This window comes from Rhipicephalus microplus, chromosome 10, assembly GCF_043290135.1.
Source record: "Rhipicephalus microplus isolate Deutch F79 chromosome 10, USDA_Rmic, whole genome shotgun sequence".
NCBI lineage: Eukaryota > Metazoa > Arthropoda > Arachnida > Ixodida > Ixodidae > Rhipicephalus > Rhipicephalus microplus.
This window is the reverse complement of record NC_134709.1, coordinates 62,404,853-62,476,941: the sequence shown is the minus strand read 5'-3', so window position 1 is coordinate 62,476,941 and position 72,089 is coordinate 62,404,853. Positions and strand designations below refer to the sequence as shown.

Genomic DNA, 72,089 nt, shown 5'->3' with positions numbered 1-72,089 from the left:
ACTTGACACGCTGTGAGACGCGAGCTGGAGTCAATTTGACGAGGCTGGTTCACGTGTTTGAACATGACATAGAGCCAGGACACGCACATTCGTCTAAGCCCCTTCGAGTTAAGAGTGTGAAACATGCGTTCGAGGTGAGATAATGGATCAACATCCACCACCACAGTTCTTCTGCCTTCGATTCGGTTCTTCAGTATGTAAGAATGGAGTCCTGTGTTCGCGAGGCTCCATGTTGTAAACGTTCCTTCGAATAGGCGCAAGAAGACAGCGTGCTGTTCTTTCCAGTGTTTATCAGTCACCAGCAATACATCGGATCTTTTTGCGGACAGAGATGAGAGCGTAGAACTTTCTTGGTTTTTCAAGTGCCCTCTTGTAGCAACAGCAGGGAAAACCCGAAGCGTCACGAGCACCACTGCCGTCATAATGACGGCAGAGAGCACGGCGTTGACCATTGCAGTGTTGTCGGTGTTCGATCTGGGAGAAAGCTGCTTAAATAGGTCCTTTTTGACTGCTGCGAAAATAGCTCTGACGTTCACTCAATCTAAGATCAAGATCTATCAACTGTTCATTGAAGTACGCCAGTGAACTTTTTCTGCGGCGACTCCGTCTATGGGACCAGGGCAGCAGAACTTTGCCACACGCAACAACGTTTTCCGACAAGAAGATTGAGTTATGCCTTGGTGCAAGACGTCCGGTGCTCTCTACAAGACATGAAATTTATAGGAGCCGCTCGAGTGAAGAGTCGGCCTGGGAAGCACGTCAACCACCAATCTCGTCAACAGTGATCTTTTTCGCAGATTGACAACCAAGGAGAAAGTGTAAGTACAGTACCACACGGCTCGTGATCCGTGACGGTATTCTGTGAAGTTTCAAAATATTGTTGCACCCTTTCAAGTGAGCGCAGTGCCATTTCATGCAGGCTTTATTGATTCTTGCTTGAAGCGTTTTTTTATACGGCACGTGAGTACTTCTGAAACAAGAAGTGGACATGAGTGATTGTATTTGTTTCTGCAGTTAGCTAAAGGCACTTGACGCAAGACTCAATGATAGTCTGTCCCCTGTGAGTGATAAATTGTAGAATACTTAAGCAACATCAATTACGTGTGGCCACGTGGATTACATTAGAGGCCGAAAAGTAATCAGAAGTGTGAGATGATCCCTTGACAAAACGGGCAGGTGAGCTCAACGGCACTTGTTTCTACTATTCGAGCCTGTTGATGACCACCTGCCCCGTGAAACATGAAACGCCATCGGTGCGCATCTCGTTATTTCGGTACGAATAGATTACTGGGGATACGCGGTGTAGCAGCGAAATGCACACGTCTCGCACAATTCTTAAACCTTGACTACGGAACCGCAGCAGAAGCTTTGTGAACGATCATAGAGCTATGCATCGATTATTAAAGTTTCATGTTTCACTTGATCGCTTCGCTTGTGTAAGTTTTCGTTCTTGGGTTCCTGTATGACGGCCCAATAAGTTGAACCACGGATCACCCTGAAAGCGTCCTATCAATCAATATCGTGCTTCTTTTCAAGTGGCGTCTGATTGTCTAATGCGTGCCCTGATTCATCATTACAGTTCTTTACTTGCCCCGGCTTACGAGATCTGCTTTTGGTATTCTGTAATCACTGCAGCATATTCCCAGCCGACCCGGCTACACAGGCGTATCGAATGAACATTTCAGCCAATCGAATCGGTCCATCGTGGTACACGCGTGTCCGAGAAAACTGATTCATGCGAAAGCAACATCATGTGCTTGGGAGCTGCATTAAGGTCTTAGGAGGAGAGGTGATCATGAAGACACTTAAATTGCAGGGACGTGTGCAGCTAGGTTTGCCTTCTCGTTTTGTAATGGGCTCTTCGCAAACATTCTGCTCTCTCTAATGGAAGCCACGTGGGCACACATGAGTGAGTCACCTTGCCTAAAAATGCTCGGCAGCTCACGCTTAGTGGGCTGGATTAACTTTAGATCACACGCCAAATCATTCAAAGAAAACCGCAGACACGAAACGGTCAACAACCATGGTATTTTTTTATTCTCGAAGGACCAACGCACCATGTCGAGAGAATGCTGAAAAAAGGTTTCAGAAAAGGTTTCACGAATTGACATTGCTTTCACAGACTTTTGTTTAACTCTCATGAGATGTCGACGTGAAATACAAGCTGTGTAGTACAGGAATGATATTTCTCCTTCATAACGGTTTTCGTGAAAGCCGGCCTATAGGAAGATAGATAAAGTCTTTCCCACGCAAGCTGCTCACTAACATGCATTGTATAACGGTGTGTTGTTCAGAAGCAAGCAAGTGCATTAGGGCTGGTGCTACAGTGGAAGTGCATTAGTGCAAGTGCTACAGTGCATTACTCAAAGTTCTTACTGCAAAACATCAAATCATATTTGTTGGTTCTGCTGGTGTAGATACAGTGAAGGCGTGATGTCAAGAACTCATGATCGGCACACTGTAAAAGATGACTGTTCTTCAGACAAAAAGAAGGGCAACTAAAAAATTGGCCCCGTATCTGCATATAATCTGCAAAAGTCGTTGAAAGACTGTAATCTTGTGTGTGGAGATAGTAAACAAAACATCTATTTGATGTTCTGCACAAGAAAATTGGTGAATCTTATTTTTGAGGCGCTACGTTAGAGAGCCTCGAGCGTGCAGCGAAGGCGAGCGCATGAAGTCACGTCACACGAGTGAGCGCATCAAGTCAAATGGATGGATGGATGGATGGATGTGGCTGTACCCTTTAGATCGGGCGGTGGCTAGCGCCACCAAGCCGTAATACCTATTGAACCAAAAGCTATATTTAATTTTTTTACTTAAAAAGTGAGTTTGAGGATTCGTACTTTGCAGTGAAGAATTTAATTTTCACTCGTGCCTTGACTTTAGCCACCAATCAGAAAACCTCCTTCTAGTTAAGTCTGCCCGCTTAAAGTTTATTTTGCCCTCCCGGTCCCTAAACCCCAGTGCTTTGAAAAACTCTGCGCCATCATCCTGAACTATAGGGTGAAGCTCTTTACAGAACATTATCAAAAGTTCGGTAGTTTCTTCTTCCTCTACACACGCACTGCATACTGTGTCTACCCCTTCGTATTTGGCCCGATATGTCTTGGTTCGCAGTACTCCCGTCCTGGCCTCAAACAGTAGAGAACTACCCCGAGTATTATCATAGATCCTTTCCTTGGCAATTTCCTGCTTAAACGTTCGGTAGATCTCTAGTGCGGACTTCTTAATCATGCCTATTCTCCACATGTCAGTCTCCGTTTCCTTCACTTTCTTCTTAACCGATAGTTCTTTTTGGTTTGGCCACCTGCTGTTTTCTAAGTATTTACCAGTCAACTTCCTGGTTCGCTTCCTCCATTTTGTATCGACATTCTTCATGTACAAGTAGCTGAAAACCTTCCTAGCCTAACGCTCTTCCCCCTTTCTCTCAATCGCTTCTCAAATTTTATCTTGCTGCTAGCTTCCCTGCCCTCAAATGATGTCCATCCCATATCACCTTGTACTCTCTGATTTGGTGTATTCCCGTGAGCTCCTGAAGCAAGCCTACCTATTCCACGTTGCATAATTTCTAATCTTGCTTGAACTTCCAATCTCAAGCACAAGACCGCATTGCCGAACGTCAGCCCAAGAACCATGACCCTTTTCCATATTGCTCTCACAACATCATACCTATTGTAATTTCACAGTGCCCTATTTTTCATGACTGCTGCATTCCTGTTACCTTTAGTCATCACGTATATTTCGTGTTCCCTCAGATACTCGGTCCCATTGCTTATCCATACGCCCATATATTTGTATTTATCTGTTATCTCTAGCGTGACCTCCTGTATTCTAAGCTCACTACCTTTGTTGTCATTGAAAATCATGACTGCTGATTTTTTCTTTCTGAATCTAAAATCTAACCTATCTCCCTCATTACCGCAGATTTCCATCAATCTCTGCAAATCTTCCTTGTTGTTGGCCATTAGCACTATATCATCTGCGTATATTAATGCTGGTACTGCCTGATCAATAAGTTTTCCTTGTTTGACTGAAGAGAGGTTGAAGCCCAGTCCACTTCCCTCTAATTTGGCCTCTAATCCTTGTAGCTACAGCATGAATAATAAGGGTGACAAGGGCACCCCTGCCTAAGCCCCCGATTTACCTCTGCAGGCTTGGAAACCTGTTTTTCCCACTTCATAACTACCTTGTTACCTTTATAGATACCCTTTAAAAGATTAGTGACTACATGTTCCACGCCTAGTGTGTCCAGTATTCCCCACAATTCCTCTAGAACCACGCTATTGTACGCTCCCTTGATATCCAAAAATGCTAGCCACAGGGGCCCGTGTTCCTTTTCTGCTATTTCGATGCACTGCGTCAGTGAGAACAGATTGTCTTCCAACCTCCTGTGTTTCCGAAACCCGTTCTGCAGCTCCCCCAGCACCCCCTCATCCTCTATCCACGCCTGCAGTCTTTCCTTTAAAATCTGCATCGCCAGCCTGTAGACCACTGATGTTACTGTTATAGGACGGTAGTTGTTTATGTCAGCTTTGTCCCCCTTTCCTTTATAGATCATGCTCATCCTGCTAAGTTTCCATCCATCGGGAACTTCACCATTGATTATTATTGTGCTCACTGCCTCTCTCAAAGCCTGCTTAGACTTCGGTCCTAATGTCTTTATCAGCCTAATTAGAATGCCATCTGGGCCTGTTGATGTACTACTAGGAACCCTTTTCTCAGCCCTTTCCCACTCTCGTTGTGAAAATGGAGCCATTGCACCACTTGATTCGTCCTTATCTATTGTGGTGCATAAAGTACTTCTTTGTTGAAATTTTTCTGTCACCCTTGTTCTTATATATTCAATAGCTTCGTCCCCTTCTAGCCTAGCACCTTGAGCTGTAGTTATGAAACTCTGCTCTAGGCTCGTCTCATTTCTTAGGGAGTTTAGATGGTTCCAAAATTTCGCAGCTGCCTTTCTATTTTTTATGTACTTCTGCCAGACACTGAGCTCCCTTCCTTCTAATCTTTTCATTGATCAGAAGGGATGCATCCTTTCTACAGCTTAGAAAGGTTGCCCATTTTCTTTCAACATTATCTGTCGGTTCACCCCACTGCTTAGCATGTCTGTGTTCCCTAGACGCTTCCTGACGTTTTGCTATGGCTCTCTTAACTTCCTCATCCCACCAACTTTTGGGTTTGTGTCTTCTTTTCCGGGGTGACTTGTCACGCGTCTTAGCAAGCTCTAGCTCAAAGAGCCTAATTAGATTCGTGTATGTCCACACTGTCTTATTATCCTCCGTGATTACTTTCTCAATTTGTTTAATGGCTATTTCAATTTGCCTTTCTGGATAAAAATTTTTCTGTAGTTGCTCATCTTGTCTCCTTCCCACTTTCACTGCTCTTCCAAAACTTAGCTTGATACGTTTGTGATCGCTACCCAGACTTCTGGAGCTACCTTCATCTATGTGCATTCTCCTGAGCTTATCATACGTCCTATGTGACATCAGTGCATAATCTATCGTCGACTGAAGCCTTCCTACCTCCCATGTTATTTGCCCTTCACACTTCTCGGTACTGTTGCAAATGATCAAATCAAGCCTTTCATACATATACATGATCATTTTGCCTGTCGGGTCTGTATACCCATCTATATCTTCTATGTGCGCATTCATGTCTCCTAGTATGATTATCTCGCACTCTCTTCCTAACTCCTGAATGTCCTTTGATATATACTCTACCATTGTCTGGTTTTCCTCTCTGGCCTTTGCTCCCGTCCACAAGTACACGAAACCAAGGAGTGTCATTTGACCTGCCACTTTTCCTTTTAGCCATAAATGTTCCTTGCACTCCTGCTTGACCCTTTGCCAGTCTGTACTTTTGTGAATGAATGCCCCAATACCACCCTCCTTTCTGCTGCCTTCTGTTCTATTACAATATTCCCACGCGTAGTCTGGATTGTTCGGAGGTTGTTCCATGTCCCTGAGATGTGTTTCTGCAAAACCGTATACCATCGGCCTCTCTTCCCTTAGCTGTTCTTCTATCTCTTCCCACTTCAGCCTGTTCCTACCACCCTGCATGTTAATATACCCTATGTCTGAATTGGCTCGGCGCTCGTGGCTACGTCTATTTATGCCCCGGACTCTACCTATCTTAGATATTGGTGCCACTTTGGAATCGTATCTGTCCATACCACCTGTCGAAGAGTCTCCCTGGTTGTTTTCCTCGTTACTAGCTATCCTGCATCCCGAAGTGCTCGCTTGCCCCTCAAAAAAGCTACTGCGCGTCCTGCAAGTCGCCAACCCACCTCATGACCTAGCTGGCCATCGAAGTGAATTCTGTCTCGTTGAAACCCCCCCCCCCCACCTATGCACCTCTCTGTTTATTTCCACCACCTCAAAGCCTTTCTCTCGACTCATCCGCCATATCTGTTGGTTTGCGTTGACCACCGCTCTTTGCAGGTTGCTATCACGCACCGGTACCTCCGGTATCGTGCATATCACTACCTGTTTCTTAGGAGAAGTGGCGCGCATGTCATCGACGCCTTTCGCCAGTGTGGCTGCTAGTCCTGCTGCATCTTCATTTAGGACATCGTTTAAACTGCCTGAAATTATCACGAGGTTTCGTCTATCAGCTGTCGTTTTGAGCTTTCCGCTCGCTTGCTTCATGACTGCTTCCAGTTCGCGTCCTGGGAACGCCCCTACTGCAACTCTCTTGTCACCTCTTACCCTCTCTTCGATGGCTTTGCATCGATTCAAATTCGAGTCCCCGGCGATTATCACATGCTGTGACTTTTCAGCTGAAGCGTTCTGCACCTGGGGGCTACTTGCACCTGTGATGCCAGCTGCTTTGTTCCCTCCCTGCCCCACCACTACCTCGCTGAAGCTGGGCCTTGCGACAGTTGAACCGGCTAAACCTGTTTTTTCCAAACTTGCTTGATTTTCCTTCTCCACCGTTCTGGTTGCTGGTTCCCTACTGTTCTCTCGGTAGGTCGCTTCTTTGTTCAGCTTCTCTAGCGCTTCCTCGGTGGACTTCAGTCTTTCTTCCATTGCCCTCGTTTTCTCTTGCTCTGTCGCGAACGCAGTCTCGAGCTCGGCGATTCTCATCAGCAGTTCACTCTGGGCAACAATCATGTTCTCCATTTTTTCCTCGACCTCACATTGCCTACACTTCGCGACAGCCTCTTCTCCATCCGCTTCTACGCTTGGGTCCACTTTCAAACCCACTCCACATCCTGAACACTTTACAGTCTTTTTAACCATGCCTTTCTGACACCAATGGCCCCTATACTCGATAATTACTAAACTCGAGCCCTGCACTACGAAAAAAAAGAAAGTCTAAGCTCTACTACAAACATTTGCGTGTTCGATGTACGCGCACCTCCCCCACGGTATGTCAAAAGAAAAAAAAACACAACAAAAAAATTTCAAACACACACACCCGCACTAACTAATAAATACCTGGTGACTGGCCCCGAAAAAGCCGTACCATAAAATAAGTGCTACGAAGGTTTCAACCGCTGCCTTATAATTATAAAGACAAGCTCAAAACATGCAAAAACACTTATCTGCGCAGTCGATCCGGAGCGCTCAAAAAAACACGTCCATCTTGACAGCCCGAACTGCCCACGTGAGACATCACACATGAGACATGAGCGCCATCTGGCAGGTTTCTTGGAAAACGGAGCGCGTGGCTCGGAGACGGGTGCACGCGCCCGTCTCAGAGGTGACAAAGTGTAGAACGCAAAGTGACGTGTAGGTGTCTGCAACGTCTCGTCTTAGCAATGTGTTGGAAACACTCGCCTTTTCGAGCAAGCGTTGCATGGTTAGCGCAGCGTGATAAGCGCTATGGTCCTAAAATTACTTATGTATGCCTTTTCTAGTAGAAGACGCACATGCAGAATATATACGCGTTGTTATGGTGCCCCATGCATGCGCAATATTTGCTTTTTAATTGACGATTGCACAAGTATGAACGCTAAAGCTTGAGCAATATTGGTGGGCGCTACAGATGTGGTCGGCCGTTTCAAGTACCCAGTGCCGTTAAGAGTGGACAAACAGACAATTGTACAGACAGACAGACAGACAGACAGACAGGCAGGCAGGCAGACAGACAGACAGACAGACAGACAGACCAAAATTTTTTGTCAAAGGTGCCCAAGAAAGACCATTGTCTTAAAAAAACCTTTTCGCATTCAGGGTAGAATGACATATTAAGGGAACATTCTCTGACATCCAGTGCCCACGACACCAGAATGACTGACGCAGCGTTTTCTCCAGTAACGTTGACCCCATTGGCTTCGCGACTCTTCACTACTGGTGTGACGTAACCCGCGGAGTGCATTTGGAAAAGTATGCAGCTGGTGCGCTATCATCACCTAATACAAAAAGAGCCGATGGTGTGTTGATGTCCCCCAAAACACTGGAAATGAACTATATGCTTGCTTCAGACGCCAATGCGAAGTGAACAGTGAATACGTGGAGCACTGGGAACAAGGTGCTACGTTCTTATTCAACGAAGGATGGAGGCAAGGCGAAAGAACCATAATAGTTGATGCCGATCCGGACTCTCACCTCGGTAGCGTTTACTTGACTGCGGAAATAGCGGGTTTTACCAAGATGCCCGCATCTTGTTCCAATGATGCTTCAGAACGTACCCTTCAACCTGACCTGAATCGTCAAGCATGGTTTGCCTTCTAAATCATGCGAAGTTGCCGGTATCCTTTAAATGAGGGCACACACATTCAAAGCATCGTATGGCCTCTCACGTCGCAAACTAGCCGTAACCTTTGAATGAAAAAAATACGACCAAAGCTGCTGATATAGAGCTGTAATGTGAAACGCTTTTCTGGGTAGCCTGTAACAGCAGCCTGCCTCGCCTGCACTTCCTGATATTATGGTAGACATTCGTAAGACTACCAAGACCTGGAATAGTCTTCATTGTTTTTGGCAAAAAGCGATTCTCCTAGTTTTCTATATATTCTAACGTCTGGACGCATGAGGAGAGAGACTGCGCATAATGACTTCAACAAAGTGTTCCCGTCCAGCATAATTAAGATGAAGAATGTTCATGGTCAGGACACTGCCGATGTTGAGGTCATACAGGAAAGCTTCTGGTCTCTAATGAACGATGATTGTGTCGTTAAGCTCTGTGAGGTGTTCGACAAAACTTGACCACTTGCACGTAGGCACGTCGCTGTCGTGCCTCAAACAAGTGGCGGAGATTGTGAAAGATAAATTCAAAAAAGGACCTCTTCCCGGGTTTAACATACAGGATTTCTCACGCTATTTGTAATATAGTCTACACAGGTGAAGTCGGTGACGTTGGAAAAAGAGTTAAGCTGCACAGCTGTGTTGCAAAAGCACAGCACGTGCCAACAAATGTGCAGTGTCCACGAGCCATGACATTGACTTTGACAGCACCAAGATAATAGAAAAGAATAACAAAACAGGATGACTTTATCTGGCATCCCTTCAATATCAGACCGCCGATATTAAGGCTAATCTCAACTCGGGCAATCGTGCCTCGACATACGTTCGGTGTTTACTTCACAATGAAGCTTATACAGCGAAAACCTCTCAAAGCCTTTCATTAGTTGTGAGCAATTTAATAAGGACCCTGTGGCAGGGCTGAAACGTCACTTTTTTAATTTTCTTTCAACAACTGGTTAGTGCTTGCCGTTTCTCGCAATGAATTTTACAACCAGATCGGTTTCTGTGGAACCCTGGACCACTGTTAACCTATTTCCAGAAGAACTTTAAAAGTGTCCACAAATATGGACTCTGGGAGTACCACGGACACTAGGTTGATCTTCATCGTACATATGCTTGCAGACGGCTCTTTATTGTCGTAGTTTTTATCACCACCACATGTTATGAACAAAGCCTTCAATAGTGTGATAACGAGTATTATGATCTTCATAATATTATCGAAAACCTCCGATGATCGAGATATTCAGAGCAATGTTTTACGGCGTCCCTTATATTATTATCACGGGTTTGGGACGTTAAACCAAAGATAAGTAATTTCAAATGTTTTCAACGCTCTCAACATTAGTATCGTCAGCGTCATACTTGCTCATAGCTCCACTCCTTTGTCAGCTCTCGGCTTCCTATACCAATATCTCTCATCCACTTAAGCCATCAACAACGCATTTATCCTCATTTTCTACGATTTTATCACTGTCGTCATCATCACCATTTGAAGTGCATTTGCTTGCCCACAGTTGTGCTTCAACGTGCATATCAGCACCATTATTATGGTAGCCGTGTATCATTACCCCTGCGTTCATCGTTTTCTTGACATCAAGCGATTCCATCATTTATCAGCAACGTTGAAAATGCCGTTTTTGCCCCCGTATCTCCGTCCATGCGTTTGTCATTGGTGCTATACAATTCAGTATATTAGGTTCAGCTATGCAAGTTTGAAATGAAGTCATATATGTCTTCATCATATTATCTACATCTCGAATAAAACATAATTTTAAAACGTCCAAGTCGTGTTTATCCTTTTACGGATATTCTTTGTGCAGACCACTAGGTGATTGATTGATTTATTAGTGAGGTTTAACGTCCCAAAACCATTATATGATTATGAGAGACGCCGTAGTGGAGGGCTCCGGAAATTTCGACCACCTGGGGTTCTTTAACGTGCACCCAAATCGGAGCACACGGGCCTACAACATTTCCGCCTCCATCGGAAATGCAGCCACCACAGCCGGGATTTAAACCCGCGACTTGCGGGTCAGCAGCCGAGTACCTTAACCATTGGACCACCACGGCGGGGCAGGCCACTAGGTGAGTAAGTGGGTTGTGCTAACACGCGGTGCTCTATCGAGTCCCACTAACTCGGTATGCCTGCCATTCAGAAATGTAGTAAACGCAGGGACAACATAACCTTCGAAATTTCAGTCACTCACAGTGCATCAACATAAGCATGAACAAGATGAAAGCAAGATATTTCTCTCAATTACTCTAATAAAGCCAGAAGATCAAAGAACTTAAGCATTTGAAGGGGCCCTGCAACACTTTTTGAGCATGGTACGAAAAACGTTTTCGAGGGTGACGATAGTTATAGCGCGAGAACAAAACGACGATACAGATATAAGACAAGAAAAACACGTCTCTGTGTCGTCGTTTTGTTCTCGCGCTATAACTATCGTCATGCCATACCAACTAGCCCAAGCTGCCACACTTCTAAGTTTTCGAGGGGTACGTCGAAGATCCTGAGAACAGGTAAGCCTGATACCGGGCAGTACGTTCCCTGTAATTCACTATGAATTCCTAAAGTGAGCTTAACAATGTTTTCTCTTCTCTTTGGGGATGATCTCCCATGGTTCTATCATTACATATGATTCAAAGGCACACCGCATACAAGGACCCTATATTTTTAAGTCTGAGCAGGACACAAGTGAACGTTTGGGGAAAGTTTAACTGCTTTGGAGATTCTGTGAGGCTAGAGGGCAAACGTTCGAACAAACCAAGACGTGTACACAGCGGTCCACTCTTGAAGAAGAAAACGACATCGGAGTGCATGTCTGCCTTCCAGTGCCACCACCAGCTGCTACGAGTTTATCGCAAGAACAGTGGGCAGCGAAAGCGCTGCTCGTTCGGCGCGTTATCGGCTCGATTCGCGATGGACGACCTGAAGAGCAGCAGCTGAAGGTAGCGGCCGATGAACGAGCACCACCCACATCACGCACTCAACTTACGCGAAAGCCGTTCCACCCGCCGGCCGGCGATGGAGCGTGGCTGACGAAACGCACTCCGATGTGTCCTTTAACAGCGGACCACTGAGAACATTTATTAACCTGCATTTTTGATATGACGGCGGGCTAACCTGCCGAATGTGATGCATCTCTAGTGGCACACTAAGTAACCTACAATATAACAATCCATCACACCAACCAAATAACCAACAGGACAAGCGATAATGCTTTTACAAGGTACTGTGAAAGTGGTATCGCCTACGTTCAACTCACCATGAGTGGTCCATTAGCAAATACCCGCGGCGTCATGTCCACAGCCACACACCAGAAAACACTTGTTTATGCACACCGCAAAACGCCAAAAAGACTCGCTACTCTTGTCTGTGCGCTGGCCTAACCTTTCCTGCCATGCGGCGGTACCACGTGGCGTACCCTTGATCCAAAGACGAGCGTCCTAACCATACGGTGATTTATGTACAATATATAGCAGCGCAAAGCAAAGCCTTGCATAGTATTCGCCTCGAGATCTTTGAGTGGCTCCCTATCACGCGTGACGTCACCAGAGGAACTGGGGTCCACACGACTGCTGCTCTGTTCGCAGGCGGTCCCTACATGATAGCTGCTTGACGCTGCCAACCCTGTCAGCCGTTGCTCTTTCTTTTTTTCGAGGTAATGAATGATAAGTTGGACAGGTTCATATGATGCGATTAGCAGTGAATGTTCAATGAAATGGCTCTGATGGTCCATCACTCCTGGTGTCACCTGCCGGCCATTGATGTGTACGCTACTACGTTTCACGCATGGCGTGGACTTCTTGGCATGATGGTTCTACGTCCGTGCATGTCATATTCGTATTCCTTGCCGACCCGTTTTAAGTGTGAATACACTTTATAAGCGACCCCAAACCATCCACTGCCGTCGGCGGCGTCTGCAGTCTTCTCTCTATCTTTAAAAGAAAGGGGACTTGGCTGGCTGCATCGCGACGCTCTAAAGAATAAGCCACGGACGCGACGCTGATATCGGTGTCAGTAACGCGCCTTATACCCCCTCCCCCTTCGCTCGCTCCTCCGCTCTCCTCGCTCGCTGCAGCTGCGCGCGCACCGCTCTCTCGCGCACCCACCGTCTCTCTCAGTCTCCCGTCGAGAGCGGGTCGTGCGATGGATGTCCCGGAGGCAACGCTACCGTCAACAACGAATGCAGTACAACCGAATGCCAGCACTGCACCTGTCGTTGGAAGTGACGGTACCGCGGTGGTTTCGCCGACGTTGGAAGACAAGGCGGCGCTGCGAAGGGCTCGTGAGACCGAACGTAAGCGGGCGAAGCGTGCAGCGGATGCCGAACTGCGTGCTCGCGAGTCCGAGTGCAAGCGGGCGAAGCGTGCAGCGGATGCCGAACTGCGCGCTCGCGAGGCCGAGGACAAGCGGGCGAAGCCTGCAGAGGATGCCGAACTTCGCGCTCGCGAGGCCAAAGACAAGCGGGCGAACCGTGCAGCGGATGGTGAACTGCGCGCTCGCGAGGCCGAGATGAGGCGTCAGCAATCGAGCCGCGAACGCGGCCCAAGAAGCGGAACGACAACGCAAGCGTCAGGCGGAGAAGGGCGATGAAGGCCGGCGTCAAGACGCCGCTCGCAATCGTCAACGGCGAGAGGACGTTCCCGAAGCCGTTCCAGCCAGTGAACGTGCTGCGCGGGAGAGGGTGCGAGCCCTGGACTTTGCTTGTCCGGACGCGTCGTGAAGTGTAAATAAATAATACTTCGTATATAAGGTATCTTACCGCGTATATATCTTACCGCGTATATGTATCTTACCGCGTATATAATGTATCTTATGCTATTTACCGCGTGCTTACAGGAGGTATTCAGAAGCCTAGAATGGGAACAGGTAGGGATAAGAGTCAATGGAGAATACTTTAGTAACCTGCGCTTCGCCGATGACATTGCATTGCTTAGTAATTCGGGGGACGAATTGCAACTCATGATTACGGAGTTAGACAAGGAGAGCAGAAAGGTGGGTCTTAAAATTAATCTGCAGAAAACGAAATTAATGTACAACAACCTCGGCAAGGAGCAGCGCTTCGAGATAGGTAATAGTGCACTTGAAGTTGTAAAAGACTATGTCTACTTAGGGCAGGTAATAACCGCAGAGCCGAACCACGACATTGAAGTAACTAGAAGAATAAGAATGGGGTGGAGCACATTCTGCAAGCACTCTCAAAATATGACAGGTAGATTGCCACTATCCCTCAAGAGGAAGGTATATAACAGCTGTATCTTGCCGGTACTTAGCTACGGAGCAGAAATCTGGAGACTTACAAAGAGGGTTCAGCTTAAATTGAGGACGACGCAGCGAGCAATGGAAAGAAAAATGGTAGGTGTAACCTTAAGAGACAAAAAGAGAGCAGAGTGGATTAGGGAACAAACGGGGGTTAAGGATATCATAGCTGAAATCAAGAAGAAGAAATGGACATGGGCAGGGCATGTAGCGCGTAGACAGGATAACCGCTGGTCGTTAAGGGTAACTGACTGGATTCCCAGAGAAGGGAAGCGGGTTAGGGGGAGACAGAAGGTTAGGTGGGCAGATGAGATTAAGAAGTTTTCGGGTATAAATTGGCAGCAGCAAGCACAGGACCGGGTTAACTGGCGGAACATGGGAGAGGCCTTTGTCCTGCAGTGGACGTAGTCAGGCTGATGATGATGATGATGATGATATAATGTATCTGTGTACAAATGCTTCATGACAAACAACACTTAAATTCATTAGTTACACTTTAATCATCATCATCAGTAATAAAACTCCCAAGCATTTCCCCGAGGGTGAACATGGTTAAGTGCGAATGCACGGGGTGATGCTAAGAGGGGGAGTAAAGTTAAAATCCGTTGGCATTCGCCAGTGAGTTACCGTAAACTCCCCCGTGTGATCAAATTCCGATTTCCAGGAACAATTACACCATAAAGGCACCATAGTGTGATTAATATATATAATAGTGCGAATTAATAAATACCCATCATAGCATCACCCCGTGCATTCGCACTTAACCATGTTCACCCTCGGGGAAATGCTTGGGAATTTTTCGGCCATGGACTGCAGCGTTTCGGCTTCGGGTACTCTGTGTGTGTGTTGCAAATAATCTTTGTATGCAGCATGTTGTACCTGTTCGGTTGCCCAATGTTGAAAAACATTGACGTTGAAGGGGTGAGATTTTTTTATTTTCCGAACGCTTTTCACCACGCGATTCAGATTAACGATGCAAATCGGAATTTTTCTAAGTGAATAACGATGCAAATTGGAATTTCGCTAAGTGAAGGGAAGAATTTGACGACAAAGTGAGTCTAATTTATGACAAAGTGTGAATAAAAGGGGATATGTTTTATTGGGAGAAAGATAATAATTCTGCTGTGTCCTTGCAGTCTGCTTCGTCAATCCCGACACAGAAAAGCAGCTGATTAGCTCCCAAAGCTGGGATTTTGTGTCAGCTGATAACCTACTTGTCGTTTTTGAACATAAGTGTAGCTTTGTATAATGGAAGCGCTTGCTCTCTTTAACACACGCACCAACAAACACACAGTGTAGTAGTATGAATGTAGATATAAGCATTGGAGAAACTTGGTTGATTCCATGCTGAATGGTTGTATCTTCTGTGATCTCCTATGGCAGCGTAGCTGTCGCCAATCGGCTCATCATCCACGAGACGAAAGTTATAGCGCGAGAACAAAACGACGACACAGAGACAAGAAGGACACGAAAGTTTGCCACCCGAAAGCTGCCACACTTTATCATCCGCGATCTTTTGACACCGTGTAGCTTTCGCCGAGTGGCGCCCGTCCTCCGATTCATTCGACCGTGTCCCCTAATTTTCACATCTCTCCTCTTTCTTCACTCGTGTGCGGCGAGTGCTTCGTATTCTATATATTTTCCTGTCGACTATTCTTGTTTATCCCCATCCCCTACAAGGAGCTTAGCCGTGTCGTATATAAGGCAGACAGAAATTAGCTCCTTTTTCCTTTCCCTCAAGAACCACTACTGCAACAACAACAACAACAACAACAGCACCAGCAACAGCAGCAACAGCAGCAGCAGGAGCAGCAAAGGACGCAGGCACTTGAGCATGCTTGTGGTGGAGGCGTGAAATCACAAAGCGGCTGCGGCAGCACCAGCGAGACCCAGAGTTGAGAGATCGCTGTCACACAGGTCCCGTTAATTAGGGAGGTGATCGCCGGGCTAATTCCAAGGGCCGAAGTATCGGCCCCCCGAACCGCACCACGAAAGCGTGGACAATTTAGAAGTGGTCCTTTTTGGCGCGCCAGCGGACGCCGGCTGTGGCCCAAAGAACAAGTCAGAGCCGAGAGTTGATAACAAAACACAATTATATTCTTAATAATGGCCGATCGAAAACCATACACAAGAATGCACACTCCACAATAGATGAGGACGATATGTCACCAATGAAACAACTTACTACACAGTACAATCAGCCACACTAGAAACAACGGACACAGACAACAATACACACTACAATGCAGTCGCATGCATTGAACAACCAAGACACTTAAAGACTAAAGAGATAGAAAACCTATTCAGTCCAAAGTTCTTGGAACAAAAGGTCCGGATGATACTCTTCCGAGAATCACTCACTCAAAGTCCAGCGTTGTTGTCGTTCCGCAGCGCCCTGAAGCTTCTCTTCCGGGAAACCTCGCCGAAGTTTCTCTTCCAGGAAACCTCGCGTCTTCAATTGGCCACTCTCCAAGCTTCAAACTTCTTCGCCGGAAACACGTTGGCTTCACACACGCAGCTGTTGCCACGCGTATTCGCTCGATAGCGGTAAACACACACTCTTGCCTGTAGCTCGAGTCGTCACCCCTCAGGTGGAAATCCTCTTCTTCTCCTGCTTTGTCTCTACGGACAAAACCTTCGCCGACTACACGGCGGAATCCCTACGCGCTCTGGCGCTAACTTCCGTCTTCTCCTCCGAAGTTTCTCTTCCAGGAAACCTCACGTCTTCTCCTGCTTTGTCCCTACAGACAAAACTTTCGCCGACTACACGGCGGAATCTCTACGCGCTCTGGCGCTAACTTCCGTCTTCTCCTCCGAAGTTTCTCTTCCAGGAAACCTCACGTCTTCTTCTGCTTTGTCCCTACGGACAAAACCTTCGCCGACTACACGGCGGAATCTCTACGCGCTCTGGCACTAACTTCCGTCTTCTCCTGATCTCTCAACTCAACTGCTCGGTTAAATACCTTCCGCGCGACATTCCAGAAAGTTGTCGTTATTTCGTCGACGCGATACGCAGCGAAGGCTGGGGAGAGGCGCGAGACGGTACGAGGGCCGTCCCCGACAGATGACTCAACCCGGCATAACACACCCCTTTCCTTCTAGAAACTTCCAGTGCTTGCTCGGCCGCCATTGTGGGGTGCGGAGGTTCATCGGCGAAGCCACGCTTCTGAGGGGAGAGCGTCGCGCGCCCGGGGAGCCTTGGATGCTTGTTTTCTCTTTTCTTACTTTTTTTTAATTGACCTCGCCGCGTCTCTCCCGCGCGTTATCGCAAGAAGTTGGCGGCGCGCCCATTTTGAGCACTGGTTCTGTGACACTGCCCCCCACTTTAAGAATATTATCTCATAATATTCAAAACCACACAAACGAGCGCGAACAGTCACCATACACTCTGACAGACTGTAACACAAACCGTCGCTCATGACACTTCACATTCACAATAGATCGCTCAATACAATTGCACATTGTAGTTCAATTCCACAACACATGAAATATAGCCACAGGTACATGGCTACAACACTTCCTCACACATTGCAAACAGTGCAAACGTACAAAGTTCTGTCTTTACAACAACTATACAACACTATACATCAAATCATCGCACAGAACACTTTGACTCGCTCGACATACACTTGTGACACAGGATAACAAGAACATTAACACAACATATGTCACTCAGCCCTGCCAAACACATTCCGATTCCACCTCAGCACCAATCCTGTATATTTCGAGCTGCGCTTGCGTCCTTTCTTGCGGTGCTCGCTCGATCTCTTCTTGTTTTTCCATGTTCTTTTTCGGCGAGCCCTTTCCAACGACGGTATCTGAGGCGGCGTTTCAGCCATCGTTGTCACTTCCGACACCGTTAACGGGTCATAACATTCGACGGGTCCTGTCTGTTTATTTACCAGCTTGTTCATGTCTCTACATTTGGCCTGGCTGGCCGACTCCGTCACATTTACACTGTCAGTTGGTTGAGGTCGTGCCGACGTAAGTTCGGCTGCCCAGCACGTGAACTCATTCAACACGATCATCTCATTCGCTGTCTCTTGCGCCGCGGCTTCACCTTGGGCTCTAGTGAGATCCGTCACGGGATGCTCCTCCACTGTATCTCGCGGTCCCTGGTTTGGCGAGGGTTTCATCTTCGGGTCTTCTCCCAATCGTTCTGGATCATTCGGCCCTCGCGCCCCGTCGATGTTTCCGATGACAAGGTCGTAAAGGGAGGTCGTCATACATAGAGCGGTAACCTTCCCGCTGAAGTACGGGGTTTCCACCTCAATCTCTGCTTCGAGAAGCATCCGAACCGTACGGTCAATTAGACAAACTGGTTTCGTTTTGCCTGTTAACTCCCTTTTCCGTACCGAATTTCTCCGCACGATAACCGTGGAGCTACCGGTATCTCTTAACACCGTAACCTTCTTGCCCGCAACTTTTCCAGGCATCAAAGGCATTCCCTTCATAGCACCTCTTTGCTGTTTTGTCACCACAGCACCCACAATAGGAATTTTTCCCCATTTTTCAATTCTACGAATCCGTCGGTGACGGCATTATCATCGGATTTCGGTGCTGGTAGCACACAGGATACCTGGTGAGTTTGACTCGCTCTGTTATGACATGCGTCTGCTTTGTGCCCAGTCTGACCAACCTTGAAACATTTTACGACCGTGGGACTCGTAAAGTTAGTTCGACAGTTGCTAGCGCGATGACCCACTCGGTTGCACAGAAAACATCGCGGAACACTCTCCGGTGCACGCTTCTTTTGCTCGGGTGCCGAATTCATCGAATCTTCGTGACACTCCATGTTGATCTTGGCCAAATTACTTCCACCTTGCGCTTCAAAGAATTTATCAGCCAATTCAAGCGTGTCTTCAAGTGACTTAGCTCTCCTTTCTTTCAAGTACAGCGACAGGCTTGGGTGGCAACTAGTAAGAAATTGTTCTCTAATTAAGAGCTCTCTAAGCTCATCGTACTCCTGCGCTGTCCCTGAAAGTTCAATCCATCTGTCGAAATAATGGCTAAGTCGGGCGGCGTACTGCGTAGCCGTCTCACCATCAGCTGGCTTTCCTGTCCGAAATCTGTCCCGGAATCCTTCCACAGTAAATCTAAATCGCTTCAGCAAAGCAGTTTTCACCTTTGCATAGTTGGCTGCATCGGTCGGCGTCAGCCTACCGTACACACTGAGCGCTTCTCCACTCAAGCAAGTACTCAAAGCTGTTGCCCATTGATGTTCCGGCCAATTCTGGCTCCTTGCAATCGTCTCAAATCTGTGAAGGTACGCGTCAATGTCGTCCTTCCTTTCATCAAACGCGACGAGCAGCTTGCTTGGGTTCAAGCGGAAGCCAAGACCTTCCCGTTCGCTGCTTTCAACTCTAGCTTGGACGGGAGTTTCACTTCGCTGTTGCAAACGGAGCCGCTCGAGTTCCATCTCGTGCTGCCGCTGCCGTTCCCTTTCAGCCATCTCCGCTTCTCTTTCTTCTTTCAGCTGTCGCTCCCTCGCTTCTCTTTCTTCTCTCGCCCTTTCGGCTGCCAACTTTTCTCTCTCCAATTCCAACTTCAATTGTTGCTCGCTTTCTTTTTCGCTCTCTCAGCTGCCAACCTCTCTCTCTCCACTGCCTCTTTCTCCTTCTGGCTTACCCATTTCCGTAGTTCGGCGCCAGAAAGACCCATCTTCTCACCAAGAGCAACTAAGTTTCCGAGATCCATGGTGTCTCGCAAATAAAACCTTGCCACGTGTAAAAAGTATCTGCCTAAATCAGTCTATCGGAACACTCCACTGCACTCGTTAACGAGAACACTGAGCAACACACAAAATCGCTCCGATAGCACTATCACCAACTTGAGGCTCTTTCTCACTACTTTGGACACACTGTGCACCAAAAGGTCCTGTTGCGGACGCCAGATTAATTGTCACACAGGTACCGTTAATTAGGGAGGCGATCGCCGGGCTAATTCCAAGAGCCGAAGTATCGGCCCCCCGAACCGCACCATGAAAGCGTGGACAATTTAGAAGTGGTCCTTTTTGGCGCGCCAGCGGACGCCGGCTGTGGCCCAAAGAACAAGTCAGAGCCGAGAGTTGATAACAAAACACAATTATATTCTCAATAATGGTCGATCGAAAACCATACACAAGAATGCACACTCCACAATAGATGAGGACAATATGTCACCAATCAAACAACTTACTACACAGTACAATCAGCCACACTAAAAACAACAGACACAGACAACAATACACACTACAATGCAATCGCATGCATTGAACAACCAAGACATTTATAGACTAAAGAGATAGAAAACCTATTCAGTCGAAACTTCTTGGAACAAAATTCTCGATGATACTCTTCCGAGAATCACTCACTCAAAGTCCAGCATTGTTGTCGTTCCCCAGCCCCGTGAAGTTTCTCTTCCGGGAAACCTCGCCGAAGTTTCTCTTCCAGGAAACCTCGCGTCTTCAATCGGCACTCTCCAAGCTTCAAACTTCTTCGCCGGAAACACGTCGGCTTCACACACGCAGCTGTTGCCACGTGTGTTCGCTCGATAGCGGTAAACACACACTCTTGCCTGTAGCTCGAGTCGTCACCCTCAGGTGGAAATCCTCTTCTTCTCCTGCTTTGTCTCTACGGACAAAACCTTCGCCGACTACACAGCGGAATCCCTATGCGCTCTGGCGCTAACTTCCGTCTTCTCTTCCGAAGTTTCTCTTCCAGGAAGCCTCACATCTTCTCCTGCTTTTCCCTACGGACAAAACCTTCGCCGACTACACGGCGGAATCCCTACGCGCTCTGGCGCTAACTTCCGTCTTCTCCTGATCTCTCATCTCCGCTGCTCGGTTAAATACCTTTCGCGCGACATTCCAGAAAGTTCTCGTCATTTCGTCGGCGCGATACGCAGCGAAGGCTGGGGAGAGGCGCGAGACGGTACGAGGGCCGTCCCCGACAGATGACTCAACCTGGCATAACACACCCCTTTCCTTCTAGAAGTTTCCAGTGCTTGCTCGGCCGCCATTGTGGGGTGAGGAGGTTCATCGGCGAAGCCACGCTTACCGAGGGGAGAGCGTCGCGCGCCCAGGGAGCCGTGGATGCTTGTTTTCTCTTTTCTTATTTTTTTTCGTTGACCTCGCCGCGTCTCTCCCGCGCGTTATCGCAAGAAGTTGGCGGCGCGCCCATTTTGAGCGCTCGTTCTGTGACAATGGCGAAGCTTCCAGCGCCGTCAAGCCGACATATCGTGGTCGGTAAAAGTCAACGGACCTGCCAAAGTTGTAGCTTGAAGTTGATGACGCAGGAAATGCCACCATGAACGTGTAAGGTGATAAATAAAGGGCATTTCTTTACAGAACATTAAGTCAACCCATGACTGCTTCACCTAATACTCAGGGTTTCGTTCACGGGGAGATTAGTGCAATTTTTCGGAAGTGTAAACTGCTACTGCTCTGTCGGACAAGTTCACATGACCGGTATGGCAGAGAGGCGGCTCCACCCAATGACGGGTACCGGAAACTTAAAAAAAATGGTGTGTTTATGTGATTGCAGGCGTCGCACGATACAACATTGTACCCCTAACTGTATACATATTTTAAAGGTGGCGATAGAACGACACTGAACAATTAGAGACCTGTCTCACTCATGTCGGTATGTTGTAAAATATTTGAACATATAGTGGCAAAAATATTCGGGAATTCTTAGAACAAAATGAATTATTGTGCCCCTTTCAGCATGGATTTCGCGGTGACCTTTCAACAGTCACACTACTGGTTGAAACTATACCTGACTTGTGTATAGCTAAAGTTTCCTGTATGCAAATGGATGTTATATGTATCAATTTCTCAAAGGCGTTCGACAGAGTTTCACACCGTAAGATGCTATTCAATCTTCGCAATGTCGGTATTAGTGAGACTGTTCTCAGTTGGATCAGAGCTTATCTAAGCAATCGACCACAAGCAGTTAGAGTGGGAGATGCTATGTAGGGAAATCGGGAGGTGTATTCGGGAGTGCCTCAAGGATCTGTATTGGAGCCCCTACTCTTTCTTTTATACATAGATGATGCATTATCAGTTGTCCAACTACCAGTAAAAATTAAGCTATTTGCAGATGACTGCCGAATCTATTGTCCGGTATCATGCAGCGAAGATCAAGTGAATATCAATCAGTGCTTACAAACCCTAAACTTATGATGTTCTAAATCTGATAGGAAAATTAACATTAAAAATCCACTTACACACCCATTACAAAAAAGAAGGAAGTGCTTTCGTTTGCATAAAACATTGGGGATAATATACTGATGAAAGTCTGTAATTTTAAATACTTTGGTGTAACTATAACAGATATGTTGAGCTGGCGTCCTCATGCCGTTAACATATGTCAATCAGCATGTCAAAAATTGTGCTTCCTACGAAGGAAGTTAGGCCGAGCGACAAAAAATGTCAAGCTGCTTGCCTACAAAACGTATGTGCGTCCGAGACTAGAATACGCTAGCGCTGTGTGGAGCCCACATCAAAAGGTCTTAAAAAACAAATTAGAACGCATTCAGAGAATGTCAGCTCGCTTCATCTGCTCCAATTATCGAAGAAAGGATTCTGTTACTGAAATGTTAAAAGAATGTAAATTAAAATAACTAGAATTAAGAAGGCGGAAACAAAGGTTGAAACTTCTTTTTCAGATCCTGCATGCCAGCGTGAAAAGAAACAGGGATGATTATTTGAAGCATTCTTACAAAAGGTTTCCAATAACAACGTGCACTACATTCATACAACCAATACATGCTCGAACAGATATCTTCCGATTTTTATTTTTTCCCGGTGCTATTAATAGGTGGAATGAATTACCGAACAATATGGTGCTAATAAGAACTTTGAGCAATTTTGAGGTTGCTCTTGATAGGCATTTTGTTGAGAATGTATAGTTTGCAGTGTTTATGTATGTGTTCCCTTAGAAATGTTTCATTGGTCATAGAGATCATGTTGTAAATATATTGAGTGAAAAAGAGTGTCACTGGGTTTATCATATAATATGGTACATGTTACAGAGTTTATCTTGCGATTTTTCAAATATTTAATTTTGTGCAACTCATTTCTTCACCCTTCTTGTAACTACCCTAAAGTGAGGGTTAACAGTATGACAAATAAATAAATAAATAAATAAACAAATATCAAAACCGGAAAGGTATTACTACCACTTTTGCAACAGTAATCTCGATGTCTTACAACGCCAACAATGATTGTGTGCCCTTTTACCGAAAATTTACTCTTCGTACTGTTACTTGCTTTTGTTTTTTTGTTCTCATCATTTTCTTACTTAAGGCTTATTTTTCACTCCAACTGTGGCACTTGTGTCCCTCTTTGAGGATCCTTCATTTTCCGTAACATCATTACTATTCAATATTACATTTTCTTGTTTTCATTTGTTAACTGCCTATGAATGCTTTTCGCGAAATAGGGTTTTTGTTATTTTCTATTTTATATTCTGACAAATGAACAAGGCCTGGCTGTACAGATGCAGGCTGGGATTGATAAAAAATAATTAAATAAAATTTCCAAGACATTCAAAATTCTTTAAAATCTGCAGAGAAACCAAGGTATATAGTTAGCATGGGCACTACCTCAATTTTCTGAATACCTCCAAATATCTAGGCATTAACTTTACTGAGAATATAAAGTGGAATCTTCACATTAAAACCATTTGCGCTAGGGCATTTAGATGGTCGTGATACTAAAAAACGAACTCTCGAGCCCTCACCAAGGCACTTTAAATTAACCGCTTATATACCACTCGTCAGGCCATTATTGAAGTACACTTCAGTGAGGTCATCCTACACTGCACCTGACATAATTGAGCTTGGGGCCATAGAAAAAAATCAAATATGTTCGTTTTTTCCGAATATGATCGCAATTTTTCTCCTTCATCTCACGCATGTGCTTTATAGTTAGAGCCACAGGCTTGTCGGCACACGCTGGAGGGTATCACTTTGCTGAATATAGGATTGTACAAGGCTACAGTTTCATTTAGGTTCCTTTGTCTTTACGTCATTTCCCTAGGCGTGCCACACGCCAATCACACGATTTAATATATTGTTACTTTTGAGTCATTACTTAATTGATTTACAAATGATTTTTTTCTCAAGAATTGTTGACATTCGAATCAGTCTAGATGGTTCATCGCGAGAAAAAAACCTCATGAACAGTTTGACGCAGAAATGCTGAACGACGTATTGTGGCACTTTTATTATGCATTTTATTATTGTTGTTCAATTTACTAACTCATGTACCCTCTCCTGCTATGTTTCGTCTATCACAGCAGCAGTATTTGTAAATGATGAAAACAAATAACATGATCATTCGCAATACGTCTGCGCGGTATAAAAATGATATCATCACCACGAAGAACACGCGACACGTACGCTGGGCTCGAGCCACAGGGTACAAGAAGAAGAAGAGAGCGACTACGCCATGGCCGCACCACAGCTGGACCCGTCTCCGATGTACGATAACGAAACACCCGTTACATCTGGGATGGCGAAGACACCACCCTCGAAGCTTCATAAATCGTCCCGTGGGGTGAGTTTTCGCGTAATGCTCAACAGGGCTTTAGGTCTACCCTTTTCATTTAACCACGCGATCGGGTTTCCTGATCCTAGCGTTACCTGATCCTCGAGTCTGGTTTTACAATTTAATGTATGCTAGGGAAGGTAAAAAAAAAGATCACTGCCGAAGCAAGGCTGCGACGAAATGAATGACGTCTATTACGGCGCTCTTATTGGCACGAGTGCTTGAGTGTGACGTAGAGAATGACGTAACTGATGGAGCAGCCAATGAAGACGTCTAGCGTTTCTCGTCGCGAATGGTTGTTAGTTTCGCCAAGCTATACACAGCTTTTGCTGTAAAAGGTGTAGCTGGGATAGAAGCGTCAGTTGTCGAAACCAATGTAGACAGCATACTGGCGACTAGGCGGAACTCGTGAACCTTCAAAAACGTACGAAGTATCTGGACGCAGCGGCTTTCACAAAAGAAAGGCTTGAGTACCATGAACTCTAGAACCATAGTCTTGAGCACGCCACTCGTTTTCTGCGAATGCGCAAAACGTTTGAAAACTCACGTATGCACATTGCTAGAGACACCCCACTCACCCTATTAAGGCATGTGTACATGAGATCACTTTGATAGCACACGTTATCTCTCTTCAGGATGGCCCAACAAGTTAAGTAGGCCGCCGTTGTGATACGGTGGTTGAGATGCTCGGCTGCTGTAGCAAAAGTCACGTATTTGATCACCGCATTTCGGTTAAAGTGAAGTTGTATAGATTCCCTTGTGCTGTACAATGTTAGGATACGTTAAGAACACATGATCAAAGGCTTTGACACTTTTTTCTAGGCGCACCTTGCAATCATAGCGTGGCATTTGCACGTAAAGCAGTGCTAAGCATATTATTACGACAATATTTATTATTATCATTATTACTAAGTTTGAAGTAATGACATAAAACTTCTCACCTAGTCAGATAGTCGGACAGTGCTATGCCGCCCTTCACTTTTTGTCTAGCACAAACATGAGGAATTGCCTGTCAAATGCATGGTTATTACAGCAGGTGACGTGAGGGAACTGAAATGCATGAGACGTGAGCCACCCTCCTCTGTTTACTCTGTTTCAGCAAAGATCTTCTCAACGCACATATTCCAAGACAAATATAAAGGTATGTGAGCCGAGCATTTTTTAATGAAAAGGGAATTAGCGCTGCAATACGAACTCCAGCTTTAGATGGTGGGAGCAGACCCACATTCATTTTTGTGTTTTCCTGAATCACTTAGTGACGCGAGGTAGCTTGCTCATTCTCGTAGGTGCTGTAGTAACATGTCCATCATACATAATCAAGAGCAAGCGTCGGCAACCTTTTGACGCGGAGTGCCTAGTTCCGTGAAACTGACTGGCCAGGTGCCACACAGAAAAATCTGCAGGAAGGGAAGAGAATTTGCACGCACAACGTCTAAATTCGATAAATCAGCACTAATGGGTGCAATCGGGCTGAATACCACGCTTATCTTTAGCGAACACCTTATTTTAGGTCAAAACTGCTATGTCGACCTTCAGAGAGGCAATGGCAAGGTGGGAGAGTGACGCCTTGCCGAAGGCTGCAAAACACAGCCACGCTTGCGTCCCATCTGGGTGCCGACTCCCGATCTACACCATGGTTTCCACGCTTCGTCACGGTAACCGCAGGAGTTGTGTACTCGGCTACTTCTCAAATGATGGCGAGTCGACGTTTGTGGAAAGCGTGTGGTAACGGGGAAAGCGTGTGTTATTGTGGTCAATCATTACACGTGAGCCGTGACCACTGTGGCCGTGACCCTCCCGCAGATGGTGGTTGCCGCCTGCAAGTGCTGGAATGTATGGCCTATGGACAATTTTCGAAGATGTGCTTAAGCACCATTTACACTCCGCAATCGCTAAGCTAATCATAGGGCAGGAGGTTCATAGGCATAAAAATAGCTGCAGTAACAAGTTCAACAAACGTTCACTTTTTCAGTTTTTTAGTTTCAATTTATTTACATTCACATAAAACATACATGCTTGCATAAGTATACAAAAGGAGTTCTCAAAGGAGTTCGCTGAAGGGGGTCCTCCTAGATGAGCTAGTTGGTTCGTGAATATTGTGATGAAACAGCACAGATGATGGGATGAGGAATGTACAAAACAGTGCTGTATTTCGTAAATTCTTAGTCCCCTTGGCTGCACCGGTTCTCCACAACAACACATCCAGCTTTTCTATGACGTTGTCTGTGTTACATCTCAAAACACGTGTGAAGTACGCGAAAACATTTGTTGCAAAAGCCGAAGATATCGGCTCCCATCAATTCAAAAAATTTTCGTCTGACGAACCCAGGTGAGAAGCCCATTGATATCGTCCAACGAAGAGTCGTCCCCGCCTTCCCTGGCACGAAGACCCGTGAGGGCCCCTCGGCACCTGAAGGGGCAGCCACGTCCTAACGCTAGGCAACCAGTGGAAGTTGTGTCCCCATATCAACCACGGGTGGCCTCTAGCATCGACAGTGACGAGGTTAGTCGTTATGGCTGTGCCTTTAAGCAAACCTTGGGGAGAACTGCGAAAAAAGGGACATTTTGTAAACACTAAAGTGCGCTCGGCGACAGCCTGTGCCCATTAGGACGGGGTTGGTCTGACTGGAACGCGATGCGTGCTTCTCCCTTCTTCCTTGAGTGGGTAGATTGGGGCCTTATGACGGGAAAGGCGCGTGTGCTGGGAGCCATTATAGATAAAGTGCGCGGCTGCAATAAGACGTTGGACTAAGGAGCGTTGCCGTGCGCGCCATTAAATCATTACGAGATGGCTGAGAGAGGGCAAGTGGAGAGACCCTTAGTATCCTCAACGATTAAGCATTTCGTGCATATTATAAACCAGCGCTGGAACACGCGACCCCGGTGTTAACCACGGGCTATGATTCATAATATTACCTTTCTTGTATGTTCTGATGTTTAGATCACTATCTTTCAGAAATGTGCGTTCTATACTATATATATACATTGGGTGATGTTAGCTTGGAGGATTTGAGGCACACTTAAAGGTTTTAGAGGGGTGGCGCTTCATCCTGCGGTTTGGCATCGCAAGTTGAATTTGCTGACAAAATCAAAAGAGACGTTGAGGCTAGTGCGGAAGCTCTTCGAGGTAGCGTATGCCTGCATTCAGGGCACGGACATATACAGCCGGTCATTGGGAGTGTGAGGAACTAATGATCTTCACTTTATTATTTAGGCTAGTGATGACCTATTGCAATAATTTCAAGAATCAGTCCTAAGCTGAGAAAGTGCTTTCAATAGCACTAAAACATAAAAGGAAAATAGCCTGAAGATACCACATTGAGAAATCAAATAAGAGGAGGGGTCAATACAATGTTGATGGGGGATCTGTGATAACTTTTTATAGCGAAAGCTGCAGTGAAGTCACGACTGGGGTTAATTTTGGCGCTGCAGTCTGTCGCCGCATCGTCCACCAGTGAACTTAACCACCATCACGTGAAATATATGGATAAATTAAAAATATATAGAGGACAGACTGCCAATCTGACCAGGGCCATCTGCGTGGCAGCGCAGCTTAGTTACGCCTGAGCTATCCAGCTGAGCTACCACTCAGCTACTCCGATGCTTGAAAGTGCTCTGCAAACTGACCCTGTGTAGGCTTGTTACCGGGCAGGGAATCGCGTTAACATGTGTGAGAAACCCTTTTAGAATGAGAATCGCTTAACTACCGATTCATAAAACGCTCCAACCCTTTACAGAAGCCAATGGCGGAATCCTTCATTGTCGTCAGCCACAGCATCAGCAAAGTGCAGAAGATTCATTAAAACAGTTTAGCGGGTATGTCACTTTTCCAATGAGTGGCGAATAATCGCATATAGTGGACGCGATTCTCCACTGCGCAAAAACCATGATGGTCTTGGCGTATCGGGTACCATATGCGCTTGCAGTAGTTATCCCAAGAGTGTTGAGAAAAAGACTCTAGAAAGACCACTCTTCAAGCTTTCGCTGTGGCTTTGCTGCTGTCGGCGGTAAAAACATTGGTTAAAAAAACAAGACAGGTGTGCAAAGACCACCCCATAACAGGATGAAACCTACAACTAGCAGGTGGGGATGCCAAGTACGGGATCCCATAGCCGTCTGCTGCTGCTTGGTCTCCTCGAAGCAAGGCCTTTTGGACCTGAAGGCAAGAACAGCCAAACAGGGCTGCCTCCCAGTCCGCCCGGGTAGGGGTGGGGATTGGGGGTACAGCAGGGTTGCAGCAGCAGACCCATATCATGTGGTAGATGACCGAATTAACACTTCTCCTCACAGTATGAGCAGCTGCCGGAAAAGGCGGTATTGGAATGTTTGAGTCCTGCTGAGCACAACATAGTGTTCGTGAGGAGTCTGAGTAAAAGTGGCTCCTCCTCTTTGATTAGGCTTTTGCATGGGCGTGGATAAAGGCTGTGGTCGGATTGGTAATGTTGCACAATTTCGCGTAAAGAATGCGCTATATTCAATTCAAGGTCATCCTGATCAGGGGAGGCGAATGGAAATGCCCAATGGGAGAGCGTGCGGGCGGTGGCATCGCCTTCCTCACTCCCTTCGAGTGCCATGTGTTGAGAAACCCAGACTATTCGGCGGGGTGCAGAGATAGGTCGTTGAATTAGTCCATAGGCTAACAAAGTGGCACAGCCATTTACGATGCTTCGACAGGTGCCACGAGAGTCGGAGATGATGGTCTGCGATCTGGGGTAACAAGCTGCTAATGCAAGCACCTTCGTCCGCGTGGATTATGTCCCGGGCTCAAAACGTGATCTCATTAACTGTTTGGCTCTCGCTTACGACAGCGGCTGGGTACCATCCGCCATAGTGCGGGCTGGTGGCGCCCACCTAGAACGCACCGAGTTTCGATCCATATTAGTGGACCAGCGCCTCCACCCACGCCAGGCGCTGGCCATTGTGGTCTTCTTTTGTAATATTGTTTTGAAGAGGGCGCACGTGATGGGTGCTTCGCGTTTCGCGGAAGCATCGCTGCTCATCGAGTCTGCATTAAGCCCCGTTGGACGTTGTATAGGATGTTTAATACTCAGATAAACGCATAAAAAACAGCGATTATTACTATTGGTGCACGGACATGGAAGTTATTAGCCTCCGAATTTCAAAACCACAGCAGTCGTCTAGCACAACGCTTCCTATTGCGCTAACCTTAATGTAGGTTTCAATCACAATGGGCCCTCTATAGCGATATACGCGAGGTCTCACCTTATGTTGATTTGTTTCCGCATGCCTAGTGTAATTTCGCATGTTTCTTACATCTATTGTCTGATATACGGAATTATAGTACTTATGAGGAGAAAAAAATTGATTTTATAAAGTTGAGCGCTTAATACCCTGGCCAAGCTTGGTCCGTGGTGCATTACACGACACCTATTGGTTAGATTAATCAAAATTCCAGACCAATGTCATCGCTTCCACGTTGTTAAACACCACCTCCGAATACAAAAATAACCTTTTTGCATCACCATAGTACGAAAGCAAACTCGTTTATCTAATGAAACGAAATTAAAACAGCCTTAATTTGAGCGTCGCCACTTGCGAACCTCTTTGCTTGCGAAGTGATGTCGGTGCATTCCCAAATATAGAAGTGACCCAAGCGACACGCTCAATTTGTGCTGCAGGATACCGTAAAATAATGCGGTACATAGTCTCTTGGAATTAGGCAAATTGGATTGGAAGCTCGGTAGATAGATAGGCAGTAATGCTAGCTTGCATGTCTATTTCTGCGAACATATGAGATTATTTGTGAGAATGTTGCTCTTTTTTGTCCAACCAGGGAACGCATTGCACTAGAGGCAACAATGGATGTGCAAGCGTCAAACAAAAAAAAAATTTACACGATCTCCCACTAAAGGAAACCACGAGTAGTATGCGATGCCGTACGTGGGTTAAAGTTCCTTTCATCACGGGCACCTTGCTAGATGGTAGCGCGTCCTCTCAAGTGGAGCACATCATAATTTCGCTGTATATAGTATTTGTTGTTGTTACTCGACACCAACTCTTGTTGGAACACGGCACTCGAGAGCACGTCGACTCGTCGCGCGTTTGCAGAATCTCGTTCCCCGATGCGCTATCACGTGATTGTTGAAAGAGTGTAAGGAAGAAAGGCCCCAGCGCTTTACCGAGACCCTTACGCAGGCCGCAACGTGCTAGCGCGTGAACGCGTTCTTGCAGTGCTTGGGTCACTGCTTGCGCATGCGCAGTGTTGTGGTCCCGCCACACACCACCGAAGTGAACTCCATCACAAGCTGCTTCGCGTCCAAAAGTAATTGAGCTCGATTCACTCCAGTGCATAAATCCAGAGCCACTATCTCAGCAATACTGAGTGTATCTTGTCTCACACTTTCGTAGAATAACAGTGCTGTTCACTTACCAAGCCTGTGCTTTTATAGTACGAAGCCATGTAGTCAGTGATATCGCTTCTTTCTAGAAAGCCCATTAAAATTCCCGCTTTCATTGAGGTTTAAGAATCTTACTTGTGACTGTGCCATGGTTCGCATTTACTGAGCAAATTTAACTGCTATTGCAATGCATTTTTAGGCAAGAAAAAAGTCACAGCTTTGCCACAAAGACGAAGTACTGAACGTATTAGCAACAAATTGGAAGGTCACGCACAGAATGGCAAGCAGATCGAAACGTGCCCCACGTTTTAACGCACAAAAGACACACAAAACGTACTCAAAGGTGCAGATCAACGCGAATAAGCGTCTCAGTTGTTACTTCGTTATGTCTGAAAAGCGAACCCTTTTCGCAAACAGAGGTTGTGCAACAATTTCAGTGACCTTTGTGTGCCCCATAACTACAAGAGAATCGTTCCAGTGTGAGCCCTACGCCAGCCAAGATGTATGATCTTCCCCGCCGGGAGATAAGGGTGCGCAAGGGATCGACCACTCCCCTTCCCTCCACGGGCCCAAGCACGCGTGAGAGCCGCTGTGCGCTCATTGCGCCATCTTGCTGATAATGCTGAAAACACGATAGCTCCGCCCTCCCGTGGTGCTCGCCAACAGCTGTAAATGGTAGATATAAATAACTTGCCGTTTGAACGTTGAAGTAGGTACCTTTTAGTGGCTTACTATATGTATGTTCGTGGTGATGCTGCGACCCTTAACATACATATCGTAAGAAGTGTACTAGAGATTTGTGACGCCTTTGAAGAACGAATAGCAATCATGCAGATAGATTTACAGAAAGCTTTTAATTAATTTGTGAGGTTTAACGTCCCAAAACCACCATATGAAGTCCCAAAACCACCAGAAAGCTTTTGACCGTGTCTCCCATGAAGTATTGTTCAGTGTGTTGAAGCATGTGGGAGTTGGTGACGTCATTTTTGATAGTTCGAAGATGGCATATTCACAGTGTGTAACGCAGTTGATAGTCAATAAGCAGCTCAGTGAAGAAATTGAAACACTAAGCTCTATCAAACAGGGATGCCCGGCCTCAGCATTGTTATTCGCCATCTACCTAGAACCCTTTTGCTTATCAATCGTTCAACACTCAAGTTTGCAAGGCTTTCGGTTACAGAACACGGAGATAAAATTACTCGAATATGCTGACGATGTGGCAGAACTCTGCCAAGATAGACCAAGTATATGTGAAGTCGTTTACATGGAAAATAAATTTTGTGACATGACGGGCAATGTAATTACCTGGCATAAAATAACTGCCTTTTGGTACGGCAATTGGGATGTGAGGCCCGAGGTATATCTTAACAGAAAATGGGAAAGCAAACGCCTAAAGTACCTCGGTGTACCCTTGGACAGTTATCGCGACAACGCGGATTACTGGAAAGGTGAAGCAGAAACCCTAACGCAAAAAACAAATGCCTGGGGTGGTCGGGATCTGGCTATATTCACACGTGCGACTGTATGCAACATGCTTTGATATCGAAAATCTGGTATGTCATGCAAGTTATCTGTATGTCACGCGTCAATGTTCAGAAGCTTCACAGGATTTTTGCTGTGTTTGTGTGGAAATCGCCGTGGGAACGTACAAGCCGGTCTAATTTATTTCAGTCCGTTAGCAATGCGGACTCGGTTTATGTCATTTATTTATTAGACAAGTGTTCTCTAGGTTTATTTTCCTTCGCGATCAAAGAAACGAATTTCTGCAAGCAGTGATAAAAGTAAGGCTGTCATCACGCATCCCGGGTTTTGTTGTGTCTACAAACAGTGATATGTGCCGATATGTGGCTGGTTTTTTGAGAGAAGTTATACAGCCTTTTGAGTTTTTGAAAGTGCGCTTTTCGCTGGAATATCTTGCCACTGTTAAGCGAAAAAATCTGTACAGGGATCTCCGTGATGTCTTGTTCCCAACACCTTTGTACAGATCTATGGTCAATGGAGGACCCGGACAGGACGTTTTGAAAAGGGTCAAAAGGATGAAAGTAAAAACAGGGGCAACAACTTTCTTTTTTTAAATTGCATTCCGGGACTCTCCCCGTAAAGCAGTAGCTAGCGGACAAGGGAATCGATGTACCATGGACAACCAATTGTTTACTTTGTAAAACACCTGAGACAATAGACCATGTGTTTATTCATTGCTGGGACGCTGTCTTTGATTGGGACATCCTTCAAAGAACATTGAAAAAAGATCTCCCCATTACAAGTCATGGCATTCGTTCTCTCTGTGTGGATGATGATGATGGCATACCATACGACATGGTTATGTTAATTAGCCTTCACAGCATCTGGCAGACCACAATGGCTTACAGACATCTTGACCAGAACATACGTCCTGTCCGGGAGAACTTCATTGCAAATATCCGGAATATAAATGAGGTGTATAAACAACAAGAACCTCCCAGCTGACTAACAATGTTAGAGGAATCGTGCGACCTGAAAAAAATTTAATGTGAGCACTTCGGATCAAACATTGGTCCAAGTGTATTTTATCATTCATGTTTCTGTGTGAACACCTGTAAAGAAAAACAGGTAATAAAAAAACCTTTTAGTGGCTTAGTGGTTAACGCCTCTTATTGACGACGTGGAGGTCCCACGTTCGATTCCGCGTTTCGGAGTCTTTATTTCTGGATTTTTTTGTGTCTTGCGTTTTCATATATGTAGAAACGAATACATATACGGTGCATGACGTTCGACACCAACTTCGACGTCAGCGGCAATATCCAGGCGAGAGTGTCTATATAGCAATTTTCACAATAACAAAGAAATCATGGATTGGCAAATCCGCACTTCTGCACTACCGCATCACGGCGCCATGTCTGACACACTATATTTGCCAATGCATGTGCAGCCCTTGCTGTTTAGGTCGGTACTACCATATGCACTTTTCTTTAGTGGTGGTAAGGGATTTTGTTTTGTAAATTCAGAAAAGGATTTTAGAATTCTTGCTTCCCAACAGCAATCAAAATATAAAGAAACTAAGTTTTCTTTTTTATCATTGACACTGATGCTACGAATGAGTGCGCTGCTATCAAACTGAAAATAATAAGGGAGCCTAAAAAGTGCTAGAAGTAAACGCTCCTTTTTCTTGTCTGTTAGTTCCTGCTAATAACGTTTTACTAAATATTGGTCTGCCATGCGGAATACCAGAATGAGACACACAACCCAAGTTTACCATTCGCGTACAGCTCCTGTCGGCGAGTTTGTTCGTAAATCGCCATCCAAAGCGACAATATGGCACTGGTGTGGTCATCCACCACGAAAGAACTTGAAAGTATGCTAATCGAAAGCACCATCTCTGAGCCTATCCTGAGAGCGTGGTCTTATATGTCACCATAAATTGTGAATTTCGTTTTTTATGCCGGTGAACGCTGTTGACGCCAAGTCGAACATGATATCCATATATCATGTCGTTTACTGCAAACGAGACTGGCTCTCTTCGATGTAAATATTTCAGTGTAAGCAGAACGTGTATCCAAAACATATATACGACAGATTATCAGATTGTGCTCGCAAACAAATGCCGACGCGATGATAGATACACGGCCAACGATACGAGATCCGCTTTAAGGTTGGAAAAAAAAAGCCTTATATATAGGTGATTGTTGCATGAGTATAGATGTTCAGCATCCGGTGGCACTGTGAACGGAGATGGCGCCAGCAGTTGTGTTATCAAGTGGAGATGAAGCCAGGATGACATCACGTCGTAATACCACCGATCACTTGATGATTGGCGTCGTATGATGAAGTGTTCAATTAACACCATCGCCTGGTCAAAGCGGGACCGATCGCAAAGGCAGCGTCAAGTCTCACGAGATGCAGAGAGCTTCAAAAAAGGGAAAGGGGAAATAAAGACAGGTAAAATATCGTGCCATCTTTCGCTAAACGGAACCATGCGTGAACGCGAAGCAGCAAAGATATGGTGAACGGCACCCACAGAAGCCCATCTACGTCGTCTTAAGCAGGTGCGCCAACATTAAGAACCTCTACTTGACTAACGCTGCTGGTAAGCCTGACTATAGCCCTCATAAACAGCCGGCCCCACCACGCACAGGCGTGAGACATCAAACGTCATACCGTGCTATCTAAAGCAGAAGCGCTCTGTCTCATAGAAGTGTGGAACGCCGCATGACCCACCACCAAAGACTACATAGTGATCGCGTGTACTGAGGAATCGTCTTGTTTCCTTTGCGCTGACTCAGGAGGGAGAAGGGGAAGATAGGGGGGGGAGAGAGATAGAGAGTAGATGTGCATGCGCAGTGGGGGTGGATGCCGCGACAGGGAGGGAGGGACACAGGCTGTGGAATACTCTACTTCGCATCTAAAACGCCATCTCCTGATATGATCACTGTAATCATATGAAAGCTGTTAGGAGAGGTTTCTCTTTCATCGGCGTTTTCATTGCAGTTAGCTATGCGACTATATTTTTTTCAATTGTATTAACGCATTGTTTCTCCCGAGTCCAACCCAACCTCTCACCATGGCGACATTCTAGGAGCTGTCTCTTGCGCTTTAGTCGCAGTCATACGCAGGTCTCCAGAACAGTCGTTGGTGGCAGCTGCTGTGGATGCTGTCCTCAACAGTTTTCATCACAGCGCTCATCCCGATGGTCGTGTTCTTGACGTTCTTCACGCGCCCGGGAAGGGCATTGCCGACCTCCATGGTCATCCCTGGTGTGGCTACAAGGGTCACCGGCGTGTCCTCGCCTTTTACCATACCGAAGGTGAGACAATGTATAACGTGACTTTTTTGGTGGAGTGGCAAGAACAGGCACGTATTCCGTGAACGCGAAAGCATTAAAGAGTCCGTTTCCCAGAAATTCCGCTGTTGGCGTTGGCGTGTGCGTTGTTGGTTGTGAGTGGGAAATCATCTTGTGCGTGACCGTGAAATCGAAAAAAAAAGATTTAAGTAAAATGAATAATAAATATTTCTGAGTCAGAATGGGGATAGATCTGGGTTCGTTAACGTAGAAAGCGAATGTTATACTAAAAAATATAGTTAAAATGACTTTATGCGTTTGAAAATTTAGTGAAAATCACGTTCATGTTTTAGAAACACACAACACACGCATGCTGAATGCTGAATACATGCTTCACAGTACATGTAATATCACAGTAATATTGTGGTATACAACATTGCATTATCGTGGGGCATAAGATGTGATTGTCATAAGAACGTCAGAGTTTAAAGCCAGTCACTCATTAGAAAAGCCACATACGTTACTGAGCGTATTATATGTTTTCATATCACGCGTGCAACTGCTCGTGGTAAAGCATACTACCCAATACACAGTATGCAGACATATGCCAAAGCTTCTCTGACACAAGCCATCTTCATGTTTATCGATTAGATTGCAGAAATGCCAATTTAAATTTCTTGAGTAACATAATACAACAAAAGAAGCACAGCATATCCATAGTGTGAATAATGACTAAGGTGAAGCGTCCATTCATATGTCCGTGTGTCCATCCGTCCGTGCGTCTGGACAGACAGGCGGACGGAGGCACAGACACACGGATGGATAGACCGACGGACGGAGTGACGGAAGCACGGACACACGAACGGAATGACGAACGGACAGATGGACACAGGTGCACGCACGCCTGGATAGAGGGAAGGGCAGACGTACAGACGGACGGACCAACAGTCGAATTCCGGGACAGTTGGAAGCATAGAGGACAGACACGCAGACGGATCTACAGAGGCACAGACGGACGCATGGATAGACAAACGCAGCACGAACGGACAGACAGGTGAACGGACGGATGGATAGAAAGGTGGACGGAAGCATGAACCATCAGACAGATGGATAGAAGGATGGAAAGAAACTTGGGCAGACAGATGGAGGGACGTACGCACGGACGGACGGAAGCACGTACAGATGGACAGATGGACGGACGGGTGAACAGACAGACTTACGGACGCTTGGTACCACTCATCATCATTCACTCCGTGAATATGCTCTGAAAACAACTAAAACCATCTAGTTATATTATTCCAAGGACATATGCACACAACACCATCTATTGACCAAGTCATAAACTAAAGGTGGCACTGACTACATTTTAGATAAATACGGAGGAGGGAATTATTCCCGACTCAAGAAGCTTCGCCCCTAAATGTATGCACCAAGGCGTTGAAGTACGGGGCAGGATTAGCGTAAGGATGTATTAATTCTTCTTACTGTGACATTGGCCTTGCTGACTTAGAGCCCGTGTTCACGTTCACTATAGAATGCGTTGTCTGACAAAGCGATGGGCAAGTAGGAACCTCGTAAGGCAGAAGACGGGTCACGCGATCGATGGCGGAGACTGTAACTGAAATGCGGAATGAATCAGTGCTGTGCGGAACGCAATACATTTTATTACAATTTTTAAATTCATCAATTAATAATATGAAACTGCAACAGTCTGGGTAAATAAATTATATTTTCTGGTAATTGAATACCTAACAATTTCATCTTGTTGCAAAGTGAGCTGTAACCAGCAGTGCAGTAAGGAACTAAATTTGCGAAATATAGGATGACCAGGAGGGGGTGGAACTTTCTTCGATGAACGTTGTCGTAACACCAGTGCATGTGTTGCCTGGTTAGTCCTCTTTGATGCCTTCGTTTTTATTACTGCAGTATATTGAACCGTTCTCCTTGGCAATCAATATTGCCGTCAACGAGCACTTTTTTGTACTTTTTATGTGTCATTACCATTCACGCACCATTAGTTTTTTGTACGCGACATATTGAAACTATAGTATTATAATAACTGCTTGTCGTTTTGTGTTTTGTAACAGACATCTGCTGGTTTACCTCGTGTGACCTTTGACCCTGATGAGGGCTTTCTTCTGCAACCGGGAGAGACCATACAAGATTTCTGCAGCAAGGAGATGGAACCGGACGAAAGGCCCCCTGCGCCGTCGGCCCCAGTGCCCACGGGAAAGTCTCTGAATACGACCACAAAGGACATACAGCAGCGACCAGTCATCTGCGTCTTTAACGCTAAGTGAGTGTCAGATTATGCACTAAGTCAGCAATCAGGCTTGTATTCGGGCCCCTCGGACCATTTCCTAACCTCACGTCAAAAGGCTCTCATGCCTCCTTCTCTTGTGGAGTTCCTTGAGGGAGCCAGCATTTCCTAAATACTTCTGGAACTGAGGTGGCATATAAAGGCTTCAGCCTTTCTTTGCCAGCAGACGCCTCAGTAAATTCATCGTGTGTCTCACGTCTGGGAAAAAGATTACGTGTGAAATATGGACTGGATGCCCAATTTTATGCAAGAATGACAATATTTCTTTGCATAGCGATGAATTTTAACGGGCACACGGTTTTTTCGCGATATGGGTCTTAGCTTTTTCCACTTACTTATTCAACGTTCACCTATTGTACCAGACAAAGAGCGAATGGTGGGCAAACTTTAGACCTCATTGCTTTCATTGATGCATTTCAATGGCCTGTTTTGTGAGTGCAAGTAATAAGAATAGTTTAAAGCGTTTTACACGTGGGTGAGACTAATATTCATGACAGAGCCGCGTGAAGCCTATGAAAATTCTCTAATTTGGTCCTATTTTGTCTCGAATATTCTTCTTTGATTGCTTTCCGATCGAAGGCGTGTTTCTAAGCAAACAATACGATCTTACAGTATCCGTTCACAGGAATCCAAGTCCTGATCGGATGCAGACGCATGTGGGCGAATTCTTACTAGTGTCACAGTGCGGTGCCTCGGAGTTGAATTCATAGTTGTCGCGAATGGTTGGAATATTTGAAGATTATCGGTTCCTCTTGATCCTAACTCGTAAGTTCCATTTTCGGAGTGATCATGTTTTTTAGACATACCAACCAGGGTCGTACTACAAAAAGGGTTCTTTTGAAGCTGTTTGTCCTACGCTTTAAAATACTCTTGCTGGAACAGCCAAGGCACCAGCTTTCAGGTGTTGGTCACACGCCGGTAAGACGGAAGATTACTAATCTCAACACTTGATGTAATTCGCGGCAAAGAAAAGGAAGGTTTCCTAGGCATACATTGTAGCACATGCAGATGGTAGAATGATAACGCATACGCTTCAAATATAGAGTTTTTGCGAGCTTTAACTACGTACGCGACACGAACCGCCATAGCATGCCCTCAGATACTGTTTGATATGCGATCAAGATTACATTCTTAGCGCGCTAACTTGAAGTCCATGCTGTTGCTTTCAGATACTGGCGGCTCCAGGACACCTACCTCCCTGACTTTATCCCGGTCGATTACTGCACGGCGATACTCTGGTATGGCTATGCTGTAGACGTGAAAGACGGCAGCATCGTGTGGAAGTACCCGAGTGCAAAGACGTACAAGAACTCCTTGCTAGTAATGCTTTACAATGGCCAACTTTCGCACCGGGGCAACAACATCTCCGTGTACTTCGCTTTGGGTGGAGCGCGCGAAGACAACGCCAATTTGTCTTTAATGGTCGGTAACCCCGAAACTCGGCGACGATTGGTGGCGTCCGTTTGGCTTGAGCTTAACAACCCGTTTCAACCGTGGACGGTAAGATTCATAGTTGCCAGTATACTTGCCCTCATACTTGCTAGAGTGATAAGCTGTTGTCTACCCAGAAACTGTTGTGCAAGGTTGTGGCAAGTTCGGGCAGCCTCACTAACCCATGGACGGTATGAATCATAGTTGCCAGTATACCTGCCATCATATTTGCCAGAGTCATACTCACCAGTGTGACTCATGACGTTAGCTTCAGATCTAAAAGACGTACACAGATCCAATGGATAAGTGATTGCGCGAACTTCAATCGCGACGCTGTGCATCAGAATCAGTTTAGCGTCATACTAAAAAAAAAAACAGTCGATACCTTCCAGGCCTTTCAGTAACAAAATAATGCAAATAAAATTATCTAGCGCTTTACGTGCCCGGGCCTTTTCTATTTTGCCTGCATGAAAATGCGACTGCCACGACCGAGATCGAGTCCGTGACCTTCGAGTCAGCTTTTGAGCACCCTAACCGCTACGCCACCGTGGTGGGCAAACATAGATACACTGTACAGTTACAGTGACTAAATTTGTTGTTCCTGTAATGTGTTACCTAAATAATTACTTCTTTGATCTCGTAATTTGCTAATGATGAATTGATTTAGAAAAACTACTTTCAAGGAAGTTGTTCATTATTTTTATATATGCGTTGTCATGTAAAATAGAATGTCCGCTTTTCTTAGGAAAAACATTTTGCTAAGATGTAAGAAAACAAACAGAACTTTCGTACGAATTTTAAACTTCGATCGTGGGAACGAGCGAAATAAACAGAAAAGGCAAAAGGAATCTGAACAGAAATCCTTCAACAACGCTTCTGGAAGGCCACATTCCTCACATTCAAACCAAGCTGATTCAACAATGCCCATACGCTTTGCCGACTATGAGACTGATAATCAGCATGATGGAGCTGTTTGAAAACCATAACAATATAACCGGGAGAGGAAGCTTATTTAACTGATGCCAGCATGGTGGTCACTTCAGGTAGCCAACTTTTCTTCGTTTTTTTTCTCTTTTGAAGCACGTGAGCCCTACGTGTCAAATTTTCGACGGCTCATGCTCTGAAGCATGCACCGTTCTGCATATATATATATATATATATATATATATATATATATATATATATATATATATATATATATATATATATATATATATATATATATATATCTCGGACATCGCAGAAGACGCTGCCACAATTCGCGTTCGTAAAGCCGCCAAGCAAGTAGCAAGAAAGCCGCGCCATGGGACGCCGTCCTGCACTCACCACGATGCTACGCCACGGGACCGGCACGAGACTCGAGGGGCAGAGGAAGAGACCGACGAAGGGGGAATCAGCGAGCAAGAGGCATTCTAGGCTGACCATTTTTAGCTTTGACTTTACGGGCACAAGTTCGCCCTAAATAAAGAGTTTATATAGTACCAGGTGCTATAATTATTTGTAACAATCTGGTGGACGTGCTGGGTATGATTCCAAGCCCACCACAGGCAAGGGAGAGAAGCCCAGATCCGAGAAGATTGATGCCAGCAGAATCGACACCTGTGCACCAACGCACGAGTTGCCGACTACGTGGTGAGCAGCCCGAGTTTGGCCTCCTAATTGACCCATCAAGACCTGTCGAGACCTCAAGCACAAGCGTCACTGCGATGGCCACCCAGTCGATGCCATCTCCATCTCACCTCATTGTGGATTCGCCACGTACACCAGAGGTCTTCCATGGTGAGACCTTTGAAGATGCCGAGGACTGGCTTGAAGGCTTCGAGCGCGTTGCACGATTGAATGGTTGGGACGAAGCCCGAAAACTTCGTTACGTTTACGTCGCCCTGCAAGATTCGGCACGTACGTGGTTTGAGAACCACGAAGCATCCTTGCCGTCGTGGGACGACTTCCGACGAGAGCTAATCGCAACCTATCCGAACACGGACCGCAAAGAGAAGGCAGAGGCTGCTCTTCAGGCAAGAAACCAACGGAATAAAGAGAGCGTGGCCATGTACATAGAAGACATGTCGCGGCTCTTCTGCCAAGCCGACCAAAACATGGCCGAAGAGAAGAAGTTGCGGCACCTAATGCGCGGAGTAAAAGAAGAGATTTTTGCAGGCCTGGTGCGTAATCCACCGCGAACTGTGGCGGAGTTCCGGTCCGAGGCATCGACCATGGAAAGGACACTACAACAACGTGCGCGACTGTACAACAGAGAATTCAGCGTCTCTTCAGTCAGGGCGGAGCCAACAGCCCTCCCCACCAACGTTGACGTCCTCCGAGAAATGGTGAGGGCTATTGTTAAGGAGGAGCTCCAGAAACTGCAACTCTCCAAAGTCCTCCAGCGATGCCATCATTCGCAGACGTTGTACGTGAAGAAGTGCGACAAGCAATTATTCAACCGCAGCCTCAGGTGCCACACCACACGCAACTGGAACCTCAGCCACAGCTGTCGTACGCGCAAGTTTTACGGCGAGACATGAGACGCCCGAGCTTTGCACAAGCTCCCGTTATGCCACCGACCTTTCCTCGCAGTACGCCACCGCCGATGCCAGAAGCCAGAATCCGCAAAAGTGATGTATGACGCATGGCAGACCGGCGGCCCCTCTGCTACCACTGTGGGGAGGCAGGTCATCTTTATCGGACATGCCACTACAGTCGGGTCGGCCTACGTGGCTTCCCAGTGAATGCACCCTGCCCTCGTAACGGTGAGCGCCCTTTCGAAATCGAAGAATAGTTATCTTCGCGCTATGCATATCCAAACACTCAGCGACATGAATCGCGGTCGATTGCACCAATGCGCAATAGGTCGCCGAGTCCACACCCATCATCTACTTTCCCGAGGCGTCGTTCACCAAGCCCTCGACGGGAAAACTAGAAGCAGTGACCTATGGAGGCAGGGCCGCTGATTTTCAGAAAACTGAAAACCCTCCATCGCTAACCGGATCAGTCGACGACACTGACACAATGACGGACAAGCGCAGTTATGGTGACGTGACATCCGAGCTACAAGTCAGAATCGACGACGTGGAAACCATAGCGTTATTAGACACAGGTGCAGACTACTCAGTAATAAGTAGCATGCTCGCAAAGAAGCTGAGGAAAGTGCTCACTCATTGGACCGGACCGCAGATATGCACCGCCGGAGGGCATTTAGTCAGCCCCATAGGAATGTGCACAGCGAGAGTGGGAATAAAAGACCTTGTGTACGTCTGCAGTTTTATTGTTCTCCCCGAATGTTCCCGTGAGGCAATTCTGGGCATGGACTTCCTGCAAGCGAACAGTGCCATCATCGACTTGCAGAAATCCCAAGTTTCTTTCTCTACAGAGAACACTGTTGCCGTGTGTCATGCGGAGCAACCAATTGTTTTGTCTCTTCGTATTGTGGATGAAGGTGTGACAGTGCCGCCACGTAGCAGCGTGACAGTTTCTGTGAAAAGCGACGTTTTTCGTGACTATGCCGGACTAGCTGATGGAAATATCGAACTGCTACTCACAAAAGGGATACGCGTGGCGAGAGGTCTAGTGAAACTGCGGAACGGATACACTGATGTGCTACTGACTAACTTTACCAACGAGGTACAGCATATGGCGAAGGGAGCAGCCATAGCATCATTTCACGACTACGTACAAGTTTCAGATGTTTGCACCTTAGGAAAAGTACCCACAACGCCCTCAACAGTGGACAGTGTCCTCGAGAAAATAGATATTGACCGAGAGCTTCATCTCTGCAGAAAGACCAGATTGTGGAGTTGATCAAGGAATTCGCAGTGTTTTTTCTCTTCATCGAAAGTCGGACGTACACCTGTAGCAAAGCACCGTATTGTAATCGAAGGGCATCTTAGACCAGTATGTCAGCATCCATACCAAGTAGCCCCGAAAGAAAGGGAGGCGATAAAGAATCAAGTACAGGAGATGCTCGACGACGATGTCATGCAGCCCTCCAAAAGCCCATGGGCATCGCCGGTAGTACTGGTGAGGAAGAAGGACAACACCATGCGGTTCTGTGTTGATTACAGAAAACTCAACCTCGTCACGAAGCGAGACGTGTACCCACTCCCACGAGTCGACGATACGTTGGATAAACTGCGCAATGCTCACTTTTTTTCATCGTTGGATCTAAAGAGCGGGTACTGGCAAATAGAAGTCGACGAACGAGATCGGGAAAAGACGGCGTTTGTGACACCCGACGGACTCCAGAGTTCAAAGCACTCCCATTTGGTTTGTGTTCTGCTCCCGCTACCTTCCAGAGGATGATGGACACTGTGCTCTCCGGCCTCAAATGGCAGTCATGTCTTGTCTATCTTGATGACGTAGTAATTTTTTCCACTACGTTCGAGCAGCACGTACAGAGATTGAGAACGGTACTGGACGCTATTCGTAAGGCTGCACTTACGATCAAACCCGAAAAGGGCCACTTTGGATTCCGGGAGCTTCGGTTCCTCGGGAACATTGTCAGTTCTCACGATGTCCACCCAGATCCGGATAAAATCACTGTGGTTGAAAATTTCCCAAGGCAAGAGACAAAAGCTATGCGACGTTTCGTGGGGCTTTGTGCCTACTATAGGCGCTTCGTTGAAACTTCTCCAAGATTGCGGAACCCCTGACACGGCTTATGAAGGAAGGTGTACCATTTATCTGGCACCAAGAGCAAGAAGACGCCTTCTTTGAGTTACGACGGCGTTTGCAGTCACCTCCCATACCCGCTCATTTCGACGAAGATGCCAAAACAGACATTCATACGCACGCCAGCAACGTTGGCCTCGGTGCTATTCTTGTTCAATGGCAGAACGGGGAAGAAAAATTTTTGATTATGCGAGCCGCACTCTTTCGAAAGCTGAGTATAATTATTCAGCTACGGAAAAGGAATGTCACGCAGTTATGTGGGCCATCAGTAAGTTCCGTCCATATTTATACGGTAGACCACTCCGAGCCATCAGTGACCATCATTCACTGTGCTGGCTTGCGAACCTCAAGGATCCTTCCGGAAGACTTGCTAGATAGAGCCTGCGTCTACAAGAATATGACATCACCGTAGTCTACAAGTCTGGCCACAAGCACAATGACGCGGACTGCTTGTCACGAGCGCCAGTCCAGACCTCGTTTCCTGAGCATGAACAAGACTCCGCATTTCTTGGAGCTGTGAATGCGTCGGAGATGGCTCATGATCAGCGAATGGACCCAGAATTACTTCTGCTCATTCAATATTTAGAGGGGCAGCAAGTCGATGTACTGCGAGTTTTCGTCCGTGGACTACGTTCCTACGCGTTCCGCAACAACGTTCTCTACAAGAGAATCTTTCAACACACCTGTGAAACGTTCCTACTGCTGATACCATCATCACTGCGAGCGGAAATTTTAGACGCGTGTCATGATGACCCATCGGCAGGTCACTTGGGCATTAGTAGGACTTTGGCAAGAATCCGCCAAAGATATTACTGGCCAAAATTGATGGATTCAGTACAGCATTACGTAAGATCATGTCGAGAATGCCAAAGACGCAAAGTACCACCCCTAAAACCAGCAGGTCTTTTGAAACCGATAAAGCCACCGAAAATCCCGTTTGAGCAGGTCGGAATGAATTTGCTAGGACCATTTCCTATGTCATCGTTTGGGAAGCGCTGGATAGTTGTAGCAGCCGACTACATGACCCGGTAGGCTGAGACGTCATCTCTCACAAAAGGAACGGCAAATGAAGTGGCTCAGTTTTTTGTGACCGAGATAGTGCTGCGACATGGCACACCTAAAGTCCTTATAACTGACAAAGGAACTGCGTTCACTGCCAGGCTAGTACAGTCTGTCATGAAGTTAACGCACACCGACCACAGAACTACCGCATACCATCCGCAAACTAACGGGTTAACTGAAAGGCTGAACAGGACGCTTGCTGACATGATCGCGATGTATGTGGACGTAGCATCGGACTTGGGCCACCTTATTACCGCATGCTACATTTGCATACAATACCGCAGTACAAGAGACAACCCACTTCACGCCGTTTCAACTTGTTTATGGGCGGACAGTAATAACGACATTAGACGCGATGCTGCCTGTCAACAGCACGAATGAAGAGGACCCTGACATAAGCGAATATGTAGAAAGGGCAGAAGAGGCGCGACAACTAGCACGGAACCGCATCATTCAACAGCAGGACATCGACGCGCACCGTTATAATCTAAGACGAAGGGATGTTCAGTACTCTCCTGGAGACCAAGTGTGGGTCTGGACGCCTGTACGTGCACGTGGCCTATCAGAAAAGCTTATGCGGCGCTAGTTTGGCCCTTACAGGGTTCTTCGTCAGCTAGGCCCATTAAACTACGAAGTGATCCCTGAAGGTCAAGTAGGCACAACACGACGCCGGAATTTCCCGGAAGTTGTACATGTAATACGGATGAAACCGTACGACGACAGGAACTCAACAAGTGAACTGACTCCCGTCGTCTAAGACAAGGACCAGTCCTATTGTTTAGAAACTGTCAGCCGGCTCTACGCATCGGGGCGATGCGTGCTAGGAGGGGGACTAATGCCACAGCTCGAACATCGCAGAAGACGCTGCCACAATTCGCGTTCGTAAAAGCCGCCAAGCAAGTAGCAAGAAAGCCGCGCCATGTAACGCCGTCCTGCACGCTCCACGATGCTACGCCACGGTACTGGCACGAGACTCGAGGGGCAGATGAAGAGAGCGACGAAGTTGGAGTCAGCGAGCAAGAGGCATTCTAGGCTGACCATTTTTAGCTTTGAGTTTACGGGCACAAGTTCGCCCTAAATAAAGAGTTTATATAGTACCAGGCGCTATAATTATTCGTAACAATATATATATATACATATATATATATATATATATATATATATATATATAGAAGGGAAGGCATGTCAGGTCTGGGTATTTTCTATAGTGAATGCAGATAGCACATTTGAAAAGGAAATTGTATTTACTAACGTTTCAGCCGTGACACGGCCTTCGTCAGAGTAAGTAGGTACGATACAATGCAGCCGCGTTATAGGCTCACGTGATCAACTCTCGGTACAGCAGCTAGGGCAATCAAAGTGAAAAAAAATGGTAATCTGTCAGAACCTTGCCACAAGGTGCGTGTGTGTGTGTGTGTGTGTGTCTGTGTGTGTGTATGCGCTGTTCGTACTATGCTGATAGTGCAGGAAAGCATGTTCTGCGAGCAGCTTACGCTATAGACAGTAAAAATGAACAGCTGTACTTTCACCGAAAGCGACCAGTAGACTCTTACTGAATGGCTGTCACCTCAAGTGACAACCTCAAATTTTATGAACTAAAATTGCTAATTATTTGCGTCTTGCATGATAAAAGTTTATGCAAAAACGTTGCCATTTTTTAAATAAAACGCTGTACCCCGCTAAAAAGGGAGTACTTTGCGTGAAAGAGTTCACAAAAAGGCTGTTTTGAAACACGTCCCCAGTGGAGAATCCACCCAATAGCTATCATCCTGGAGTTTAATTTCTGTGTCATTGATGCTGCTTACCAACGACGTCTCGAATAATATTCATATTCATATTTATTTCAGAGAACTACAAATAACAAAATGTGCATTTGTTCTGTCTAGAAGAAGCCAAAAAGGCAGGAATGCCTGATTGAATGTCACGCCCTTTGTTAAGGCCCACAATATTGAGTATTTAAATTCATATTTCAATTCAGTATCGTTTGAGGAATTTGTGGCAAAGTCATTAGTAATACTAAGAAATTGTAATTAGTTTGAAATCTAATACTACCATGTGTTGTAACCTGAGCGAAATTCATTTTTTTCATGCAGTGACTATCATAAGGCACCTTCTTGATTGATTGACATGTGTGGTTTAACGTGCTAAAACCACCATATGATTACGAGAGACGCCGTCGTGGAAGGTTCCGGAAATTTCGTACCTGGGATTCTTAGCGTGCACTAAAATCTGAGCACACGGGCCTACAGCATTTTCGCCTGCATTGAAAATGCAGCCGCCGCAGCTTGGATTCAATCCCGCGAGCTGCGGGTCAGCAGCCGAGTACCTCGGTCACTAGATTATCGCGGTGGGGCAAGGCGCCTTTTTGCATTAAGTAGCTGCATAAACAAGTCATCGCCCATTCGAAGAAGTCACTTTCTCGAAATTTAACTCTCGCACGAAGCAAAACCGAAACACATAGGTAGCGTTTCTCAAGTGTTGCGTTAGGAAACGCGGTGATGATCTGTGTAGTAGACTTCCGTTATGCACAGTAACCTTTACCATGCCATTCTTAAACATAGCTGTGGAACATTTCACCAAGATCAGTAATGCAACTGGGTCGTTAATGTTTCACGCAGGGAGTGAACGTGGACTGGGACTATCCGGGAGAACCATGCAACCCCGGAACGGGCAGCGGCGCCTTCGTAGAGCTAATCAATGACCTAAAAAGACAGTTTATTGATGTCATCATAAGCGTTCCACCAGTGAAGTCACGGCTACATGTCTACAGCCTGGACAAGGTCATTGGTTTAGTCGACTTTATCATCATCAAAACACACATGCACACTGCGAACCCATCGATGCGTGACGTCGTCAGATGCAGCGGGGATCACAGCGACGCGGCTGACGTCTTCAACGCGGCGCTCAGCAGCCTACCCAAGTCGGACGACGATTGGCGTCTAGGATACAGCATTTCGGTGCGTCGGCCACGATGAAAGCGGCATAGGTATAATCTAGTCGCGGTCCTAAGGGGAACGCCCGTCTAATCGGTAATCATGGCGTTCGACATTGCTGCTTCGACTATCACAGGTCATCTTTTCCTTTAATATGAAGAAATGTGTACATTTGTTTTCTTTCTGTTGGTTACTTTTATTTGTAAAGTGAAGTTCCTAATGCCAGCCTTTATGTAGTACCAACATTAAGGTTCTTTCAGGAAAGTAACAGAACTTACTGACTGCTCAACCACCCAAGTGTTTATTAGATCAGCTCTTAGGTGTACGCTAGAGGGCGTTAGGGGGCTTCCAACGCCATAATATAGGCAACTAAGGGAGGGTGGGGGTACGCAAAGTCTGCGCCATGCCTTTATTCAGTTGGACCTGTCCAGTCATTCCTGGAAGCGCAAAGTTGTATCCATGAACGTTTTTGTACAAATAATGGCCAGGGAAGGCTCATGGTCTTGCCTTCAAAGAGCTGTTCTCTTTCCGCCGTTATTGTAGAAAATCTGGAAACCAAAGGCAGGTAATTGGAAACCAAAAGCAGGTAATTGTGAACAGCACACCGTCGCTTATTTTTCACGGTCGTTTTCATTGAGAAGACTGATCTTAGGTGACGACCAATAAGAAAGGGAAACTCATTAAGATAAAACTTGTCCCGCCCCCCCCCCCCTTCTAGAGAGAACCCTGAGAGAACAATGAGCACTGTCCATATTATGGCTACAAGTTGGCCCTTCCGATTATCACTGAGTAAGTCAGTCAAACGCTCTCCTCGGTATATCTATGGATGTGAGCAGCTGGTCTTTCAACCTAATGATGCAGGAGAGTTTTCAAATCGCCTCGCGAATTTGGCCGGGTGATCTTGAATGCCACAAATGACAACGTCGCCTCAACGGGCGTTTCCGCTAACAATGTATAGCCATTAGTCTACACTTGCACATGTTCAAATGCGCAACACTGCACAATGTTGGGTTCACCGGAACTCGCTCTTTTATACGCTGTACTCACGTCTCTCATATCTAGGTAAAATGCGGGAAGCTTTCGCGCTTGACAGCACAACTCTGGGCCATCATGTCCGCTTTAATCAAGGTCTCGGAATCGATTTCATGCTGGTTGCGCCGACCCACTAGAAGGGTACAAGGCGCGAATCTCATTGAATAGGTAGTAAAGCTCATGTTGTTTTTCTTAAAGTGATAGCAATTACGAAATCGTTTTATAGAAATTCTGGTACCTGCGGTTCATGTCGTTCACTGTCGGCCAATATACGGCGCTTTCAATAAGCAGAATATCGCAACGGAAGCCAATAATGAAGACTCAAGCCCCGCGCCTTCTTTGTGTAACCACGCGTTCGAACATATAGACTTTAGAATAGGCGAAACTGCTTAGAAAAAAAATGCCGTATCCTGCACTCAGTTGCGCAGGCGTTGAAACAGCAATACCGTACGATTTTGAACACTAATATGATTGCTTTTATGGTTTGTTTCTAGGCCTTTGCTAGGTGATGCATGTTGTTTTTAAGTCGCCTTAAGGTCACTGCTAGACTTTAAATGGCTGATGCTAGGTTGTCTTCCCCTTAATTCTCCCCAAAAATAAATTCAAATTAAACTAGAGGCAGACACACCCGCTACACGGGCGTGCAATCATTTGCCGAGGTCTCGCATCACTTCAGGGTCTCACAACGCTGTAAAAAATAATAAAAATATCAATTCCAGAAGCTACACTTGCCACAAGCATGATATAGGGCTTAGTACGACACACTAGGGTCCTTTTACCTATCTTCAATTCGTAACAGGCACTTAACCCTGTATACACACGGGTGGTTTGCATTTGGACCCCACCAGAATGCTGCCGCCTTTGTCGGGAATCCGACCGGTGTCCTCGGGCTTCGCAACGCGGCCTGTTATTTGCTGATCGACTATGGCGGTTCAGTGAGGATGCGATAGGAATCATTAACTTGTTGTGGAGTGAGCTCACCATTAAAGGGGAAGTAGCAGAGGGAATTGAAAATTGTTAAAAGCCCAATGCCACTTCTTGTCCAGTAATGATCATGGTGGCATAATTCAGCTATAGTATAGTCGCCCAGTGTGTCTCTGGAGTGTGACCACAATAGTTTTGTTGATGCTATACAATGGAGCCACGCACGCCCAGAAGGCGCACTAACTCGAAAAATAAGAGACCGGTGTGACCACGGACCAAGGTGGTTTGAAATAAAATATTTTAAAAAAATCTCCTTGGACTGGACTGTTCTCGCAGGTGGCTCCGGAGACGTTTGTAGCACCGGCCGCTCAGCTGGGGGCTCCCGTCCTGGGCACGGCGCCGTGGGACAACCAGACCCGTCAACCCGGCCGGACGAGCTATGCGTCTGTTTGCCAGGAGAAGTCAGTGATGAGAACGAAATCGCACCCGCTGTGCCTCATGGTCGCCCGTCAAAAGGAGAACCAGAACGTGCTCGTAAGCGACATTCGTGAAAGCGTGGGACGTTGGCACTGTTGGCATACATACGTACTTACATACTTACATACATACATACATACATACATACATACATACATACATACATACATACATACATACATACATACATACATACACACATACATACATACTGTCACGTTTCTTAAGACAAACTTGGTTTATTGGGTTCGTTGAGTCGACTAGCCAAGCAGCAGCTCAGACAGATCGTCTTTGTCTTCTTCCACTCCCGGATCTCACCCAAGCATATCAGGTGGCATTAGTCCCCCCTTTGAAAGCATCGACTCGATGATCGTAACGAAAAAAAAATGAAGGCATACACACGCAGATACAGAGAACCAAAAGAGGGAGAGTGCCAGTACTCGCAGGGCAAATGAGGAAATTTCGCCAATGCTTGCGCCAAGCGCAAAAACAAAAGGCATAAAAACACAGGAGAACACGAACAGCAGCAGCAGCAGCAGCACAATGTCACGGCTTGTCGCAACACGTGAACAACAAGGGCTACTGTGTGAAGCAGGGCTTCAGCCTAACGACATGCACGGTTTCGGGCCGAAGCTGTCGACGAGAAGACGCTGCGCCGTCCGGAAATACCTCGTAGGTAAGATCGGTGACACGTCTAAGAACCTTGTACGGTCCAAAATAACGGCTTAGGAGTTTTTCGGATAAGCCTGGTCGCCGGACAGGGGTCCATACCCACACTCGGTCCCCAGGGTGGTAGGTGACGCTTCGATGGCGGAGGTTGTAACGTCGTGCGTCTTCATCTTGTTGGCGACTGGTGTTTATGCGAGCTAGCTGACGAGCTTCTTCGGCGTATTGACGCAAGCATATCAGGTGGCAATACATACATGTATGTATGTATGCATACATACATGTATGTATACATACATGTATGTATGTATACATACATATGTATACATACATACATACATACATACATACATACATACATACATACATACATACATACATACATACATACATACATACATACATACATAGTTACGTACGTACGTACGTAAAACTCCAGTGGCTTCAGTGCCGTAACGTCACGATCAGTGATAAAACAGCGGTGCTGGCGACAACATATTTCCATTTTACGGCTTCACATGCCTCCATAGTAGTTTTTGCCACTATATTACTACACGAAAGCCCAGCCTTCTTATCGAGATTCACGGATCCATAGTCGCAACACATGTAACGTACAACAGCTACTCCATACTGGGATGGAGGCGTGCACAATCCACAAAGGATTTTGGTTGTTCTTGAACTTTCGCAGAGAGTGCCATTGCTTGCGTGTGTCACACAAGTGTCATCATGCCAAACACAAAGCATGCTTAACAGAGTTTCTGCACTCAGTTAGTCTGTCAGTCGGCCGGTTAGTGGGTTAGTTGGTTTCTTGTTTGGTTCGTTGGTTTGTTGGTCTGTTCATTTGTTACTTAGTTGGCTTCTAATCAGTCTATCTACAGAATTTTTCACTAAAAATGTCAAAACTTTTGACTCTAGCCCTTTCACCAAAAGTATACCCACAAGCAAAACTGTTCGTACAGTTTCAAATGTGGCACAATGTGGCACAATGTGGCAATGTGGCAAATGCACAATGTGGCATATTAGGGGCGACGCTCCTCAAGGTGAAGGCTTGTCCGTCGGTGCCGTTGGTGAGTGCCACAGCCGAGATGACGATGATGCAGCAGACGAAGAAGAAATGAATGACGAACATGGACGGCTGGCTTGAGCAGCACATGACATCTCGATATATATGATACTATAGATATGGCTGGTAGCAACCAACAACTACCACAGGAGCGCGCGCAGGTTTGTCTTTGCCGACTTCAGGTTAGATGCGATAACGCAAAGCAGTAATAATGAAGGCAAAGCGAAATTCACAACTCAACACAACATACCAGTTATGACCAATAAACATTGTAGATAGCTGTATACCGCTTTGTCACTCATTTACACGAGTGAGTGGTCAGAGTCACGGGTGATTTACAGTAACACCGAAGGATCCCGCTGCTTCGCCCACTCACCATCATTTACTTCTTAGATATAACATGTTTTTTTCTTGTTTAGGTGAATGCCTTGCTCTTGATGAAAACCCTGCAATGACGTTTGTCCAGGTTGCAACTTTCTCCGACGAGCGGGCACTTATGGAACGCATGAACCTGACGTACTCGAGCAACATGGCCTTGGCACCTGTGGCGGTGTACGACATCGACCTGGACGACTTTGCCGGCGAATGCGGGAACGGCCTGTCGCCGCTCATTCGAGCCGTGGCCACAGGTCCCGGCTGACTTTTTCGTTGACGTCATCAAACGAGCGCCAGATGACACGTTCGACGCCGTGCTAATAAGTGTTGACGAACTTCATGACAGTACTATATGCTCTTTATTGTGTTGTGGGGCTCAGAAATTTGTGCGCGAATATTGTTGTTTTCTCAGAAAGAAACAGAATTTAAGAGCTCGACAAAATAGACCAGATTTCTCGAACTTTAAGGCCTGATGTTGCATTAGCACTATGGGGGACATTTCTCACCGTAACGTGGACGCGAAATAGCATGCCTGTTTTAGGTTTTATTTTGAGAATGATAAACGCTTCTATCACTAAATTAAAATGATGTGTGAACGACACTGGATAATTTTAACAACGTCGTCAGAAAAACACGAGATTGCTGATCCTGATCATTTTGTGTGACAAAATCACAATAATAATCACTAACGACCGTAAAGCGGTGTAAGTTTTAGCCAAAAACATTGTACAAAAACAGTGTAAAAACAATGTAACGAGGATAAGTAAATTTGTCTGCTCGAGCATTATTGAAGATGTGGACTGGATAAAAATAGTCGCCCAGGTCTTGCAGCAAGAAGGTTTGCAAAAATACGAGAGCGCTGTCGTTGTCGAAGAATCGTACGTGAAATTGCTAACTGTTGCCGGAACTAGGGTGAACTTGCACGAAAGTTCACAAAAATGTGTCCAGAGTGCATAAGTGAAAAGAATGGTGTTGTCTTCGCGTTGTATTGAAAACTTTTCATTGTGCTTTCTTATACCTGTCCATCATTCTTAGGAAGACGGAGAATAGCTCTTTCATACTGCCTCAATAATCTCTACTAACTAAATGTAGTGACCCTCGACCCGTTAAAGCGGTGTCCCCAATGTTCACCTTTATATGCAGTAACGTTCCTTCCACGTCAAAATCAAAATGACTAACGCCTGCCTAGCGTGGCGAGAAACACAATTAGACTTGGAGAGAGCATTGATTCTCGACGGGTATGCTGTACTGGTAATCACGATAAATAGCCCCGCTGAGCCTAATGTTAAACGATATGACAGCAAATAGAGACAAACTTGTGGGGATCAAAACCTCGTGATAGGGAGCGACGAAACTCGTACGTTTCACTCGGCCAGCGAAATGGCGTTCTTTAAAAGATACGGACATGAAGTAGTTCTCGCACGGTGACTGCATATTAGACTTGCTGTCTTTTCTCCGAAAACCACACGGCCTAGCGGCGTTATATAGGGTTCTCTGGGACTACAGGTCTCGAGATTTGCTTTCAAAATGTACAAGATTACATGAAAATAAGACCTGTCCCGTGCAGCAAAGCATCTTCTGAAACGTAGATGTTCAACGTAAGTTGATGGACCTTTGAGATCGCCACAGCTGTAAAGTTGTGCAGCTGGCGACATCTGGAGGGATTACAAGATAAAAAGGAATCTGCCTATTTCCGTACATAGAAAGTGGCCAGGAGAGTATAGAAATTGTGGCAAGGAGAGCGCGAAGCTGTTGGTGGCTCGATAAAATGGATAGACAGGTACGACAAAAGAGCTTTTCATTTGTTCGCATTTCATGTCCAACTTCATGGGGCCACGCTAATAAAAAGAAGGCTCGGCCCAACGCGAACAGTTATGGTTCAGTTTATTTATGGGAACGCAAAAAAATGCTTCGAAATGGTTCGTGAAGGTTTTTATTTGTAGGTAAAAAATGAAGTTACAGTAATAATAACGTTGTATTTGCGGTATACTTACTTGCTCACCTGTAAAGAACATGAAGTCGGTGAGAGTGAGGGACTGAGTGAGTGAGTATGAACTTTATTGAGGCCCCGAGAGGAAAAAAGCGGTGCTGAAAGCCCCTCTCCCCTTCCCCAATTCCGGCGGCTCCACCTAGTCCTTCGGCGACGGCCCGGGCCCTCTTGACAGCCTTGAGCTGTGCGATGAGCTCTGTGCTTTGAATGCCCGAGTCCCAGGAGGACTGTTCAGAAACGTTTGTGCTCATGTTGGCAGAGAACAACTAGAGCATGTGGTCGAAGTGGTTATAATCGTGTCACAGTGTGGGCTTACAGCAGAGAACTTGGGACTGATCCTGCTTAGTGTCCTTGGTGGTATGTATGTATGGGTCTGCTACTCTGTGTATGTGATTGCTTGTACTCACTTGACGTTTTTGTGAGGAGACAAAATTGGACATTCTAACCTATGATGAGAGGCTTGTTCGTGGTATGACACGAGGGGAGTTTCGTAGTCAAGGTTCCTGCAGGCTTCATCCAAGAATCAGAAGTGAAACTCCATATTCTCGTTCTTAAAAACACCACAAGTGATTGTACCACAAATTATTATCAAGTGCCAAAAGGAAGCTTTTATAAGTTTTAGCATCCAGTTTCGCAGAAGTGAATATCAGATTTTATGAGCAGTCCCAGTGTGTGTGCCAAGGCAGTGAGACCATATTTCATTGGGCTAGTGAGTTTGCAAACTTGCATCGCATAGTTTTAAAAATAAATTTTACGCATCGGAGCTTTCACCTGAAATCACGCAGAAGTCACGCTGCGGACTTCACACGTTTGGCCTACATTTTTTTATAATGCACTATCTACGCACCAGGCGGTGGTACGTAAGCCTGAATTTGATGCACTGCATAATATAACATTTCTTGAAGTCAGTATTTGAACCAGTGAGGACAAGGACGTAGAGAAAAACTCACTTAGCTGTTCAATTCTTTTCCCCCTTCCCTGAATTAAGGTTTGTTGTTCTTCACAATTTCAGTACATAAATTAAGTGGCTTGAACTGCTCACAATTAGATTCTCGCGCTCGTCCCTGGTCATGTAACCCTGACAAATGTACAACCTCAAGGTTGCTACAAAATGGCAGGTTTTTTTCTACTCTTTGTGACAAATATATTTGTGTGGTGTGAAAACATATTACCGATATAGATTAGTTGATCCTTTTGTTTAAGTCGTTTTCCGGTGACTATCTGAATAATTCATATAGCGACTGAGGACGCCGGTATTAGCACTCCTGTCAAAATGAAAACAGTGCCTTCTACATGTGTTTTATATTTAGTGGCAGCATTATTTACCCTTCGCTAATAGAAACGAAAACACGCACATTTTTAGCGCGCCCCAGTAAAGGCAAATCACGTTCTCCATCCGGAAACGAGAACTTTGCCGGACACGCAATATGAGCGGTAATATTGTCCAACACTTCGCCTATCCCCCTCCGAGGTCCGCGTTAGACTGCCGGCCCTCCTTCAGTGACGTCACACTGACGCAGTCAAACGGGACCGGTGGCGATGGCTCGTATGAGCGGGGACATTCCCCTCCCACACTTTCCGTAAAAGTCGTCAAGGTCAATGTCGAAGACTGCCACAGGAGCCATGGCCATGTTGTCCGAGTACGTCAAGTTCATGCGCTCCTTGAGCGCCCGCTCGTCTGCGAACGTTGCCACCTGGACAAACGTCGTTAGAGCATTTCATCTAAGAGGTGTGTGCATATATGTCCTTATGGATAAATGTCTGCGACAGCACGCTTCGAAAAGTCTACGCGGTGCATCGCCCCACCGAGGTTACCGACTCATTACCGTACGTCCATAACACACACACACACACACACACACACACACACACACACACACACACACACACACACACACACACACACACACACACACACACACACACACACACACACACACGCGCACACACACACACACACACACACACACACACACACACACACACACACACACACACACACACACACACACACACACACACACACACACACACACCTTTCAAACTTAGGCGATGCGTGTTCGGAAATCTTCATATTGTTACGTGAAACATAGCCATAGCATTAGATATATACCTTTCCTTAAATATATACCTATAACGATGGTATCTAAAGCTATGAATTCTTGGCACGTTTGTAATGTTAGTGTTTTATAATGAACAAAGGACTATCATCATAGGAATCGGTCATCTCATTTATGCAAACTCACCACGCTAGCCTTGATAAAAATTCTAGTGATAATGAATGGTGCATAGCGTGGGTTCGTCATTATCAAGCCCACTTTTTAAATGCGCGTATGCTGGTTACGCAAAGTGATAAAACGAACGCTGAGATTTTCGGTCGCGCAGACTGACTACGTTTCGCGCATGTGCATTCACGATGAGAATTGGTTTGAAGAGAATGCAAGTGCGTATAGCCCACGGACAAGTTTTTTCATCAGAGAATATGTGTGACCACGTGGCTTTGTGCACCAAGTTAACTGCACGTTCCTCGAGGTGTATCATTGTAGAAAGGTGAGCCACATTGGTCATGTCATTAAATGTGGGCCACCATATTACGTGCGACGCATATTAACAGTTCGGCACAGGGCTAAAGGACACAGTGAGCAGAGAGCGCATAATAAAAGCCACACTAGTAAACAATTTTTAGAGGCCAGTCATTAAAAGAACTCATATAATCAATCGTGCATACCTTCACACGCGGAGAATACTTCTTCACGTTGTCGAGGCATTTCTTAACGATAATCGATTCCGAAACTAAACTGCGTTTTTGAATAGTGGATAGGACCGTGTGTTCGCGTGTGTATGTATGTATGTATGTATGTATGTATGTATGTATGTATGTATGTATGTATGTATGTATGTATGTATGTATGTATGTATGTATGTATGTATGTATGTATGTATGTATGTATGTATGTATGTATGAATGTATGTATGTATGTATGTATGTATGTATGCATGCATGTATGTATGTATGTATGCATGCATGTACGTACGTACGTTTGTATGTATGTACGTACGTACGTACGTACGTACGTATGTATGTATGTGTGTATGAATGTATGTATGTATGTATGTATGTATGTATGTATGTATGTACGTATGTATGTATGTATGTATGTGTGTACGTATGTATGTATGTATGTATGTATGTGTGTATGAATGTATGTGTGTATGAATGTATGTATGTATGTATGTATGTATGTATGTATGTATGTATGTAATGTATGTATGTATGTACGTACGTACGTACGTATGCATGTATGTATGTACGTACGTATGCATGTATGTAAGTATGTATGTACGTATGTATGTATGTACGTATGTATGTATGTATGTATGTATGTATGTATGTATGTATGTATGTATGTATGTATGTATGTATGTATGTATGTATGTATGTATGTATGTATGTATGTATGTATGTGCGCACGCGTAATTACAGCGCTCTAGAGGGCCACTTACTTGAAGAGTGTGGCTGTCTTTTTGCTGGGCGACCATGAGGCATAGTGGGTGCTTGGGCGTTCTAATCACTGGTTTCTCTTGGCACACCGATGCATAGCTCGTCCGGCCGGGCTGACGCGTATGCCTGTCCCACTGCGACGTACCCAGAACGGGAGCTCCCAGTTGAGCGACCGGGGCTAAGAACGTCTCAGGTGCCACCTGCGGACAAGGCCCTATGACACTGCTGGTCCATTGTCTTCTGCGCGAGCTCATTGCTCTGTGTGTCCATTGCATACCATCAACAAAAAGATGCTGCTTACAGGCAAGGTACAGAATGGGAGGGAATGTAGCGAAAGATGCCACCCTGAACATTGTCGGATAATAGAAAGATTTCGTTCTAACGTATTTTTCACTCCCTACGCCCTCCCGCCTTAAACAAATTGGTCAGCTACGTTTCGAACACCTTACGAATAATGAGAAATAACAGACAATGGCGTCGAGAGAAATATGGGATGTTATTAGAAGTAATTGTAATGTGATTCTGAAGAAAGAGAAGTGGACTATAGCGTAACTTGCCACCAACAGTATTCGAACCTCGACTTTCAAATAACGCGTTCGATTCTCTACAACTTTGCTATGGTGGTGGTCGTCCCCCTGTACGCTTTGTAAGGCATATATTTGCACCTAAAACGTGGAAACGTCAGTTGCTATTGCAGTGTGTTTGGAACACTCCTTTTTGCTTGTTGCCGTCACGTAGGCTATGAGAAGTTTGACGTATATAAATGAATACGTCATGTGATGATATGAAGGTGTGTATGGTGATATAAAGGTAATGACAAATCTTATCAATTTGGCAAGCAGCGACGCTAACACATCACGATATTTGTAGCCCTTGTGTCGACACCGCTGTGCTCGTACCTGAAAGTTGATTTTCATTGTGTTTGGTGAAGCATCGAAGTCCCGGTGTTCGAAGAGATACAAATATTGATTTCACGTGATGGCCAGCGCTGGCCAATTGTCTACCACGGTGGCATACGCGTCTGCGAGGTGGCAGAGTCACTTGCGAAAGTTTTAGAACCAACCGGGCTTCAAACGGATATCTGCAAACGTCTCAGATTCGTTAGACCGAACGAGCACGTCCGTACAGAAGTCTATCGTGTATTATTTAGGTGACCGACCAATTGACCCACATGTAGCCATTGTATGGAATAGGGCTGTGAAACATGCGGCCCCGCGAAACCTATCAATTGCGGCCCGCCGGACCACGCATGGCTGCTTCTTTTCTCATATTTCAATGGGAATGCATTTCTTAATAGGGATATGTCAGGTGTACGTCGGAATCCGTCCACTGCCCTCTACCATAGCAACAACTGCGTGCGCGTGCGTCCCTAGCTACCGAAGCCCCCACCACGTCACGCTTCGGCGTGGGCAGCTGTCAGCAATAGCTGTGGGCGCGCGCCCTTATCCTCGCCTCTAGCAACCGGAGCCCCCACCTTCTTGACTTGGACGGGAATGCCTGGCCATGACACAAATAATGTGACAATGCCGTCATGTAAATCGTCTAACTGAATTCCTCGAATCGCGTGTAGTACACACTCGTATACCATACCTTAAGCCATGGTATGCGCGAATGCGCATATACAGGAACGGCTTGAACGGATTTCGGATCGACGTGCGAGAGCGTTAATAAAAACTGAGAGCGGCGGCACTGAGCCGATAAATGGAAATAATAACAATCAGGGTAGCAGCAGAAATTGGACCCACGCATTCTGCGTGGAAACAAAGTAGTTCACTACAGACCCACGCATGGTTTCAAAACTGACTGGGAAGAAGACCCTATATATGGAGGCATAATGTTGTTGCAACGTCAGTTGTGGTTACAGTTCTGGCCACCTTATCGTATCAACATCACATATGTACTCCGACTATGCAGGTGTGACGTCTGGTTTACGCCAATTGCGTACTTAACCGCCACCCAATGAAGCACAAGCGGTGGCTTACATTCTGGAAAGTCCAAGTGCTGCATATCAGCTGACCACTCATGGTGTTGGTAATACCCATGTTGATGTTGGCATGTTTACTGAACTATAAACGACGGCTTATACAAAGCACATGCGTCTATTTGCCGTAGATTTGTGCATAAAACAGTCGTACATATTGTTACGGGAGAACATGCTGTTACTGCGCCTATTAGCGATATAATAAGCGCCATTTCATAACGTTTCGCCTAACAAGAACATTACACCACAGGTCCACATGCTTCGCATAACATCGATTCCAATGGTGCAGGGTATCAGGGGGGATTTTTCATTCCTTTTTTTTAAATGGTGACGTTAGCTGACGATTTACACAAACCGTCAGCCACCTTCCTTGTCCAGGCCCTTCAGGGACTTAATTGTGCCAGTGTGGCCTACTGTCTGACAAAGTTTCAGACTCCTGGCAGACAAGGGCGCATAGCCACTCATAGTCGGATATGTTGGGCATGGTGATGATTACTGACATGATGCGTGTTCTGACTGAGGCTGCAGCTTAATTAGCTTGTATGGCAGATAAACATGCGCAGCTCCGGTCGCAGTTAACGCACCGAAAGACTGTATCCTAGGCGAGACTTGCGGTCAAACGTGGAGAGCATGTTGAGTGCCTCGTTGAAGACGTCAGCCGCGACGCTTTGGTAGCCGCTGCACCTGACCATGTGGAACAGCGATCGGGGCTCCGCGTGCGTGTGGGTCTTGATGATAATGTATTCGACCATATCGGCGACCCGGTCCAAGCTGTAGTTACTCAGCCGTGATTTCACTGGTGGCACAGTAATCATGACGAGAATCCTCTCGTTCTTTAAAGCCCGCACCAGGTTATAGAAAAGGTTCTGAGTGTTCCTGGCACGGTTGCACGAGTCTCCCGGATAGTCCCAGTCCACATTTACTCCCTGCGTTGAAAAATCCCGAATAAACTTTTTGTTAAGAACACAGAAAGGCAAGAACATCTGCAAAGCGCTGTTGTGTTAAAGTTCAGCCAATTATGCTAAACACACCTGCATAATATTGCCGCGTGCATAGCTGCATTTAGCGGCGAGATAGCGACGACAACGAAGAACGCGTATTTGCTTGAGAGGCGCAGCGCAGCACAGTGAAGAAGACGATAATCTTAGCAGCCTTCTCTGAGAGCGTCTCTACAAGTCCCACTGTCCGTGTTTTTAAATAAATCCCATGTAATTTATAACCCGCGACACTGTTGGAGGTGCTGGGTACTACCACCTCATGATCAGCAACCCTGTGAGAAGCCCCGAGTCCAGCCCTACGAGACAGTCACGCGTGGAGACGCCTGTGCTCCGCTGAAGCCGTCGCCTTCAAGGTCTTGAACTAGAATTTGGCCTTTTAAAGGGAGCAACACTTCCGACAACCACCCCTACTCAAGATATGGCAAGGAGTCCTGCACAGGTGACGGTCCAGAATATGCGCATTCCTGAACCATTTCATGGCCGGCCAAACGAAGATGCGCAAGACTGGCTTGAGCAGTTCGAACGGGTAGCTAAATCGAACTACTGGAGTCTTGATGGAAAGCTCTTCCACGTATACTTCGCCCTTGAAAACGTGGTTTATAAACCGGGAGGCAACCTTGACGACATGAGAGGAGTTTTGTCGTCGGTTTCTTGACACCTTCGGTAACGCGGACCGACGCGAAAACGCACAACGCCTTCTTGAAGGACGCACCCAACAGCTGCATGAAAGCGTCGCCATTTTTGCTGAGGATATGGTGCGCTTGTGCCACCGCGCGGACCCCATCATGCCCGAGGCTCGAAAGCTAAGCCATCTCATGAGGGGCGTCAAAGAGCAGCTATTTGTTGGTCTTGTGCGCAATCCGCCGACAACAGTGGACGAGTTCACCAGGGAGGCCACCGCAATAGAGCGTGCGCTACAGCAACGGTACCGACAGTCTGATCGCCCGGCCACCGGCGCAGCTGCAGGCGCCACCGCACTTACCGAAAACGACGAGTTTTCTCTACGCCACCTGATTAGACAGATCGTGCGTGAGGAGATCGCGAAGGAGAACGAATAATACACATTGCAGTCACAGGCGCCACCGCAGCAGGAGTCCACGGTAGCCTCCGTCGCTGAAATCGTTCGTCCGAGAACTTCGACAAGCGTTTGCCTCTCCTCAGCAATATTCCGCTCTACCGCACCGTCCATACTCGTGTACCTATGCAGACGCTGTTCGTCGACCCACGCCCATGCCAGCGCCGCAGTACCTCGAACCGTATCTTGTGGCAGCCTGGGCTCAGCAGGATTCTGTCAGGTGACCCTATATGCGGAAGACCGACATATGGCGCACTGCGGATCGTCGACCACTCTGCTATAACTGTGGAGAGCCAGGGCACATTTGCCGTTTTTGCCCACATCGCCGAGCTGAATACCTACAGCGACGCGCCGACAGTTCGACGAAAGCCGTGCCCCCATCGACGACGACCAGGCTGGCAGGCGGGAAGGCTCTTCTACCTTCCGGACGCGGTCACCATCACCGGCTCGCTTTGCTTCACCAAGCCGCCGTAGTTTTGCTGACGCCGTCAGAGGTCGGTCTCTCAGCCCACGGCGGGGAAACTGAAAGCAGCAACCTCTGGGGGGAAGGTTGCAAGCCGTCGAATTGCCGAAAAACCCCCACTGCTGCCGAAACACGTGAGAGACGACGATGAAGACTTCGCCGAGAAAACTGTGACTGCCGACCTCGCTGTGACGATTGACGGCGTTGAAGTGACGGCCTTAGTAGATACGGGTGCAGACTTCTCCATAATGAGTGAACGATTGGCAGACGAACTCAAGAAAGTCAGGATGGAATGGACGGGCCCTTATATCCGAAGTGCTGGAGGCCGGATAATGACTCCCACGGGAAAATGTACAGCAAGACTGACTATTGAGAATGTTGCTTTTGTAGCCACATTTCTGATGCAACCGGAGTGCTGCAAACCTATGATTCTGGGAATGGACTTCTTAAGAGAGTACGGTGCTGTGGTCAACATACGCGGTGGTGTGATCACATTCGCCGCTGACAAGTCTGTGACCACTGATCCAGACCAAGAACCCAGGGTGTTACGTGTGGTCTACGACGACGTCTGCGTGCCACCACTGTCTTGTAGTCTTGTTTCCGTGTGTTGCGCCGTGCACTGTAATGAAGACGCCATAGCCGAACGCATCACTGACCTTCTTTTCCACCAAGGCATCGCCATCGCTCGCGGTATCGTCAGCTTAGTGGATGGGCGCGCAGACGTGCTTCTGACTAACTTCACGAATGAGCGCCGGCACATCGGTAAAGGCACGGCTGTGGCGTACCTCGAACAGCTCGACTACTCTCACGACTGTCTTCTAATGCAAGGGGAAGCCACAGCTCAATCACCTCCACATACACCACCAGTTGATATCGGTCCGAGTCTCACACCGACTGAAAGATGCCGTCTTATGGAGCTACTCGACCAGTTCAAGGACTGCTTCTCATCGACATCACGAGTGGGACGAACGCCTCTGACTAAGCATCGCATAGTTACGGAAGACACAGCAAGACCGATCCGACAGAACCCATATCGCGTCGCTCGGAAAGAACGTGAGTTAATCCAGCAGCAATTCAAGAAGATGCTAGAGGATGACGTTATCCAACCATCAAAGAGTCCTCGGGCATCGCCAGTGGTACTCGTGAAAAAGAAAGACGGCAGCTTGCGTTTCTGCATCGATTATCGTAAGCTGAACCATGTTACAAAAAAGACGTTTATCCATTACCACGGATCGATGACTCTTTGGACAGGCTACGGCATGCGCGCTACTTCTCGTCAATGGACCTTAAAAGTGGATACTGGCAAATAGAAGTAGATGAGCGCGACCGAGAAAAGACCGCCTTCGTGACGCCAGACGGGCTTTATGAATTCAAAGTCCTCCCTTTCGGTCTATGCTCAGCCCCAGCCACGTTTCAGAGACTAATGGATACCATTCTGTCCGGCCTGAAATGGAAAACATGCCTTGTGTACCTCGACGACGTGATCGTTTTTTCGGCCACGTTTGAAGAGCATCTAAAGCGGCTACTGTCAGTCCTTCAAGCCATACGGTCCGCTGAACTCACACTCAAACCGGAAAAATGCCACTTCTGCTTCGAAAAACTCCAGTTCCTGGGACACGTGATCAGTCGCGAAGGTGTGAAGCCTAACCCAGATAAAACAGCAGCCGTCGCAAAGTTCGCAAGGCCTGTTGATAAGAAAGCAGTCAGGCGTTTTCTGGGTCTCTGCGCCTACTACCGGCGATTTATAGCAGGCTTTGCACACATCGCCTCTCTACTCACACGCCTTACAAGGGAAGACATCGCATTTGTATGGGGTGAAGAGCAAGAAGCTTCATTCAACGAGCTGCGACAGCGTCTACAAACTCCACCTGTCCTCGCTCACTTCGACGAGAATGCACCAACAGCCATCCATACAGACGCCAGCAATGTGGGCCTAGGTGCTGTTCTTGTCCAATGCCAAGATGGTGTGGAGAGAGCGGTTGCCTACGCTAGCAGAACGTTGACACGCACCGAGTCCAACTATTCAACAACGAAGAAGGAGTGTCTGGCGGTTATTTGGGCAGTTGCGAAGTTCCGCCCGTACTTATATGGCCGCGCTTTCCAAGTCGTAAGCGACCATCACTCTCTTTGTTGGTTGACCAACATGAAAGACCCATCTGGACGTTTAGCACGATGGAGCTTATGGCTCCAAGAGTAGGACATGACCATAGTTTACAAGTCCGGAAGGCAACACTTAGACGCCGACTGTTTGTCAAGGTCACCGATTGAATCACCGGCTATAGAGGATGATGATTTCCCAGGTTTTTTTAGGAGTTGTTGATGCAGCTATCATTTCTCGGCAACAACAAGATGATCGGGAGCTCAACTCGCCTATAGAATTCTTGAACGGACGAGCCGCCAATGCACCAAGAGTGTTTTCGAAGAACTTATCGTCATTCTGTTTACGGGACGGAATTCTGTACATAAAGAACTTTTCATCAACCGGTAGAAGCTATCTGCTGGTAGTTCCTGGAGCTCTCCGCAGCGAAATTTTACAAGCCTGCCATGACGAAGCCACTGCGGGCCACCTCGGTTTCACAAAAACACTGACACGCATCAAAGAAAAATATTACTGGCCAAGAATCGCAGCAGAGGTTAAACATTACGTGCGAACATGCATTGACTGTCAGCGGCGCAAGGTACCACCTGTCAAACCCGCTGGACTATTACATCCTGTGCCCGTGCCAGAAACCCCGTTTTCTCAAATCGGAATGGATCTGCTGGGCCCATTCTCAACATCGGACGGTGGCAACAAATGGGTTATAGTGGCGACGGACTACCTCACCCGATACGCGGAGACCAAGGCAATCGCGAGTGGCACTGCAGCTGAAGCGGCCCAGTTCATCATTGAGAACATTGTTCTGAGACATGGTGCTCCAGCTGTCGTCATAACAGACAAAGGTACCTCGTTTACAGGCGAGCTTTTGCGCACTGTGCTTACGCTCAGTGGCACAGCGCATAGGAAGACGACAGCTTACCACCCACAAACGAATAGGCTTACAGAACGACTTAACAGAACAATCGCTGACATGCTTTGCATGTACGTCGACGTAGAACACAAGAATTGGGACCAAATATTGCCGTACATCACATTCGCGTATAATACGGCGCGCCAGGAAACAACAAAAATGACGCTGTTCGCACTAATTCATGGCAGAGAAGTTACGACAATGCTTGACGCCATGCTGCCTTACGATTGCAGTCATTCAAAGACAGACGCCGCAGACTTCCCTGAGCGCGCCGAAGAAGCAAGGCAGCTTGCCCGCGTCAGAATAATGAACCAGCAGTAACTTTACGCCCAACGGTACAACCTTCGCCAAGATTAGTCTTTTATCAACCAGGAGATAGAGTCTTGGTTTGGTTTCCTGTACGACGACGAGGCCTCTCAGAGAAACTTCTACGCCGATATTTCGGACCCTACAAGGTTCTGCGCCGTCTTAGCGACGTGACGTACGAACTCGTGCCCGACGCCTCCTCCTGTTCGAAACGTCGCCAGCATCTGCCTGAGACAGTGCACGTGGTCCGCATGAAACTTTACCACTCTCAGTGATGTAAACACTAGATGGCCGCATCTCTACCTGTTGAGCGTCGGGACGACGCTCACTCTGGCGGGAGGGTAATGCCGCGTGCATAGCTGCATTTAGCGGCGAGATAGCGACGACAACGAAGAACGCGGATTTGCTCGAGAGGCGCAGCGCACCAGAGTGAAAAGGACGATAATCTTAGCGGCCTTCTCTGAGAGCGTCTCTACAAGTCCTACTGTCCGTGTTTTTAAATAAACCCCCTGTAAGTTATAACCCGCGACAATATATCAGCAATATACACGGTGTCTACGATACTTCATGAGGCTACATTTTAGTGCAGCGACATTGGTGTTTTGATTTTGCTCGTGCAAGGCGAACAGCTTGGCAGAGGCACATATGCGCATCTTTGTAGCGGTGATTGAGCAATTACGCGCAATCTCATTCCACGAAGAGGCCTTGTACTTTAGAAAAAAATAGGATGCTAAGTGATTTTTAGGCATGTGAAAGCGAAACGTGACTGCCACCTTGCGTAGAGTTTCTCGTGATCTTTCTGTGGGCGCGCTCAAAATTATGGTACTCTCAACGTTGCGGCCGTGATGCTGAAGTCCATGTTCAGTTTTGACGGTATGTTGTATAACTTTGTGGCGGTTTTCTGTACCATTGGATAGTGAAATTCAGTTAAAAAATTCAGTTTGAAATTCAGATTCCAAAGAACGTGCCGTCGCTAATTATATACATTCTCCTGACATTCATGAATCGTGATATTCGTATTGTAGAACTATGAAGCAAACTTCAAAAAAATTGCCACAATCGAGTGCAATTACCAGATGCAATACTACGATCACGAGGATTAAATGGTGCATGCCGGATCATCCAAAATATTTCCCTCTAATAAAGACTTCAGTTGCTAATTGTACGTTTTGCGGACATTTCTTAAATGGCCTCTACTTGTTACAACGAATACAGAATACAGCAACGAATACAGAATACGCCCCGGGTACTGTTTAATCGCATATTTTATTCACTCTCTGCAAGGTCCAGCTCTGCTTGCAAACAATCCGATCACAATAGCATACATTCTACATTCACTTCAAATAAAATATCTCGACATTGCACGCCCCCCGTGCCATTTGCAATGTGATAAAAACCACATGCTCAAGCCACTGCGCACTGAGCATTGCCCACGGTAAATGGTGCATATCAATACCTCGCCTTTAGTAAGCCGAAGAACGTCTCCTGTGTGGCCATGCGGTTTCCGATATTGCACTGGGTAGCTAACTCCCGGTGACGCAAGTTTCTCTTTTAGTTCGTTCTTTCCTGTTTGTAAATTTCACAATGACATACCTGTATATCTGTGACGGAAGTACGTCAGTGGAGCCATGGATGACGCCAGCACAAATACTGCAATTCGTTCATATCACCGTGACGCGTGACTGCATGACAGCGTCATATAGATGACGTCTTTATAACATGATTTTTCTCATACCACACGTTGACGCCAACAGTAACCTTCCGTTCTTCAAAAAGCGTTTGAGTATTTCACCTTGATAACAAAACAAACCATAGTCGCAGAACTCCTTTCAAGGGACAACGTGAAAAATGGGAAGGGCAAAGTGCCTTAGCAGCAGTGTTCCACTGTCTTTCAGAGAAGCTATAGCTTCAGGTTAATATTCAGGATTCTCTCTCTCTCCTTTGCGGTTCAAAGGTTCAAGGTGCGAAGCGAAGGTCAACAAACTCGCTGGAACGCTTACCTTCCATGGCGTCGAGCTGTTCATAACCGTGGCCCCCATATTCGCTGCGAAGTAGCCCGGGTTGTTGCCAGCGGCCGCGGACAAGTTGGCGCTGTCTTCGTGCGCTCCTCCCACCGCAGCGTACACGTGCACAGGGTTTCCACGGTGCAACAGCTGGCCTGCGTTCTTCATGGCTTTCAAGGCACGGATATAGCCAGCAGCCGTCGGGTATTTCCACACGACCTCGCCGTTGGCGTGCAAGCCGTACCCGTACACGACGATGCCAGAACAGTAGAACATCGGCTGAAGGGTGGGCAGGTACGTGTCCTGTAGCCGCCAGTATCTGCGAACGTCCGCGTGACCGTCAGTTTGGGTCATTAGTGAAGCCTCCTAATCCTTCCACTTATATAAAATGAAATAAAAGAAACATGATTGATCTCTTTGTCATAGGAATGAGTATAGGACGAAAGTTTAACGTGTCTCTATAGAGATAGGCGGGTGTTTTTTGTGTAGTGTTTCACTACAAGGCCAATGCGAAGAATACTCAAGGATTTTAAATGTCACGCTAAGACCGGCAGTAGTTTGAAATTTAGAGCGACCCGCTCATGCATAAAGGACGCATGAAAGCAAACGAGAGAGCGTGAACTAACAACTGTCACTGTTTGACACAGCGCGCTACTCAAACAGAAAGAAGGGAAAGTCTACACAAGACAAACGTGAACAAATTTATGACACAGTTGTTGCTTCTTTGCTTGTGTGAACAGCGCGCTGCTTTCGCAAACGTGGCCGCTGTATATAGCGAGTAAATGGACATTTGTATACTCTAACATCAACGCATACTTACGGTGAAGGAACAACACGTACGACCCACCACCATCACACTTTACCCGCGCGTGCATCACGACGTGTGGGGTGACGACTTTCAAAGCGCGCTCTCCGTGCCGTCTTGCTCGTGATAACTAGAACAAATATCCCCGAGGTTCGCGCACCGAAAGCGCAAAATGATGTATATAATAGCTGAACATGCTCTCGGTGACCGAGTCGTTTCGCACCACAAGAGATGAGTGACCTTTTAACAGGAGACACACTAGTTTTTTGCGCTTCCTCGTTTACGACCCTTGCTAGCCACCGCGTGCCTAGCGTGCGAAGCAATTTTCAGGGCTACAGGACGGACAGACCACCTATGCGACACCCCTTAAGTATCGGGCTCTTTAGCCAACTGTCGAGTCAAATGGTACCTCCATCCCTGCGTCATGGCACAGGATACCCTCCTCAGGGCGACGGGTCATCCAAGACGCGTGACCTCTGCAAAGAATACTAAAAGGAGGATGAGAACCTGTTGGCCTCATATCGACAGCGCAACGCCGCGGAACGAGCTCTGCAAAGCCAGAGGTAACCTGTTGCCAAGACAGGAAAAAGGAAGACAGAAAAGAAAGGGCTGTAATAAAAAAACGAAGGCGCCCCGCAGTCATTGAAGATGTACATACTGACGACCTGCCAGCCGCCACCAACAATATCAAATCAGGACTGACAGCACACCACCACCCGAACCCCAACAGCAGCAGTTTATGGATCAGCAAGCTGTCCCAGCGTTAGACAGCTGGCTGAAATACAAGGCCAACGAGGCCTTCTCAAGTGTAGCCTACTCCACCACGCCTGCCATTTTGATGTCGGTTGGTGCCGTTGAAACACACGCATCAGACAGCCCGCAAAACTATGAACACACAGACTCTCCCTGCGAGAAGCATTTACCTCGCACTTGCACAACTTCTTCACCTCATTTTGCGCTCGAGTCAGCACTCATGGAGCCGCCTACACCACGCCAAGTGCTACTTTGCCCTTGAGAGAACCTTGGGTGCTTCTCTGCGCCCCTCCTCACCTTCTGCTCAACCAGCAGCACGACTACTCCTATCCCAAGAGACCGAGAACGAGCTGGGTGACACGCTCATCTACTGGCCAATCGGGAGGAAGGCAAACTTCCTGGCGGTGACTATAGAGGCGAGCGCAGGCTTCCTTGCTGGTTTTCTGGCCACTCGACAAGTGCGCGTGCACCAGAGGCCCAACCTTGTGGCCGTGGACACGTACACTTCGTCGAACCTCGGCTATCTTCTGCGAGTTAGCAGGATCTGTGAGACAAGGGTGAGGTGCAAGCGCCTCAGCTGCAACATCTGGGTCGGCGATTTCTACGGCGTCTACCCGCACATCGACATCGAAGACATGGAAGACATAACGGCCAACACCTCTTCGGACACTCCCATCGCGTCGTGTTCGTGCTAAAGCAAGTGGTTCACAATGACCTTCAGGAGCAGAGTCAACACTCCCGAAATCCTGCTGTCCAAGTAGCAACGTCCAGTGCGACGTTTCGCCCACGGAGGGGCGACCTGCTCGCACGACCAGCGCAGCCTCCATTGCGGTGGCAGCCCTGCTCCATAACATCCCTGCGCTACCTCAACTGCAGCGGAAATCACCCAGCGGATGAGCCGCACGACCGTTCCTGCAGATTCAGCACAAAGCCACCGTCATTCTCGATTCTTCGGATGGTCCCGTGACGCGCCGCCAAGCACTGGAGGCAACCAGGACCGCTGTCAAAAACATCGACAAGCGGGCAGTGCGGCGGTCGTGAAGGGCCGCTTATTCCGGGATACGGTAGCCAGTGCCTGCGAAAAAACCTTGGAAGCCGCCTGGCAGTCTACATCGAGTGTGCCCGTGGTCTCCACAATCTCGATGACTACATCGCCCTCTCCTTCGACTCAGTTGGCCTCCACCGTCGAGTCGAAGGACACGGTGTTTGCCGCACTCGCTGCGGCAGTTCGTGTTGTGCTCGCGAACCTGCAAGCTGACTAGCCGGTGCACGGATTGTGTGCTGCGACCACGATGCAGCCCTGCTTGCTCACGAAGCCATCGCACATTCGGATTAGCTGCCTGAAGCGGCGCTGCTATTGGGGACAACTGGACTTACTAAATATAATCAAGTCAAATTTTATTTAAACATTTATCCAATTAGTGTTAGAGAACATGAACAAAAGGTCAGCAAGGCTTGACGAGGTTCATGACACTAGTGAGTTCATGACACCAGTGCAGTGAGTTCAGAAGTCCTCGATCTTTTTCGGCCCCCGTTAAATCGTGCACATCACTCTTTCCCTGGCCTTCTCGGCAGCTTTCTCAGGCGGCTGCACATTGCGTTGGTTCAGGCACATACCTAGGGAGGCGGACCAAGATATTTCCACTTTATTTCTCAAATGCGAAGCATTTCTTAGCCAACTTCGGTGTTTTGACCGTATTAGTTTCGTCCGCCTACAGCTTCTAGCTCTCTTGGCTGTTTCGTTATTAGGATCTATACAAACATCGGTATGGCACAACATCACTGTATTACGAGCTTAAATGACTAGTCATAACATGGCAATCATCAAGCCTATGTCATTATTGTCACGATTTTCATGCCATAGTCTTCTGTTGTGGTGGTTTCGTTCACATGACATATTGTAAATCTGGTATTTTATGAGAAGACTTCATTGTGAACATGAGTGGCTCGCCTTAACGTGTAAATGATGTAGTCATGTTTTTACATGACAACATGTCACGCTCATGAGGCGCTCACGGCCGTTTCGCTAGCTTCACATATACCTAAGTTGGTGTTTCGTAACGTGAAGGTATGACGAGGTATACGAATGGTGCAAACGTGATAATCATGACATGCGCGCACTGTAAGAACATAACTACCTACCTCGCTCACAATATGCTCGCGGCCGTTTAGCTAGCTTTAAATGTACCAAATTTTATATTACGTTACGTGAATGGATGGCGAAGGTATATGACTCGTGCAAACATGATTATCATGCCATGGGTGTCATAAATAAGAACATGACAACGTACCGTGCTCATGGTGCGCTCGTGGCCATTTCGGTATGCACCGAATTTGGTAATAAGTGATGTAAATGGACGACGAAGACAAATGCCAAGCGCAAACATGATGATCATGACATGGAAGTCATGTACGGCATAATTTACGTCCGCCTCGTAGCGTTGTGCTGATTTTAAAAGGACATGTCAACCTTCCTGATTCGTGCTTCGCTTATCATCGATTCCTGCACAGGAGAGCAAACAAGCAACGCAGTTCTTCTAGCTGAACCTCCCTCTCTCTTTGTTTTATGTATTTCTCGCTATCTATGTGTCATGATTGCGTTCTTTGCTAAAGTCATCACATAATATTCACGTTGATTTTGTCGCCGAC

At 46.6% G+C, this 72,089-nt stretch overlaps 2 protein-coding genes across 2 annotated transcripts; one reads left to right on the top strand and one right to left on the bottom strand.

The window, feature by feature from the left end:
* Positions 1–35,569: 35,569 nt before the first annotated feature.
* On the top strand, positions 35,570–52,821 carry LOC142774275 (chitinase-3-like protein 1). The gene is made up of 6 exons (XM_075874668.1): positions 35,570–35,632; positions 37,696–37,904; positions 39,098–39,428; positions 47,705–48,043; positions 50,312–50,509; positions 52,648–52,821. The coding sequence occupies exons 1-6, from the start codon at positions 35,570–35,572 to the stop codon at positions 52,819–52,821; spliced, it is 1,314 nt and encodes a 437-aa protein (XP_075730783.1).
* A 3,245-nt stretch (positions 52,822–56,066) lies between these two features.
* Positions 56,067–68,236, bottom strand: LOC142774274 (chitinase-3-like protein 1). Its single transcript, XM_075874667.1, has 4 exons — positions 67,880–68,236; positions 60,614–60,955; positions 58,051–58,248; positions 56,067–56,240 (listed from the first exon to the last, which is right to left on the bottom strand). Exons 1-4 carry the CDS (start codon positions 68,234–68,236, stop codon positions 56,067–56,069), a joined length of 1,071 nt encoding a protein of 356 aa, XP_075730782.1.
* Between the last annotated feature and the right edge of the window lie 3,853 nt (positions 68,237–72,089).

Bases quoted from the DNA above. Each gene is read 5' to 3' on its own strand.
- LOC142774275 (XM_075874668.1), top strand. From the start codon at position 35,570: ATGGTCATCCCTGGTGTGGCTACAAGGGTCACCGGCGTGTCCTCGCCT. The intron at 39,429-47,704 runs GTAAGATTCATA...TGTTTCACGCAG, and splicing joins ACCCGTTTCAACCGTGGACG to GGAGTGAACGTGGACTGGGA. The intron at 50,510-52,647 runs GTAAGCGACATT...ACGTTTGTCCAG, and splicing joins AGGAGAACCAGAACGTGCTC to GTTGCAACTTTCTCCGACGA.
- LOC142774274 (XM_075874667.1), bottom strand. From the start codon at position 68,236: ATGACCCAAACTGACGGTCACGCGGACGTTCGCAGATACTGGCGGCTA. The intron at 58,249-60,613 runs GTGCGTTAACTG...CCTTGTCCGCAG, and splicing joins GCCTAGGATACAGTCTTTCG to GTGGCACCTGAGACGTTCTT. The intron at 56,241-58,050 runs GTAAGTGGCCCT...ACGTTTGTCCAG, and splicing joins AAGACAGCCACACTCTTCAA to GTGGCAACGTTCGCAGACGA.